Source organism: Anomaloglossus baeobatrachus, chromosome 10, assembly GCF_048569485.1.
Source record: "Anomaloglossus baeobatrachus isolate aAnoBae1 chromosome 10, aAnoBae1.hap1, whole genome shotgun sequence".
Classification (NCBI taxonomy): domain Eukaryota; kingdom Metazoa; phylum Chordata; class Amphibia; order Anura; family Aromobatidae; genus Anomaloglossus; species Anomaloglossus baeobatrachus.
In genome coordinates this window covers 42,230,788-42,302,876 of record NC_134362.1, presented here as the reverse complement: position 1 = coordinate 42,302,876, position 72,089 = coordinate 42,230,788, and the positions used below count along the sequence as shown (strand labels likewise).

The 72,089-nt window shown below is 45.6% G+C and overlaps 1 protein-coding gene across 2 annotated transcripts; it reads right to left on the bottom strand.

Annotated features, from left to right (window-relative positions):
- Positions 1-30,668: 30,668 nt before the first annotated feature.
- Positions 30,669-68,657, bottom strand: LOC142254490 (cathepsin W-like). Of its 2 annotated transcripts, none has more exons than XM_075325566.1 (11): positions 68,096-68,657; positions 63,807-63,861; positions 55,783-55,896; positions 51,946-52,079; positions 50,811-50,904; positions 48,818-48,898; positions 47,221-47,337; positions 44,155-44,219; positions 35,034-35,124; positions 34,189-34,247; positions 30,669-30,959 (listed from the first exon to the last, which is right to left on the bottom strand). In XM_075325566.1, exons 3-11 carry the CDS (start codon positions 55,859-55,861, stop codon positions 30,840-30,842), a joined length of 840 nt encoding a protein of 279 aa, XP_075181681.1. In that variant the 5' UTR covers positions 55,862-55,896; positions 63,807-63,861; positions 68,096-68,657; the 3' UTR covers positions 30,669-30,839. The 2 variants fall into 2 exon arrangements, with proteins under 2 accessions (XP_075181681.1, XP_075181680.1); XM_075325565.1 differs by lacking the exon at positions 68,096-68,657 and adding an exon at positions 63,998-64,078.
- Positions 68,658-72,089: the final 3,432 nt, after the last annotated feature.

Genomic DNA, 72,089 nt, shown 5'->3' with positions numbered 1-72,089 from the left:
AACACACAGGAGTCTCTGGTAAACCAAACGGAGGATGGTCGGTGCCCGCAGCTGGTTGCTTCGGTCCCCAAATGGGTTGATGGTGTCCGTCTCTCCTGCACCTTTTTTGTAGAAGTGGACAGCCGCGCTTCAACGACGGGAGTCCCGCTCCCCGGCGTGTACGTCGGGAGAGCCCATTTGTCCGCAAGCGCTGGCCCGTTGGATCTCTTGGCCCTTGGCGGTGGCCGTTATCCGGAAACGGTGGGCTGTTGCCTTCTTTCGGGACTTTGGGTGGGAAAGGACTTAAAGTCCAGACCTCAATCAGTTAATTAACGGGGTCCGGTAGATTTGGGACCGCATCTCAGGGTCTGAGTACCCCCACTTATGTTCCAGTTTCCAACTGGTTCCCCGGTTCGGTACCGGCGGGCCACTTCCCTGTCCCGGCTACCTAAGGTTCCACCAGGCTGTCTTCCCAGCTCCTGCAGACGGCCACCACCGTCTGCCTCCTGGTCAAAGTGCCCGGGCTCCTACCCAGGACACTGGAGTTAGACAGTAGCAGACATGGGACCAGGTCTGCTCTTGAACTTGACTCCTTCACTTCCCTAACTCAACTCCTTTTCATCATCTAACGTGTTCTTCCTGCCTCTGGGCATGTGAACTCCTCGGAGGGCGTGGCCAACCACCTGCACCGCCCCCCTGGTGTGGACATCAAACCCAAATGGAGGTAACCAGGGTTTAATAGGTTGGCTGCTGTCACCTTATTTGGGGATGGGTCTAGTGCAAGGGTCTAACTGTGACTACCTGGCTAGTCCAGGGTGTCACACTAAGTTAGTTTTCCTTTGCTGTCCACTGACCCACAGCACCTGTGCATTCTACCCACCTGCCTATTTTTGCCATGCTATTTTATGTGCCCAAAGAGCTGACACTTTTTGTGCCACCCTAAAAGTGTCTGGAATACTAAGTCAGTGTTCCTTTGCTGCCAAGCAAGGTACACCACATGTGCATTCTACACTCCTCTCCATTTCTGCTACGCAATTATTAACTGCAGGTAGTCCAGCCAATCTGTGACGAAGGTGCAGGCATGGATATAATGTTACCTTCATTCAATGGTGGTGCTCTCGATGTCTGAGAGAGCTCAACACCAGCAGCTGTTTCCACTTCCAAAACAACTGACGACCTGCCAATCACACTCCCTGCTGCGGGTAAAGGGGTGGAAGGTCAGCGTGAAAAAGCATGTGTGACTGCTGTCCCCACAGTCACAGAGGATGAAGAGCACGCAGATGCACTTGATGGGGCAGACGGTGGTTGCACAGCGCCGCTAGGCAGCATTGTAGCACAGTGAACTTCCAATTGCGACTTATGCTTCATTTAAAGTTGTGTACAGGGTGGGCTCCCCAGTATGCAGCAAAACCATGCAACAGGAAAAGGACTCTAGGCAGTTGGGTTGATAAATGATTGTTTAACTTTCCCAAAACAAACCATAAGAACCATGCATAAAACTGAAAGAATAGAACAATCTATTCACAATTCCAAAAGCCTACACCTCTATGCTGCGACACTCGTAATGGCGATTTATATACACCCTGCTCACCAAATTTGGCCTAACCAAGCGACTATGTAAACAGTTGCCTACTACCTGGTAATCCCTCTGCGTTGCAGGAGTAATTGTGGAGTAATTGTGTGTGTGTGTGTGTGTGTGTGTGTGAACACGACTTACCAGTGGTGCATCACATGAGCTTACAACTTATCTACCTAAACATAGACAAAACCCATTACCCCCCCTGAATACCCTTGTTAGCTGAAGCCTCACAGATAAGGCAGATGATAACAGTGTGAATGCAAACCACACAGCTCAGCAACACAGTCCTGGAAATCTTGTAAAGCAACAGTCAATGCAAACATGTGTGGCTGTCCCTCTATGATTTTAACTGTAAATGACAATTTGACAGTGCAGAGGCAGCAAGTCTTATTGTCTATATAGTCAGCCTAACCAGAACAGATATGTGTTTTGCTAATAAAACAAAGTGTTGCGTGCACACATTACTGTCTGGGCCCAGCCTACTATACCCGGGCACTGTGGTGTCCAGTTGCCATAAATACAGACTTTACGTTCCTCTCATGGTAAACAGTATAGACAGCACCGGAAGAATGTTGGTCTCTGGCACAGGGTGCTGCTCACAGGCGTTAAGGTCCGCCTCACCAAACTCCAACACGACTCCCCTCACAATTTACTGAAGTGTTTCCGCGGTGGCTCCTTGCTGTAACACACACCTTTTAGCTTTTCCTTCTGTTCATAGCATCTCCTCCGCTCTCAAAGTCCACAGCCGAAGACCGTATTGCTATTGCTATAGTGACCAAACAGATGCAAGAAAACAGCAGACCCTTGTGTGTAGTCTGCAACAATGCATGGCAAATAAGCATGTTGCATTGACAGTGGATAAAGCTGATCAATACACCCTCACGCTATCAATTCATATCCATGTGACACTTTATGGACGAAGTACTCAAAGTTGTGAGTTTTTGGCCTCTACTTAGAGATTGTTGACAAATCTTACAGATTACATGACTTGAGTGATCTTTTGCGATGTCAAAAACGTCCCAGGCTAGGCAAGGCTTAGAGCCTATGCGACCTGCAGAGCCACCACGACTTCTGCTGAGAGGCAGAGTTGTGCCTGAGGATTCAGTTGTTGACGTGCTTCCAGTACTTTGTCTCTGTCCAGGAAGACGCAACGTAACCTCGTTGTCAGTAGCATCCTCCTCCACCTCCTCTGCTGACCTCATCGACTGGGTGACTTTGGTTTGATAGTAAGTGGGGTCTCCAACCTCATCATCACCATGTGTGTTTTCACTCCCCTCGTCCTGACTCCTCCGAGCCAACCTCTTCCTGCCCTGACCGAATAGTAAAGTTGTCGTTCCAATCAGGTATCCGAGTCTCATCAGCATGTTCCCCATTGTCTCCACCAGGAGGATTAACAGTTTGGGAATGAGGGTGTATATTATGTTCAGCACCTTCTTCATGAGGTCCTGGATCCGACTCACAAAGCTTCTGGGCATCAGTGCAGATCATTTTTTTGTCTGGACTCACTGCATCTTTGGAGCAGACCTCTGATTCCCAGGCTATAGTGTGACTGAACAGCTCTGCTGACTCAACCATCTCTGTTACCCCATACTCAGCAGGGCTGGTGGAAACTTGAAAGGTGTTAGGAAGCAAGTGCGATTGGGTTGACACCACAGAGGAATGGAGTATTTGGGATATTGAACTTGAGGTGGAGGAGAGGCCACTTTATGGAGCACTTGAGATCCATTGAAGCAGCTGCTGTTTTGGTGGCTCAACTACATTTCGTAGCGATGGTTGTGTCCGTGAAAAAAGGGATCATATCAGATTATCCACAGGAAGAAGTACACCTGTTATTTTGGCTGGTAGTTGGTGTTACGAATCGGTGCCGCAGTAGACGCAAGCAGCCTGCTGCGGTTCCAGTTGCGCGTAGGCGTCAGCTGCCATTTTTGGCTGTGCCTCGGGTCGTCCAGCTAGCTGCTTTCTCCTCCACGTCTAAGTGTGGAGAGGCGGCTAGTGCGCATGCGTATGCCGATTTACCCCAGCCACAGCCCAAGTCCAGTGTTTTGCCTAGTGAGTATGCTCAGCCTGACTGCTATTCCTGAGGCTAAGTCCTCATTTCAGGCTACAGCACATGCTCCCACACTTACTGCGCAAAGCCTCTTTGCACAGGTACTTGGACTCCGCGCCGTGTCTAAGTCCTGTGTTGTGCCTAGAGAGCATGCTGAAGCTGATAGTCTTTTTTCTGAGACTGTTGTTCAGGCTACTGAGCATGCTCAGGCACTTAGTGCATCAGAAGCTAGGTCCGGTAATGAACTCTTTGGCTCTGTCCGTGACGTGGCAGGCCCAGATAGCCCACAGGGCATCAGGTGTCCTGATGATGTGGCCAGGCCACTCTGGACTGGCTTGCAGAGGCCCGCCCCTATGACTTGTCACCTCATTATTGTTCGTCAGACGATGACTGGTGAGGTGTTTGGGTCGTGGCTGCCGTGAGGTCATCATTGAAGTGGCGGTTCTGAATAGGCCGCTGGTTATGCCACTGATGACGTGGCACTCTGTTTTTGGCTCCAGGAGGTGCAGTGTGGTCCACCCTGGGTTGGGGCGGACCCAGGTTATAAAAGGGGCTGGAGACAACAAGGAGGCGCACAGTCTTCTATTATGCTCAGAGCACACCTCCATGTGTTGAACCCATTGCGGCTCTAGGCCAGAGGTAGGCAGGTATAGGGTGTTGGTGCAGGCTGCCACCACACTTGGTAACGCAGAATGGTTAAGACCAGCTCCTGTCCTACCATTCCTGCTAGTGCAGCCCAGTGGCATTAACTGGGCTGCTGCTGCTGCTGCGCCTGCTGTCCACAGGTGTGCCTCCTATGCACATGGACAGTGTACCCAATGGCCCCTGTGTTGTTAACAGGGAGTTCCTGTGCTGGGTATGTGGACCCTCTGACGCTAACAGGGTTCCCAGTCTCCAGATCCGAGTGTCGTCTAACTCGGTTCAGGCTACTATTAGTTTCAGAGCCACCCAGCTCTGTATCCTCCGCCTAACCTTCATGTTGCCAGCATCTCCTTTTCTATCTGGGAGCACGGTGGACCCTGACTGGCGATTGGAATATATACCACTTTATCCTAATCTGCCAGTCCCCCCGTAACAGATGGTGTTTCTTCAGCAGATGTTACTGTTGCTTAACCACTAAACCCACGGACACAAACTTTTTTTTTCTCCTTTCCAACACACCTGTTCCCCTTTCCACCAGCATATGGCCTTTTGCCACTCATTTTGTATATTTACAAATTTGCAACTCTGCAGGGACACCATAGTCAACGCCGTCTCAGCACAGCATCCAGCCCTCGGTCCCTCAGATCTGGACAAGTAACAGACCATTTCCTCCTAGCCATGACAAAGCGTTGAGATTTACTCTGTGCAGCACTGGTGTTTAGTGGAAAAGCTGATCTAAGATTGTGTAACAGCTTCTGCAGATACTCCTGCATACGTGCGTCCCTTTGTATGGCAGGATTTATTTTGCCAAATTTTGTCTTGTACTGGGGATCTAAGAGTGTGGCAACCCACTAGTCAGCATTACTTCGAATTCGGACAATCCGAGGGGCATGTTGTAGGTAGTACTGCAAGAAGGCTCTCATGTGTCTTGCGCATCCATGCGGACCAAGTCCTTGCTGTGTTGGTGGCGGAGAGGTGAGAATCATGCCTCCTTCCTCTGCCCTCTCTCGCAACCTGCTCAGTCTTCCATGCCCATCGCCAGTTCGTCCTCCATTTCTTACTGGCTCCTGCACCTTCCTCAACAGTTAGGCTGATACTATGCGCCCTTGTTAATCCCTCTCGCCCACCGTCCTATGCCTGCCGCCTTGGTGCTGCTGACCGTTTGGACCTTGTGGATCTTGTTATCCGTTCTGCATATGACTCCTCTTGTCCCACCACCTAACTATAAATGCTGTTTACAGTGTGCTCCAGCATGTAGATCACCGTAATTGTCATGCCGATAATGGCAACGTCAGCGCTAAACATCTTCGTTGCCATTTTTAAACTTCGAAGAAAGGTGCATAGGTCCTTGATCTGAGACCACTCCAGCAGCGTGATCTGCCCCACCTCTGGATCTCTTTAGCCCAGGTTATACGTCATAACGTATTGCAGCAGTGCTTGCCTGTGCTGCCTCAGACGCTGCAACATGTGCAGATTCAAATTCCAGCGTGTCGGCACATCGCATTTCAGGCGGTGAACAGCCAGACTGAAAGACTTCTGGAGCGATGCAAGTTGTTGAGCTGCTGGATGTGAACGGTGGAAGTGAGCACATAGCGAGCGTGCACGCTGCAGAAGGCCATGTAGGCCGGGATGGTGGTTTAAAAATTGCTGGACAACCAGGTTCAACACGAGAGCCATACAAGGCACGTGTGTCACATTGCCCTGACAAAGGGCCGCACCCAGGTTTGCATCATTGTCGCACATGGCTGTTAAGTCACCACTGGAGTCCGCTCCATCAACTTGTACTCCAATCGCCAGGTGACACCGTGTTCCTTTCGTAGATAGTGCTGATGATGGGAGAGAAGTCGATGCCAGTGGCGCCGGTGGCTGCAGATTCCGCTCAGTCACTGGGCTGGGTTACCTTGAGATATGCAGAACCACTGGCTGACTGTAGGTGGTGGGTGTCTCACAGCTGAAGTACCATCATTCAGCTACAACCAATGGGAAGACACCACACCCTTTTTTAGGCCCCTCCTGTGTGCTGACCAATGCCAGACATAGTTCTGAACCTCTGGTTCCTGTTCCGCCCAGTTCTGTTTTGTGACTTTGTGTGCTGACTATGGCTTGTTTCCTGACTACGTCTCCTGCCTGCTGTTTATGTACCTCGTTGCCCGATCCGCATTTGACCTCTGCTTGTTTCCTGATTAAGTCCTGGCCATCCCATTCTGTTCATGTTCCTCAATTCATGGTTTGACCCTGCCTGACTACTACTCTCTCGGACTGCAGCCGTCTGAGTGTGTGGCTCCAGGCAGGCGTTACACTGTGCCCTCTGCAGAAGGCCATGTAGGCCGGGATAGTGGTTTAAAAATTGCTGGATAACCAGGTTGAACACGTGAGCCATACAAGGCACGTGTGTCACATTGTCACGGCGAAGGGCCGCACCCAGGTTTGCATCATTGTCGCACCCGGCCTTCTCTGGCTGCTGGTTTAGTGGAGACCACCATTGATGAAACTCGGTTTCACTCTCCAGAGCTTACCGTCCACAACTCCTCAGCGGTGTGACTCACAATTTCCCAGACATTTCAAAGTAAAGAGTCGACCACCTGATGCCGTTGAGCTCTGCTGCCAGCATAGTAAGGAGGTGTGCGGGATTCCTTGTGCACAGTTACAACGCCGGTGGCCTTACAATAGAGGTTTTAACCAGAGGTTGAGGACCTAGACGAGGTTGAGGAGACAGAAGTAGTGGAAGAACTTCTACATACAGAGGAAGGATTGACACACAACTCGTGGGGACGGAAAGACTCGGACAGCAGACACTTCTCCATCTCTCACCATAGTTAGCCAGTGCCCAGCCAGCGACATGTAATACCCCTGTCCATCTTGACTGGGCCAAGTATCTGTGGTGAAATGCACCCTGTCACACACAGTGTTTCTCAAGGAAGCGGTGATGTTGTGTGCGACATGCTGGTGTAGCACGGGCACGCCTTTCTTGGAGAAGGAGTGGCAACTGGGCATCGGCTCTTGGGGCACTGCGATGGGCATAAGGTCTCGAAAATTCTCTTTTTAACCGGGTGGAAAGGCAGCATTTCTGTAGCCAACAGCTTGCAGATGCTGAAAGTCAACCTCTTAGGCATGTCATGCCATTCTAAAATCATGTAAAACACAGCAAGGGGACTCCAACCACAGTCTCCGTCGTTTCCAAAAATTGTGTCACACACACACCACTTGAATGGCACCAATTGTACCCCAGTTGCAATCTTAAAAAGATGCTTTGCATGAAGCACTCTCAAAAATACACCAGCTTTTCGCCTCCCCTGGATGACACGGGTAGAAAAGTCCTCTCCAATCCATGACTTCTTCATCTTGGTTCATTTTTTTTTTTTTTTAAAAAAAGGGGACTCCAACCACAGTCTCCCTCGTTTCCAAAAATTGGGCCATACACACACCACTTGACTGGCATCAGTTGTCCCCCAGTTGCAATCTTAAAAAGATGCTTTGCATGAAGCACTCTCAAAAATACACCAGCCTTTCGCCTCCCCTGGATGACACAGGGGTAGAAAAGTCCTCTGTGATCCATGACTTCTTCATCTTGATGAACGTTAGTCTGTCCACATTGTCACTGGACAGACGCGTGCGCTTATCTGTCAGCACACACCCAGCAGCACTGAAGACATGTTCCGATAGAACGCTGGCTGCGGGGCACGACAAGATCCCCAAGGCGTAAGGGGCGAGATCAGGCAATTGATCCAGATTGGAAGCCCAAAATGAGCAAGGCTCAAGTTGTACAGTAATGGCATCGAAGTTCACTTGCAGATACTCCGATATCTGTGTCTCCTCCTCTTTTTCCTTGTCCAGCTGTTTTGTTTTCGCATGAGTATATCTCCTTGCCACTTTCCCATGTGTTTGTGGTGTGTTGTGAGTTGTTTGCCACCTTTTGGACACCTTTTTGAAGGTGTTTTCTCTGTGTTTTTATGTGTTTGTGTTTGCCTGCCATTGTTTTCAATGGGGTTTGAGAGGTTCGTCGAATGGTTCCTTGAACGTTCGTCGAACGGAGCCTCCGTTCGACGAACCGAAACTAACTCGAGCCTTCAGAGGTTCGATCATCTCTAATGGTAACATGAACAATGTCACTCAAAACTATACCTTGTCCTGCAAAAAAAAATACGACTATATAAATAAAAAAATTATGGCTTTTGGAAGGAGGGGAGGAAAAATGGTAAAGTAAAAAAAATGTAAAGTAGTAGAAGGGGTTAATTAAGAAAAATCAAAGTGGTTTTTCAGAGTGAATAATAAATTCAAGAGAAAGAGGGAGGAGAGTAAATGCCCGATAAGTTTGGAAAGAAGCGTGTTTTTTTTCTGATAAGATATATCACAAAGTTCCTTATATTCGTGATAACTGCTGAATTAGGCTGAAATGATAGTGACGATTTAAAGTATTAAATTGCACCTCAAGCTCACATGGAAGGATTGGTTTACACACTATAACATTGGCTTTCTTATCTCTAATTATTTAATCCAAACAAGAGAGACCCCATATAAAATTGAAAAAACTATTTTCTTTATTGAACAACATATACACACATGACAATAATGAAAAAATGTACGGAGAGCAGCATAAAAATACAAAATACCCAGGCAGATGGTAAAGTTACCTATAGTCTGTTATGAAATATTAAGAATAAACCATGCAATCCATGAGATAAATATTAAGTGTACAACATCAATTTGAAAATAGTGGTTATGCATAAGGTGAAATTTTCTTGATGTTGGTCTCCTGATCAATTAATATCTCTATCTAATATATAAAGCTGTGTGTGTATTTGTGTGTGTGTGTGTTTGTGTGTGTGTGTGTGTGTGTGTGTGTTCGCTAAAGGAATCTGCACCGTTGCATTTACAGTCACAAAATTTTGCACAGACACCCCATGTGACTCAGGGAACGTCATAGACTATGTTTTGACGGAAAAATTTAATCTGCGCTTTACAGTTACTGTAAAACAAAAATGCCTCCATTAAAGTCAATGGAGCTGAGAGCTACAGGTTATTAATAGGAGCTGTGATTGGTTGCTATAGGAACAAAGGACATTCTTAGGATAAGAAACTTATGTGTGAGGTGATATGGTTTCTGTGGAGAGACTCATACAGACAGAGACAGACCGAGAGACAGATAGACATAGGCGCAGACAGACAGGGAAAGAGGCAGACAGGGAAAAAAGACAGAGAAAGACAGACAGGGAAAGACACACAGGGAAAGAAACAGACATAAGCAGACAGGGAAAGAGGCAGACAGGGAAAGAGACAGGCAGAGAAAGACAGAGGCAGACAGGGAAAGAGACAGACAGAAACACAGGGAAAGAGACAATCAGGAAAACAGACAGGAAAAGAGAGACAGGAAAAGAGACAGACAGGGAAAGTACAAGAGACAGACAGGTAGACAGGGAAAGAGACAGAGAAGAACGGACAGAGAGATAGAGAAATAGACAGGGAAAGAGACAGAGAGACAGAGACAGAAATGGATAGAGACAGAGACAGACAAAGAGATACAGAGACAGACAGGGAAAGAGACAGACAGAGAAATACAAAGACACAGGGAAAGAGACAGACAGGGAAAGAGTCATGCAGAGAGGGATAGATAGACAGAGATCTAGAGAGCGAGACAGACAGACAGAGGGAGAGAGAGACTGGGAGAGTGGGAAATAGACAGTTACTAACTCAGGCAATGCCGGGTACTACAGCTAGTAAATATATAAAGACTCTGTATGAAAAAATAGAAATAAGATTAATGCACTAAAGTGCAAGTGCTTATTTTAGGTAACTCAATATGTCTCATATGAAAAGCAAGTCAGGGTTATTTCAACATGGAAATTAATTCAAACCACAAAAGTTAATTCAAACCACATAAATATTATTGTAAAAAATACACTTTCCTTGGTTTAAAAAATTAAATTCACAAAGACTTAATATACCGTTTGCAAACCACATAAATAATATTATAGCAAAATACAGTATACTTTAGTTATTTTCAAAATTCAGTTCACGAAGAACTATCATGCGGTTTGCAAAACACTGTGCTTATATATAGAATTCACTCAGCAATGGCCCCAAAATACAATGCAATAGGAGGAAGTATTACCACAAAACGTATGTAAGGGGGTCCCATGGCAGACAAAGTATGGTAACATGTATTGTTGTGTTTAATTCTTGATTTTCACCCGCTTTCGTACAGCACCACTATGATGGGACACAGGGAACGGAACTTTCCAGTATTTACTTTTTGCCCACACTGCTACTTTAGTGTGATTCCCCAAATCTATTTTATTACATTGTATTTTGAGGCCACTAGAACATAAGGAAGCCGTGTTGGCTGTCCCTAGCCCCCAGGGCCTGTGCACATGCAATGGTTCCCTGGTCATGACTGCAGTATTGTAGAGGCTTCACCTAGTACCTCAATTTACCTCCCCTTCGGGTTCACAACCACCCCATACGTGGATGCCCTTCCACAAACGACAGACAACCATTTTGGATTAATTATGGCCAAATCGGCCTTTATTATAACAAACATACAATAAATCAACATGAAAAGTGAGGAGGTTCTTGGAGCTCCAAAGCCTGGCGGAAGCCATAAATACTTGAAACCATCCAGCATTACCCCCAGCCGCGACCACAAGCTCGGGGGCACCACTATTGCTGGAAAATTACCAACATCACCGACTCCCAGGGACTCCACCCTGAAGAGCCCCCCAATCCGCCAGGCAATAAACCAAGATCTGATCCAAAATGGGAGGTTACATCCACCAGATGTGCCACCCCCCCATCACCATTTATCCACCAGATCCAAAATGGGAGGTTACATCCACCAGATGTACCACCCCCCCAACCACAATTTTTTGCCACCAACTCCAAGAACCCCCGCCTCCTCCACAATGCCGAAATGACCCGTTAAACATGACCTTAAATTTTTTCTATTTTTTTTTTTTATAAAAAACATTATATATACCGTACATAAACACCTATATACAGTCTATATATAAAAAAAACACAAACATACATATATGCATAAACCCACACACCTATATAAATATATATCCCCACATACACAACACACATACAGTACATACATATACTGTATATGTATATATATATATATATATATATATATATATATATATATATATATAAACAAACTATCTTTGTCCACCCCATTCATCAGGGAGGGAGGGCGGGACCTTCAGCAGTGGTGGCTACATGCCGTTTGCAGGCCACCACTTTTACCTCACCCTATATACATTCCTACAAATCTCCTGACCACACCTCCCTAAACTACCTCCCCTTAAAGTATCAAACCCCAGCACAGCCCAGCTTGCTCTACGTTTAACCTCTTGCTTTCCCTCCAAAGCTGAGTCATGGGTCACTCTGCCCATGGCTGTGCTTAGGGCTCCGTTCTTCCTTTAGTCTAGTCAGCGCGTGCACCTTGAAAAGGTGTTCCAAGCCTATAACTGGTAGGAACGAGGAATTTAAGGATCCATTCCCGGTTGGAAGGGACCTGAACAACTCATTAGGTTCCTAGTCTAGTTTTGTCCTGTTTGTCCAGGCTCTTGCTCCTTTGTATCCAGCACCAGTCCTGACTGTAATCAGTTCTGCACCTGTTGAGTTCCTGAACCTGTTCAGCTTGTGTTCCTTTACTTTAAAATGAATACGTTTCTTCATGACATGGAGGACTATGAATTAAACTGGGTCTTCAAATGGCGAGATTCCTTCAATGCCACAAGAATCTATTCCCGATCCTACTGACAGGACAGATTTTCATACAGTTCCGGAATAGACTATTATCCTGGCCCGCGCCACCAAGGTTTTTTTTCAGGACGTCAGCAATAACGTCCTTGTCATCCAAGCGAATTGCAAAGGGTATGGACACTTCAAGCATGGGAATCCATACAAGACTGAAATCACAACCATGACCTAGTATTTAATATTTCTTCTAAAATTCTCTCTCCTGCACAATACAACCTTCTCCAAAAGGGACTTTTCTTCTGCTTTGCTGAGCACTTGGATACTGGCCTCTTGGAGTGGGAGCTAGAATATTTTTACGGTACTATAGGTTTTAAAACATATTGCTCATCTACTGTACAGCAACCTATGGCACCCTCACAACCACAAAATTATTTATCCATTTCCTTTCTGGGTTTCAAACTCAAAAGTGATGATAAACTCCGATGTAATCTACATGGTGTAGAAGCATTTGTCGAATCTGTTACACATGATGTGCATGATTTAGTCAAGTTTTATAGATTGGGTCAGTTTACCCATAAACTAATTCTGACCAATGAAGAATTTTCAGCTTCCCGACACCTCTTTAGTTCTAAAACCAGCTGATAAAGTGAGTGCCATTGTTGTTATGGATAAATCATAGTATGGCTATAAAATTGAATTCCAGGTATCCAATTGCAGTAAACATAGGCTTATTTCTTCCAAACCTATTGTGCCAATTTTTTCTAAAGTTCAGGAAATATTGGAACAACATCTACTACTGGGTACAATAGATAAAATAAAAATGATTTTCTATGTAAAAAAAAATCCCATTACCTCGGTGTTTTACACGTTGCCAAAAATTCCTGGATGCCCAATTTTGCCTTCAACGAACTCTGTCTTCCCTGTTAGCCATTTACCTGGATAACGTTTTGAACCCATTGGTTAAATTGAGTAAATCTTATGTTCATGACTCGAGCCTATTACAGTCATTGACCAACATATCTGAGAGTCTGCTTGATATAAATAGTCTGTATACATTGATCCAAAATAATCAAGGCATTATAACTGTTTACAACTCTTACGACACACCTCCATGCCTTTTCCACTGATTGCCTTCTTATGGAATTACTTTAATTAATATTACACAAAAATTATTTTTTATTTTGGGACAACTATTATTTTCAGATTAAAGGTACTGCGAAGGGGTCCAACATGACACCTCATATGGTAATTCTTTCATGGCCCATTTTGAGGAAGAATATGTTTACTCACATCCACTGTTTACACATGCCACGATGTGGCTACAGTTCATCAATGGCATTTTTTGTAGTTTGAATCCTTTTTTCAATTCAACAGTAATGCAGATCTTGATATTGACTTTACCCTACACCACTATATGTCTGAAATCAGTTTTCTTGACGTTTTGGTTGTAAAATCACCTAATGGCATCCTGTCTATTGACCTTTTTAGGAAACCATAAGACTACAATAGTAGTCTTTGGGAGTAACCATCCAAGGGCAACAGAAACCTCAGTACCTAAATCGAAATTTTGTTGTATTGAACAGATCGTTAGCAATAATTCTCTTAAGGCAATACGCCTATAAGAAATGGTTACTTGCTTTCGAAAGCGTGAATACCCTTCTTCCATCTTACATTTTTCTTTTGAGCCAGTTGATATTCATCAAAAGAATACCCCGGATGGTCAGATTTCTTTTGTCAATACATCTCATCCACTCATGCCTAGAATAGATAACATTCTGTTTAAACATTGGTCTATATTAACACTGTCATACCCAAAAGTTCAAGAATTTAAATCTCCTCATCTATCATGTTACAAGCACTACTTCGCCCCCTCTCTTCCCCTTTTTAAGTATTTTTGGTCGTATGTATAATTTTATACTATGATGCATCTTCTATCTTTTACATATATTTTGAGCTTATATGTTAGATCTTTTGCTTTTTATGCTTCTCTACTTGTTTCTTTTCCTCACTACGTTTCTTCTTCTGTTATATTCTCTCTAGTACCTTTTGTTGTGTTTCTCTTTCTTGTTTTAAGTTTACATTTTTGCTCATTCTACTTCTGGAGTCTCTCATTATCTTTATACATATTCACTGCTTTCACCGCCCACCGGCATGCCTCTCGTCTGAGATTGGTTGCAGTCAGATGTGCCGCCAGCCTGTGTTACAACGTGTCTAACTGCGTGCAATCATAGACCCGTCTGTGGCTCTATCATGGTGTAAAGATAAATAAATAAAGAATTGGAGTAGAGTCCCCCCCAATATTTTGATACCCAGCACAGATAAAGCATACGGCTACAGGCTGCAACCCACAGCCGTGCTCTTACCTTGGCGTGTGTAAAAATAAGAGAGATCGCATGTGGCTTTTTTATTATATAAATAACTCATTTTCCCCCTACACAACCGAGGATGTACACTTCCTAAATCATGAAGGGGTATTCATGGTCGGCTGCTGCGCTGAGCCTGCAGCAATCCTCGAACATGTCGGTTGATTTGTACAGCAGACGTGTGCATAGCGATCCACCCGCCCCTGTTAACCCTTTATATCGCGCTGTCAAAATGTGACAGACCGATTTAAATACCCGGAGCGGGGTAACGTGCACTTACCCCCTGCCATCGGAAGCCCTGTGACGTGATTACGGGGAGCCGATGGTTGCCATAGTAGCACAGGGTCATGTGATGACACTTGTGCTATTATGACTCACTTCCTGCTACAGCCAGCAAAGCGCTGGCTGTTACAAGAGATGAGCATTTCTCCTGTTCTGAGCTGAGCACCTCTGATCAGGAGAAATGAATGAGCAAATCAGATTGCTGATCTTTATAGTACTCCTAAGGGACTAGTAAAATAAAAAATAAAAATTAAAAAAAAAAAAACTAAAGTTCAAATTACCCCCATTCTTCCCATTAAAAATGAAGGGGTTAAAAAAAATAAAAAATATACACACATTTGGAATCGCCGCGTTCAGAAACGTTCGATCTGTCAGAATATAAAATCAACCTGATCGGTAAATAGTGTAGCGGCCAAATAACTCCAAACACCAATTAAGGCTATGTGCGCACGTTGCGTTCTCTGCAGTGCGGAAAAGAACGCACCCTCTGGCAGACTGGACACTGCGTTTATAAAAATTAAATGCATCCACAACGCATGCATTTTGGATGCATTTTGAGAGTGCGTTCCCCCGGCAATTCAGCTCTGCTACATGCCGGCTGACAGACAGAGTCGCGAGATGAGAATGAACTCGGGTGAACTGCACCCGACTTCAATGTCATACCGCAGCTCTGTGTGTGGCGTCCCAATTATCATCTTCACTGCACACATCCTGACATTACTGCCGACATCCCCGCACACATCCCGACATTACTGCCGACATCCCCGCACACATCCCGACATCCCCGCACACATCCCGACATTACCGCCAACATCCCCGCACACATCCCGACATCCCCGCACACTTCCCGACATTACCGCCGACATCCCCGCACACATCCCGACATTACCGCACACATCCCCGCACACATCCCGACATTACCGCACACATCCCCGCACACATCCCGACATTACCGCCGACATCCCCGCACACATCCCGACATTACCGTCGACATCCCTGCACACATCCCGACATTACCGCTGACATCCCCGCACACATCCCGACATTACCGCCGACATCCCCGCACACATCCCGACATTACCGTCGACATCCCTGCACACATCCCGACATCCCCGCACACATCCCGACATTACCGCACACATCCCGACATTACTGCCGACATCCCCGCACACATCCCGACATTACCGCCGACATCCCCACACACATCCCGACATTCCTGCACACATCCCAACATTACCGCCGACATCCCCGCACACATCCTGAAATTACCGCCAACATCCCTGCACACATCCCCGCACACATCCCGACATTACCGCACACATCCCGACATTACCGCACACATCCCCGCACACATCCCGACACTACAGCCCTCACCATCACCACACACACACCGGCATCACCTCAGTGACATCCCCGCTGACAGCGCGATTCACTTCAGTTGCTGCGTGGAGCTCCCAGGAGTGGCGGTGTTCTACGGCCGCTCCTGTCAGCTTCATGTAGCTGAGCTGGATGCGTTGCGGGAGCTCTGGATTACGCCGGACCTGGAGGGATATTTGGAATTTTAATAAAGTGGTGAAAGAGGGTGGTGTTTTTTGTCTTTTATTCCAAATAAAGGATTTTTTCGGGTGTATGTGTTTATTTACTTTCACTTACAGGTTAATTATGGAAGGTATCTCGGAGAGACGCCTGTCATGATTAACCTAGGACTTAGTGGCAACTATGGGCTGCTGCCATTAACCCCTTATTACCCAGATTGCCACCGCACCAGGGCAATTCGGGATGAGCCGGGTAAAGTCCCGGGACTGTTGCATGTAATGGATGCGGCAATTCCGGGCGGCTCCTGGCTGATATTGCTAGGCTGGGGGGCTCCCCATAACGTGGCACTCCCCATCCTGAGAATACCAGCCTTCAGCCGTGTGGCTTTATCTTGGCTGGTATCAAAATTGAGGGGGACCGCACGTCGGTTTTTTTTAATTATTTATTTATTTTACTGCACGATATAGACCCGCGCACCTGCGGCTGTGATTGGTTGCAGTGAGACAGTTGTCACTCAGCATTGGGGCGTGTCTGACCGCAACCAATCATAAGCGCCGGTGGGCAGGGAAAACAGGGAATACGAGATTGAATAATGAGCGGCCGGCATTTTCAGAAGAGGAAAAGCCGCCAGAGCAGTGTGAACACCGTGCAGCGCCGCGCCGGTGATCGGGGATCAGTGCGTATGAGAGAGGGGGAGAGACTGACCGACGGACAGAGAGAGGGACAGACAGACAGAGAGAGAGACAGACAGAGCAACCAACTGACAGAGGAAGAGACCGACCGACAGACAGAGGGAGATTCACCGACATCCACAGACATAAATTGACCAACATCACAGAGACTGAAAAGACCTGCGTTTTGCTTGTCAAAAAAGCATGCGGAACGCAACAAAAATGCAGTCCAAGTGCATTTTGGTTGCATTCTGACCCACATCATTGATTTCAATGGGTGGAGAACGCAGCTACAACGCATCCAAAACGCTGCGTTTACAAACGCAGCATGTGTATTGATTTTTCGGCTTTCTCATAGACTTTTCTGGTGAAGCTGAACGCATGCAGTTACGCTGCAGTTCAAAACGCAGCGTTTCCGCGGAAAAAAATTCAACGTGCGCACATAGCCTAAGGGACACTTTTCACACTACGACATGGCAGGTGCGATGTCGGTGGGGTCAATTTGAAAGTGACGCACATCCGGCGTCGCAGGCGATTATCGTAGTGTGTAAAGCCTTTTTGATACGATTAAGGAGCGCAAAATCGTCGTAATCGTATCATTGGTGTAGCGTCGGTCATTTCCATAATTTGGAAATGACCGATGTTACGATGTTGTTCCTTGTTCCAGCGGCAGCACACATCGCTGTGTGTGAAGCCGCAGGAGCGTGGAACATCTCCTACCTGCGTCCTGCGGCTCACGCCAGCTATGCAGAAGGAAGGAGGTGGGCGGGATGTTTACGTCCCACTCATCTCCGCCCCTCCGCTTCTATTGTCCGCATATTTTTCGCTATGATGCCGCACGACCCGCCCCCTTAATAAGGAGGCGGGTCGCTGGCCAGAGCGATGTCGCAAGGCAGGTGAGTGCATGTGAAGCTGGCGTAGCGATAATGTTCGCTACGCCAGCTATCACCATGATATCGCAGCTGTGACGGGGGCGGGGACTATCGCGCTTGGCATCGCAGCATCGGCTTGCGATGTCGTAGTGTGCAAGGTGCCCCTTAGTGCTGATCTTCATTCTTATAGGGTTTAGCAGTTTTTCAAGTGTATTAAAGAGTACATCGGCCTTACACAGATGTCGTGTGCACAAAATCATAGTTTTACATTATCAGTAAGGGGCGCGACCACTTAAAGTGCCTAGGGCAGCACGAAGGCCAAATACAGCCCTGCCTAGGGGCTTACTGAGTTAATTCTAAAAATCCATTTTCTTCCCCGCCTTAGTTAACATCGATTCTGGATTTCCTCCCCTTATTTCTATTTTGGTTTGACACATGGCCCAGCCTTTTAATTACATCCAATTTAGATTGTATTTTACATTGAAATGTCTTGCAATGAGAGTGGGCAAAAGGTTTATATGGCTGCCTGTAGGTAAGTCCTTGTCAAAATTGACAATATATCCAATATGTTCCTTTATACTCGTTCTTAAGTCTTCAGTGATTTTACCCATAAACCTCATCTCCCATAGATGAGCATCTCATGTGTTATTTGTAGCGCCAGCTTCCCTAGTGCCCCCCCTGCTCTACAGCATCCTAGCGCTATGTCCCTGCTCCCTCCTGTTTCCAACATGGCCATCCTCGTGTTGCGTGGTCCTCTGCTTACCAGCATGGCCATCCATGTGTCGCGTGGTCCTGTGCCCTTACGCATGGCCGTCCTCCTGTTGCGTGGTGCCACGTGGCACATGGCCCTCTGCATCCCTCCATTACCATCCAGGTGTTGTGTGGTTCCCGGGGGGCCCATGTGCATGTTCCCTGTCCCTTTAAGAGGAAGCGTTTGTAACTGGGGCAGGGGGCGCCTCAGGGGCTGTAGTCGCGGTCTCCCGCCCAGGGGGCAGCAGTCTGACCTCCGGCCAGACCGTCACTGTTGAAACAGGTGTGTTGCTTGTGGGGCAAAGTGTAGGTGGCAGGGACACTTCCATGTGGGCAATTTGCTTCTCGGTGACACCTTTTTCTCTCGGCTCTTCATCACTCCCAGTAAAGAGCCACAGACTGGCAGTGGATGAATTATGAAACATTTTATTGAACACAACTTCCACTCTTCTTTACACCTTTCAGCATCAAGTCACTTCGGTTTACAGGTTACACTTCTTGCTGACGGTTTCCTCTTTCCCCGGTAACTTTCCCTCGCCTGCAGGGGACATGCGTTAACCCCCTAGTAGCTGCACACTGAACCCGGATTTATTATAGGGCAGATCTAGCACAGACTACCGGCTCCAGATAAGTTCTCACCTCTCCACTTCTTTGCCGGGGAACTACTTCTTTTCCTTTCTACGGGCGTTCCCGTGTACCTCCACTTCTTTGTCTGGGCACTCACTCCGGCTGCCTGCCACGTTTCACTCCCACACTCTGCCCCGTCACCTCAGACTTCTTTCTCCAGTCACATCTGACTGCACAGTGCACACTGCCGTGCATTCAGAGACCTCCCTTCCCCACCTAGGCTGCCCTGCCCCTCCTTCCCTGCCACTGTTACCAGGGGAACCACTGCTCTACACTGGCACCTAGTGGGGAAACCATTTATTAGCTAAAACGACAGGTAACATTTTACCAGTACCATTTGCCACCACACCGTGTGGCGTCTTCAGGGGGGAAAACGTTCCTTCACTACCAGGGGTCCGACTACCCCTTACACATGCAACTTGCTAAGGTGTCCCCAGGTTATCACTGGGAGGCACCAGGTACTTAAGGCTCCCTCCCCTCTAATGCTCTAATGTGAGGAGCCAGAGCAATGCATTATGATTTAGGTCCTAACCTGTGTGTTGGTCCTGCCTGTCTGCTCTGATCTCCCAGTCTCCAGTCCTGCATTCAACCAGTTCTGCTCTGCTGTGTCTGTCCTATCTGTTACCTGGACCTGTCATGTCTGTGCTTCTGTTCCCTGGTTCCAGCCTGTAGTCTGTGCCTGTGCCTGTACCATTGTGTGCATCTGCCTGTATCCTGTAAAATGTGTCCGTACCCGCTTGCACCTGTCGTCCTGTCTGCCTCAGCCACCCCGGCTGCACATGTGTCCGATTTCCTGTGCCTGATGTCCCATGCCTAGTGATCAGTGCCTGATGACCTGGACCCTGATGACCGGAGTTCCACAAGATGTCCTGTTCCGGCTGCACCTGTATCCGATGTCCTGTGCCTGATGTCCCTTGCCTGGTGACCTGATCCTGATGACCCTTTACCAGAAGTTCTGCAGCTGCCTGTATCCGTACTGCTTTTCCATATCCAGACTATGTTTTTATTCTGCCCTGTTTGTCCCACTAGCTCGGTTTGTCCTGCCTGCACCAGATGCCAGTTACCAAGACCCCAACTCCAGTGCAGGAAGAGGAAAATGTATAATTTGGTTTTGAAACATTATCAGTTTTTTAGACACAGTCATTTTAAGGAAGTTTCTAATACGCAAGGCAGAAAAACCACATAATGTAGATTGTGTCAGATAATCTCTGAAAGATAAGAATAGGGAAATTTCATTTTTGCACCTCATGATATGATAAAAACTTTATATTTTCTAATTCGCCATTTTAGTGTTGTTCCTAATTATCCATGCATTGTAAAGCAACGTGCCACAAGTAGTTGCATGCAACTATGAAACTTCTAGTTGACGAGATGACACTAAGGGGCACTTTGCACACTGCGACATCGCAGGTGCGATGTCGGTGGGGTCAAATTGAAAATGACGCACTTCCGGCATCGCATGCGACATCGCAGTGTGTAAAGGCTGGATGATACGATTAACGAGCGCAAAAGCGTCGTAATCGTATCATCGGTGCAGCGTCGGCGTAATCCATGATTACGCTGACGCGACGGTCCGATGTTGTTCCTCGCTCCTGCGGCAGCACACATCGCTGTGTGTGAAGTCGCAGGAGCGAGGAACGTCTCCTACCGGCCTCACTGCGGCTTCCGTAGAATATGCGGAAGGAAGGAGGTGGGCAGGATGTTTACATCCTGCTCATCTCCGCCCCTCCGCTCTGATTGGCCGCCTGCCGTGTGACGTCGCAGTGACGCCGCACGACCCGCCCCCTTAACAAGGAGGCGGGTCGCCGGCCACAGGGACGTCGCACGGCAGGTGAGTGTGTGTGTGAAGCTGGCGTAGCGATAACTTTCGCTACGCCAGCTATCACCACATATCGCTGCTGCGACGGGGGCGGGCACTATCGCACTCGGCATCGCAGCATCGGGCTGCGATGTCGTAGTGTGCAAAGCCCGCCTAAGGGGTACTTTGCATGCTGCGACATCGCTAGCCGATACTAGCGATGCCGAGCGCGATAGTACCCGCCCCCGTCGCACATGCGATTTCTTGTGATAGCTGCCGTAGCGAACATTATCGCTACGGCAGCTTCACACGCACTTACCTTACCTGCGATGTCGCTCTGGCCGGCGACCTGCCTCCTTCCTAAGGGGGCGGGTCGTGCGGTGTCGCAGCAACGTCACACGGCAGGCGGCCAATAGAAGCAGAGGGGCAGAGATGAGCAGGGCGTAAACATCCCGCCCACCTCCTTCCTTCCGCATTGCCGGTGGAGGCAGGTAAGGAGATGTTCCTCGCTCCTGCGGCTTCACACACTGCGATGTGTGCTGGCGTAGGAACGAAGAACAACATCGTATCTCCTATTGGTGCGACATTATGAAAATGTCCGACGCTACACAGATCACCAATTTACGACGCTTTTTCGATGCATTGGTGCATCTAGGCTTTACACGTTGCGACGTCGTTACCGGCGCCGGATGTGCGTCACTTTCGATTTGACCCCGACGATATCACAGTAGCGATGTCGCAACGTGCAAAGTACCCCTTAGAGATGGTGGATTTTGTTTAGTGAGACAGCAGGGTACGGGAGTGGATTTCTTTGGTGGCCCAGGGCTGGTACAGGAGTGGATTTCTTTGGTGGCCCAGGGCTGGTACAGGAGTGGATTTCTTTGTTGGCCAGGGCTGGTACAGGAGTGGATTTCTTTGTTGGCCAGGGATGGTACAGGAGTGGATTTCTTTGGTGGCCCAGGGCTGGTACAGGAGTGGATTTCTTTGGAGGTACAGGGTAGGGTACAGGATGGGATTTCTTTGGTGGCCCAGGGCTGGTACAGGAGTGGATTTCTTTGGTGGCACATGGCAGGGTAGAGGAGAAGATTTCTTTGGTGGAACAGAGGAAGGATAGATGAAAACACAAAAAGGCAAAACAGGGTGAAGTTATTAATCACCTTTGTTAATGTTGACGTGATGTTTTCTAGTACATGTGCAGTGACCCACGGGGGAGGCGTCAGATGTTGCAGAGGGGAGAGCTGGGAGATGTAGTTCCACTGGCAGCAGATAGTACTGTCATGGTAGCTGAAGTGGGTTGCTGAACCCCTAAACTCTTTCCTCGTGTCCACAACCGTTGTCAATAGCAGGAGGTGGCACTTACGGAGATGGTATAGGACCCCCGGGAGCGCTCGTATGGAGGTCCTGTCTGGATGCAGGACTTGAAACGCCGTGATGTTTGTGCAATTACAAGCGGCCAGACATACGGGTGAACTTATAAACATAATGCTTTACTGAAGGGGAAAACAGGGTACAGTCTCTCTCATAAAGGCAAAGTTGCGGCAGTTCACTGTATAGGATACATGTAGTATTTTGCCTATGAAATTAGGTGTCTTCTCCTTATGAAACAAGCAAGATAAAGTCTCTCAGGGCGGCTGGAATACAGTTCTCTTCAGTTTGGGCCTCTTAGGGTGGATTGAGTACAGTTCTCTTCAGTTTGGGCCACTCAGGGCGGCTGGAGTACAGTTCTCTTCAGTTTGGGCCTCTCAGGGCGGCTGGAGTACAGTTCTCTTCAGCTTGGGCCTCTCAGGGTGGATTGAGTACAGTTCTCTTCAGTTTGGGCCTCTCAGGGCGGCTGGAGTACAGTTCTCTTCAGTTTGGGCCTCTCAGGGTGGCTGGAGTACAGTTCTCTTCAGTTTGGGCCTCTCAGGGCGGCTGGAGTACAGTTCTCTTCAGTTTGGGCCTCTCAGGGCGGCTGGAGTACAGTTCTCTTCAGTTTGGGCCTCTCAGGGTGGCTGGAGTACAGTTCTCTTCAGTTTGGGCCTCTCAGGGCGGCTGGAGTACAGTTCTCTTCAATTTGGGCCTCTCAGGGCGGCTGGAGTACAATTCTCTTTAGTTTGGGCCTCTCAGGGTGGCTGGAGTACAATTCTCTTCAGTTTGGGCCTCTCAGGGTGGCTTGAGTACAGTTCTCCTCAGTTTGGGCCTCTCAGGGCGGCTGAAGTACAGTTCTCTTCAGTTTGGGCCTCTCAGGGTGGCTGGAGTACAGTTCTCCTCAGTTTGGGCCTCTCAGGGTGGCTGGAGTACAGTTCTCTTCAGTTTGGGCCTCTCAGGGTGGCTGGAGTACAGTTTTCTTCAGTTTGGGCCTCTCAGGGCAGCTGGAGTACAGTTCTCCTCAGTTTGGGCCTCTCAGGGTGGCTGGAGTACAGTTCTCTTCAGTTTGGGCCTCTCAGGGCGGCTGGAGTACAATTCTCTTTAGTTTGGGCCTCTCAGGGTGGCTGGAGTACAATTCTCTTCAGTTTGGGCCTCTCAGGGTGGCTTGAGTACAGTTCTCCTCAGTTTGGGCCTCTCAGGGCGGCTGAAGTACAGTTCTCTTCAGTTTGGGCCTCTCAGGGTGGCTGGAGTACAGTTCTCTTCAGTTTGGGCCTCTCAGGGCAGCTGGAGTACAGTTCTCCTCAGTTTGGGCCTCTCAGGGCGCCTGGAGTACAGTTCTCTTCAGTTTGGGCCTCTCAGGGCGGCTGGAGTACAGTTCTCCTCAGTTTGGACCTCTCAGGATGGATTGAGTACAGGTCTCCTCAGTTTGGGCCTCTCAGGGCGGCTGGAGTACAGTTCTCTTCAGTTTGGGCCTCTCAGGGCGGCTGGAGTACAGTTCTCTTCAATTTGGGCCTCTCAGGGCGGCTGGAGTACAATTCTCTTTAGTTTGGGCCTCTCAGGGTGGCTGGAGTACAATTCTCTTCAGTTTGGGCCTCTCAGGGTGGCTTGAGTACAGTTCTCCTCAGTTTGGGCCTCTCAGGGCGGCTGAAGTACAGTTCTCTTCAGTTTGGGCCTCTCAGGGTGGCTGGAGTACAGTTCTCCTCAGTTTGGGCCTCTCAGGGCGGCTGGAGTACAGTTCTCTTCAGTTTGGGCCTCTCAGGGTGGCTGGAGTACAGTTCTCTTCAGTTTGGGCCTCTCAGGGCAGCTGGAGTACAGTTCTCCTCAGTTTGGGCCTCTCAGGGCGGCTGGAGTACAGTTCTCTTCAGTTTGGGCCTCTCAGGGCGGCTGGAGTACAATTCTCTTTAGTTTGGGCCTCTCAGGGTGGCTGGAGTACAATTCTCTTCAGTTTGGGCCTCTCAGGGTGGCTTGAGTACAATTCTCTTCAGTTTGGGCCTCTCAGGGTGGCTTGAGTACAGTTCTCCTCAGTTTGGGCCTCTCAGGGCGGCTGAAGTACAGTTTTCTTCAGTTTGGGCCTCTCAGGGTGGCTGGAGTACAGTTCTCCTCAGTTTGGGCCTCTCAGGGTGGCTGGAGTACAGTTCTCTTCAGTTTGGGCCTCTCAGGGTGGCTGGAGTACAGTTCTCTTCAGTTTGGGCCTCTCAGGGCGGCTGGAGTACAGTTCTCTTCAATTTGGGCCTCTCAGGGCGGCTGGAGTACAATTCTCTTTAGTTTGGGCCTCTCAGGGTGGCTGGAGTACAATTCTCTTCAGTTTGGGCCTCTCAGGGCAGCTGGAGTACAGTTCTCCTCAGTTTGGGCCTCTCAGGGCGGCTGGAGTACAGTTCTCCTCAGTTTGGGCCTCTCAGGATGGATTGAGTACAGGTCTCCTCAGTTTGGGCCTCTCAGGGCGGCTGGAGTACAGTTCTCTTCAGTTTGGGCCTCTCAGGGCGGCTGGAGTACAGTTCTCTTCAATTTGGGCCTCTCAGGGCGGCTGGAGTACAATTCTCTTTAGTTTGGGCCTCTCAGGGTGGCTGGAGTACAATTCTCTTCAGTTTGGGCCTCTCAGGGTGGCTTGAGTACAGTTCTCCTCAGTTTGGGCCTCTCAGGGCGGCTGGAGTACAGTTCTCTTTAGTTTGGGCCTCTCAGGGTGGCTGGAGTACAATTCTCTTCAGTTTGGGCCTCTCAGGGTGGCTTGAGTACAGTTCTCCTCAGTTTGGGCCTCTCAGGGCGGCTGAAGTACAGTTCTCTTCAGTTTGGGCCTCTCAGGGTGGCTGGAGTACAGTTCTCCTCAGTTTGGGCCTCTCAGGGCGGCTGGAGTACAGTTCTCCTCAGTTTTGGCCTCTCAGGGCGGCTGGAGTACAGTTCTCTTCAGTTTGGGCCTCTCAGGGTGGCTGGAGTACAGTTCTCTTCAGTTTGGGCCTCTCAGGGCAGCTGGAGTACAGTTCTCCTCAGTTTGGGCCTCTCAGGGCGGCTGGAGTACAGTTCTCTTCAGTTTGGGCCTCTCAGGGCGGCTGGAGTACAATTCTCTTTAGTTTGGGCCTCTCAGGGTGGCTGGAGTACAATTCTCTTCAGTTTGGGCCTCTCAGGGTGGCTTGAGTACAGTTCTCCTCAGTTTGGGCCTCTCAGGGCGGCTGAAGTACAGTTCTCTTCAGTTTGGGCCTCTCAGGGTGGCTGGAGTACAGTTCTCCTCAGTTTGGGCCTCTCAGGGCGGCTGGAGTACAGTTCTCTTCAGTTTGGGCCTCTCAGGGTGGCTGGAGTACAGTTCTCTTCAGTTTGGGCCTCTCAGGATGGATTGAGTACAGGTCTCCTCAGTTTGGGCCTCTCAGGGCGGCTGGAGTACAGTTCTCTTCAGTTTGGGCCTCTCAGAGTGGCTGGAGTACAGTTCTCTTCAGTTTGGGCCTCTCAGGGCAGCTGGAGTACAGGTCTCTTCAGTTTGGGCCTCTCAGGGCGGCTGGAGTACAGTTCTCCTCAGTTTGGGCCTCTCAGGGTGGATTGAGTACAGGTCTCCTCAGTTTGGGCCTCTCAGGGCGGCTGGAGTACAGGTCTCCTCAGTGTGGGCCTCTCAGGGCGGCTGGAGTACAGTTCTCTTCAGTTTAGGCCTCTCAGGGCGGCTGGGATACAGTTCTCCTCAGTTTGGGCCTCTCAGGGTGGATTGAGTACAGGTCTCCTCAGTTTGGGCCTCTCAGGGTGGATTGAGTACAGTTCTCTTCAGTTTGGGCCTCTCAGGGTGGATTGAATACAGGTCTCCTCAGTTTGGGCCTCTCAGGGTGGATTGAGTACAGTTCTCTTCAGTTTGGGCCTCTCAGGGTGGCTTGAGTACAGTTCTCCTCACTTACTGATGGAGGTAATTTTCTGCCCAGCCCAGGTAATGCTTTGCTGATGGAGGGACCTTCATTGGTCGGCTCCCCGTGGCCACACACTAGTGATATGGAGCGACTCGCGGTTTTGGCGCTACCGTTCCCTATTGCAGGGGGTAGAGCAGACAGAATTTGTGGCATAGAAGTCACGTTACACTGATTCTGGCTGGAAGTGCATAAGAAACCAGTATGGAGGAGAGCTCATGTTTAGCCTTATATCTCCCGGCTGTATGAAGCTTCACTCCTTTGTGGAGGTGATTATATGAAGAAAAAGATGTCCCCTCAGCATGGACTGTGATAGAGATTCTGGGAGCTTCTTCCCTCTCTCCTGACTAGACCTGTTTTATCCAGATTACTGGACGTGTCAGCTCTGAGGTGGAGACTCCTCCTAGCTGTTTCCATGGCAGCTTGTTGTGAGGAGAATGAACATCTAACTTTCATACGCATACATCGACCAGTAGATTATTATTATTATTATTATTTATTATTATAGCGCCATTTATTCCATGGCGCTTTACAAGTGAAAGAGGGTATACATACAACAATCATTAACAGTACAAGTCAGACTGGTATAGGAGGAGAGAGGACCCTGCCCGCGAGGGCTCACAGTCTACAGGGAATGGGTGATGTACAATAGGTGAGGACAGAGCTGGTTGCGCAGTGGTGTACTGGACTGAGGGCTATTGTAGGTTGTAGGCTTGTTGGAAGAGGTGGGTCTTGAGGTTCCTAGATGGCAGATGGCTTGCTAGATGGCAGCAAAGTACATTTAACAATCCCCAGAGTATGCACAGCATAACCCAATGCATTACATACTGCCTGACTCAGTGCACAAAGTAATTCTGGCACACTGAAACAGATATACTACCACGCGACAATTGTATATCTCAGCAGTAGTGGAACGGGTAATGAGATACCACACATAGAAGTGTGAGGAACATACCGCAGTATATTGCTCCAGTGGTGGTCTTCTTGTGTGACAACAGTGGGACTTAAAAAGACTCTCTCAACACAAAATAACTTCTAACCAAGTACAGGTGCATCATGGCGGAGCTAGTCCTTTAACTGCACCTTCCCACCTGCATATTTTCCATCTATCTCTGCTCTTCTTTGCTCTGTGAAGCCAGTGCTCTCAATGAAAGAAGAGCGGAGGGGTGGAGTTGAGGGAAAACAAGCAGTTGGGATGGTGCAGTTAAATGTTTGGCCCCGCCATGATGCACCAAGCGCCTGTACTTGGTTTGTACAGTCTTTCTGTGCTCACAGTCTATTTAGAAGCTTTTTCCATTTTCATATAGACAAAAAAACGATGACACGTACATAGATATATACAGTACATACAGGCATACACATACTTGAAGACATAATGTATTCACAAAAACACATAAATATATACATATTTATATATTATATACATATAAACAGATAAATATATATACACTGTCATACACACTGACATACAGTGCTAGCAGTGATGTGGCCGGGACAGCACACAAACAAAATTTAAAGTGTAGTGCCGGCCCGGCCTCGTCACTGCTAGCAGACATAATCACACAGTTCACTTTGTGTGGCGATGTTTGCAAAAGTGACTGCCGTCACACAGCGTGCTGATAGAACAGGTGCCCCTGTACAACTTCTGGGTGTTTGCCTAGGGGCATTTGCCCTTCTTCCCTTGCCCCCGTATGATTCCTGGGCAACATCATGCCTCCATCATGCTTCACTGGTGGCATCACCAAGCTCCCAAAATGATTCATGCTAGGAATCACCGACCATCCAGCATGCTTCACTATAGTCATCATATGAGCCTCCACCATGATTCCCTGTAGACATCACCAGCCACTGCCAGCACCATGGTATTTTAACTTGTGTTTCTACTTTTTCCTAATTGAATTGTTAGTCTATGTACATAAATATTCATTGTATGCTAAGATCATTATCCTATAATTAAGGGTACTTCTTTGCGCCAGGAATGCGTCAGGGTTACTATGACTTTTAACTTATGTAGAAATAAAGAATACATTTTTTTAACATATTTTTGGATGTACTGATCCTCTTTTTCCTGTATTCCAGTCCACCTGTTGGACTTTTCCATTACAGCACTCCATGGATGCATGGTGACCCATATTGTTGGGCATGTTCAGCTTTCCTCTGTCTCCTGTTTTGAGCCACTGCCATGCTTCACTGTAGGAAGGGTGTCCAATGTCTGCTTTATTCTGCCTCCTCCAGATACCACTGATCCATAGACCAAAAAAGTACCAGTTTTGTTTAATTGCTCCACACAACAACAGAATCATAAAACATCTTTGGCATATTGGTTCCAACTTTTTTTGTGTTTTTTTTTGTCAATACATAATAACACTGATACTTTGGGTTCTCCTCTTTCTGGTTGGATGTTAATCTAGTTCTTCTCATTCATTGGTGACAATTAGGGCCAGTTTTGGACAAAGTGTGGACAGAAATGCTAGCATATTTCACCATCACACTTATGATGGTGCAGTATGATACTTGATCGAGCATTGGTGTGCTTGAGACACTCTGTACTCGATCAAGCATCGCAGGTACTCGAGCGCCATGCTCAAGTCCCCACCCAGCATATGTTGCGGCTTTCAGACAGCCAATCAACATGCAGGGATTTCCTGACATACATGGTAATGGCGTAGCCATGTCCTCCTAGTGGGGACAGGGAAGTCTTGCCCGTTGTGAGTCTGACACATAATGCTGACTTTATGTCCCACTGCCTTACCCGTGACTCTAACATTATAAACATTTTGGCCAACACTAATTACTAGTTGTTCACTCTTTTTGATCCATGTTATAAGTAAAACTTTCCATATCTCTTTCCTGTGGTGAAGAGGGCTAGTAAAATGTTGCAATACCAGAAGGCCTTAGTCAAACAATTAGTACAAAAATTTCCATCTGACAATGCTGGCGGCAGTGGTCATGACTCATAGTTCCTTTGGCAACCAAGCAGAAGAGATGAGGGAGACATACACCAGGTCCAACAGAGGTAGGGGAACACTATCAAGGGTCTGGGACAATTTTTTTTAGACCCTCCCAGCACCCAGGCCCTTATGCATGGGGTAGTCTAACAAAGAGGGAAACGTTTGAAGATGGTGAAGGAATACAGAGACAACCATACCAGCATTCTCCGTGATTCCTCTTTGACATATAACTATTGGGTATCCAAGCTGGACACGTGGCATGAACTGTCTCTTGAAGGTGCTGGCCTGCCCTGCCGCTAGCATTTTGTCAGATCAGGTAATTAATGCTGTCGGGGGCATAATAACTAATAGGTGCATTTGCCTGTCAACTGAAAATGCTGACAGGCTGACTCTTATCAAAATGAACAAGGCCTGGATTGGCCCAGACTTCTGAACCTTACTGGATGACAGCATCTGAACTGATAGCCAATTGAAATGTTCTTTTTTTTCTGATGTATTCCCATGCACCCCATCCCAACCAAAACGGGATATACGGTTAATGCTTTCTTCTTTTTCTTGTCGTACTCCACCCCATCAACAGGGTCAACTATCTCACTTGGGGTCATGCTACAACAGCAATTCCAGATTTGGTTTACCTCTATGGAATAAAAATATATTGACTACGATGGGAAAATAATTTGGGAATGCTCTGACATATGCAATGAGAGGGAGAACGAAGTGAACAATGAGGGGGTGGAGGAAGTGAACAACGAAGGAGAGGAGGAAGTGAACAATGGGGGGGAAGAAAGAAGTGAACAATGAGGGAAAAAAGGAAGTAGTGGTAGAACGAAGTGAACAATGCGAGGGAGGAGGAAGTAAGCAATGAGGGAGAGGGGGAAGTAAACAATGCGTGGGAGGAGGAAGTGAACAATGAGTGGGAGGAGGAAGTGAACAATGAGGAGGAGGAGGAATGAGAGGGAAAAGGAAGTGAACAATGAGGGGAAAAAGGAAGTGAACAATGAGGGGAAAAAGGAAGTGAACAATGAGGGGGAAAAGGAAGTGAACAATGAGGGGGGAAAGGAAGTAAACAATGAGGGAGAGGAGAAAGTGAACAATGAGGGGGAGCAAAAGGTGAACAATGAGGGGGAGAAGACAGTGAACAATGAGGAGTGGAGGAAGTGAACAATGAGAAGGTGCAGAAAGTGAACAATGAGGTGAAGATGGAAGTGAACAATAAAGGGGAGGAGGAAGTGAACAATGAGGGGTGAAGGTGGTGAACAATGAGGGGGAGGAGGAAGTGAACAAGGAGGGGGATGAGGAAGAAAAGTGAGGGGGAGGAGGAAGTGAATAATGAGGAGGAGGAGGAGGAAGTGAACAATGAGGGGGAGGAGGAAATGAACAATGTATCACTTATTACGGAAGGCACAATCAAGTGTTTTGTTGTCTCTAGTTTTATAGGTGAAGTGTTACATTTCATTGTAATACCGTCCAAAGTGATAATGACATGAAGAATTTACCTGTTGTAAGAGCTCAGTGCAAGGATTTTTTTGTAATATCTTTTTTTATTGAGATAAACCTTAAGAATATAAAGAAATACACCAACAAAAAAGTGTTTTTAAAAATGTTTAACATGAACTGGTAAAGCATGAAGCATTACATCCCAGACCAATTTTTTTTGCAAAAACATATCTATTGCGTGCATAAACAATATAAGCAAAGCATAAAACAACACATAAAAAGAAGTATCTAAACTTCTAAAAACAACTTTGGTCATTTATTGAGGAGTATTTATCATTTGTAGATATCTAGGTATAGGCACAAGTTAAGGTAGAGCTCATATGGTTCCCTCAGGGAGACAAGGTGTTGTTTTTGTCTTTCGAAAATTCACTATAGCAGCGAGTGGATATTTTGTGACACCACAGATGTTTTTTCCTTGAAAAATTCTAAAGTAGCCCTAAAAAAAAGAGAGAGGAGATAAATGAGTTAGTTTAAGGGTTTTAGAAAGACTTGTTTATGGTCTGCAAGGGGTTAGCCCAAACTACAACTTGATGGGATAAGTCAGCAGCTCAGTTCGAGTGAATTTACCTCTGCATTACCAGGTACAGTATAGTCGCTACCAAAAGTATTGAGCTGATGGTCAGGGGTGCAGGGAGTCAGACCCCAAATGATCTGGTACTGATGACCTTCTTTAAGGATGAATTACTAATAATTTAGACCCAGATAGCCCCTTTAATCATAATTAATTGTTGAGTCGGCTAAATTTATTCAAGTAGAATTGAGTTCTACAAAAGTCTGTATTCACCAGATTTGTTTTTTATAACTGTCCACAAATTCAGTAAAATGGGAGCTCTACCGTAAAGATCCATAAAAAGATTACATTAAAAAATAACTCATTGCTCAACGTTTTGGCCACCTCTCCTCCATATGGTCCTCTGCCCCTCTTCTTACCGCCCCCTTGCGCTGAAATGGTGGGAACATTCCTGCTAGACTGGAACTTTTGAATGCAACTAGGCCCAGGAAGCCACTAGGCCTTTCCAGGCCTAGTCACGGACAGAAATGTTGGCCTAGAGTGTGCTCCATAAGAGTAAACATAAGTATGCGCGTTCTAGGCTGGGACTTTGGCCATGACTAGGCCCAGGACCTCATTGTGTATTCCTGAGCCTAGTCACGGATGGAAATCTCAGCCCAGAGTGTGTGTCATAAGTAAAAACCTAAGTATGCACATTCTAGGCTGGGACCTCTGGCCACTACAAGGCCCAGGACATCGCTGCACCTTCCTGGGCCTAGTGGAGGATGGAAATATTGGCCTAGAATGTGTGTCAGAGGAATAAACTCAATTATGTGCATTCTATGCTGGGACTTCTGAACATGACAAGGCCCAGAACATCACTGGGCATTCTTGGGCCTAGTCACAGACAGAAATCTCAGCCTAGAGTGTGTGTCATAAGTATAAACCTAAGTATACACATTCTAGGCTGGGACCTCTGGCCACTACAAGGCCCAGGACATCACTGTGCCTTCCTGGGCCTAGTGGAGGACGGAAATATTGGCCTAGAATGTGTGTCAGAGGAATAAACCTAAGTATGCGCATTCTATGCTGGGAATTCAGAACATGACAAGGCCCAGAACATCACTGGGCATTCTTTGGCTTAGTCGCAGACAGAAATCTAAGCCTAGTGGGTGTGTCATAAGAATAAAGCTAAGTATGCGCCTTCTAGGCTGGAACTTCTGACCACGACTAGGCCCTTGACGTTTCTGTGCATGCACAATATAAGTTCACGATGATGACATGCGCCACAACCTAATGATGTGACTTGGCCAGGAACATCTCTGCTCATGCATAGGTCCCAGCCGGAAGTCCCAGCCTAACATGAAGATGTTCAGGATTTCAGCACACAGCAGAGGTAAGAAGAGGCGCCGAGGACCGTACGGGGGACAGTGCATATCAGTCATGAGTGGTGAGGTGAGTATTGGATGCACTTTTTTCTATATTTTATATATATATGATACCGTGGAGTCTCTCCAGACCCCAGAGCATAATAAGGGACAGTCACTTTGTGTAGAAAAAATCTGCTGCAGATCAAATTTGTAAATAAAAATCTGACAAATTTGAATCTTGTCAGATCCGCTCATTTCTGCAATGGTAAAAATACAATATATTAAGTGGAAAGTCGTAAATGCTTATATACCCACACATCTAGAGTGCTGTAAAAAACTGTAGAATACTATTGGGCTGTTCAAGCAGCCTTTTTTGTGGCTTTTTTTTTAAGAAAAAATAACCCCACTGTACACAGATGTTGGCTGTGAGTCAATAAAAAAGCTATGAAATGCATTATATCAGATTTTTTTAGTGCATTTTGTTTACTTCTTGTTTTTTTTTTATGCTTTACTTCATAGGATTCTCAGTAGAAAAAAAATGGATGGAAAAACACCGCAAAATTTTTCAAAGCCTTTATATGAACACTGGAAAAAAAGAAAATTTGTCAAACACATACAAAAAATGAAATATCATACAGTAGGTCTGTATGAAGTCTGATTCATAGAAGATTTGGAATTTATTTATTTTTTCATTATCGAAAAATCACTGATAAAAAACAGACATTGATGAAACTCAGAACGTTTTTTTGTGAACCAGTAAAGTCATGGACGTCAGATTCATACCTAATTGTTACAACTCTTAACATTTCAAGGAATTGTAGTTTTGAAATTTCTTTGGAGCCAACCGTTGGAAATACCCTGGTCCCCCAAAAATCAGACTTACCCCGAAAATAAGCCCTAATAGGATTTTGGGGGCTATTCTGAGCATGCTTAAAATATAAGACCTACTCCTAAAGTAAGCCCTAGTTTTGGTGGCATAAGGAAGTGTCCAAGCAGCTAAAAAAGTTAAAGAATACCGCAGGACTTTTCATCAAAGAAAGCAGACACCCCAAAAAGAAAGCAGACACCACCAACAGAAAGCAGACCTCCCCCCAAAAAAATAAATTACACTCAGTAAACCCCAAACAATTACAGTTGGCAAGTGCCGATAGTGGATGGGCTCTCATACAGAGATCTATGTCGCTGTCAGGTTCCTCACCGTTCCAGCTACATTGCTCTGCAGTTCTCACAAGCAAATTGGGTACCAGTGTCACTCCACGCGAGTGACACCAGGGAGAGCCATCTACTGAAGAACGCAGTGGGACCTGACAGCGACGCAGATTTCTTTGTGAGAGCCCATTTACTTGCCAACTCTAATTGTTTGGGGTCTGGTAAGTGCGATTCTTTTAGGGGGTGTCTGCTTTCTTTTGAGGGTAAAACTTAGCAATACATAGGGAATAATAAATTTTAACCAGGTAATTTAAACCTTTGTAAATATAGTGTGTGCCCACTACTATAGGACTGGTTTTGCACCATGAGAATAGCAGATCAGATACGTAAATGTGCATCTGAGCCAGTAATAGGAGTAACACAAAATGTTGATGTTCCAGAATGTGATGACTTGATTATATTTTAATAAATGTTGATTTATTTAATTTTTGTGTTCAAGAATAAATGTTGATTGTTGTTGATGGGTAAATATAAGACATCCCCTGAAAATAAGCCCTAGCGTATCCTCTTTTTGGGGAAACACACTACTGATCTATTTATTAAAATGGTAATGATAAAAAAAAAATAAAAAAAATAAAGAATTATCATCAACATACTTTTTCTCCCCATTCCGTGCCATAACTGTTTTTCACAATCCAATAAGGTATTTTTCCGTCTAGATAAAATATTTGGTAAGGATCAATAAATTAGACATAATCATCATCATCATCGTCATCATCATCATCAAATGTTCCAATTAGAAGAGGATGAAGGAAAAACAACTGTTGGTGCCAGAACAAGAAAAGGCAAATACAAGAAGAAATACACACCCCCAGTGAAAGCTGTCTGATAACACCCACTTCGACTTAAAAGAAAGTTAACTCATTGGTTGCCGAATACTTTGATTGTTAAAATCTCCGCAATAGAGAGGTGGAGAGATCAACATGAAAAATTTGATGAAGGGTGTGATCACTACATAAAATAAAAAAAAATTAAAAAAAAAAAGACAAAATCATAGGGATCTCTGTCTTTATGTTCTTGTTTTGTACCAACGTAAACTATATATAAGAATCCTGGTCTTTATTGAGAGAGGTGGACTACAACTAGGTTTAGATCAAGTCAACCCCATAGGTTTGAACTTTTATATATGTGGTGATACCAAATATGTTATTTTTAGCGTTCAGATTTTTGTTATTTTCACAATGAGAAAAGAAGGGTTACAATTTGATTGCTTGGGGTGTTTTTTTTTAAATTTCTTACAAATAAATTTGCAACGCTAGATTCGTTCCTGCAGCATAGACACATCATCACCATTGACGCTAGGTCGGAATCAAATGTCACATGTAGAAAACAGGAGCATTCTGATAAAGAGCAGATGAATGCTGTAATAATGTATTCGGTGGTTAGATGTAATTTTCAATAAAAAGTGATCATTCCAAAAGTAGAAAGATAATTTTCTTACCTCGAACATACCCTACTATCAAAACCACATGGTTCACAAGATCAGGATCGCATGACTTATGGATATTATGTATAATTCCCTTATTGTAATGCTACGGACAGAACAAAAACCGCTTCATTATTTACTGTACATTATAAATAAATATATATGTACATTATTTATATGTATGAGGTTAGACTCTTGGCCAAAAGTGTTGGCACCCTTTAAATAATTCCAGAAAATTAAGTATTGTTCCCAGAAAAATAATGTAATTACACGTGTTTTATTAGACACATGTTTATTTCCATTGTGTGTATTGGAACAACATAAAAAAGACAGAGAAAAAAAATGCAAATTGGACATAATTTCACACAAAACCCTCAAAATTGACCAGATAAAATTGGTAGCAGCTTTCCACAATTGTCAGTAAACAAGTTTGTTTCAAGCCTGTAGCTTTCATTCAAACTCACCTGTGGCAATTAACAGATGTGGGCAATATGAAAATCACACCTGAAACCAGGTAAAAAAGGGGAGAAGTTGACTCACTCTTTGCGTTGTGTGTCTAGGTGTGCCACACTAAGCATGGAGAACAGAAAGAGGAGAAAAGAACTGACTTGAGAACCAAAATTGTTGAATAAGAACACTTATCTGAAGGCTACAAGTCCATCTCCAGAGATCTTGAGGTTCCTTTGTCCATGGTGCACAACATTGGCAAGACATTTACAACTAATGGCACTGTAGCAAATCTCCTTGGATGTGGACGTCAGAGAAAAATTGATGAAAGATTACAATGCTGGATAGTTCACATGATGGATAAGTCAACCCAATCAAGTTCCAAAGAAATTCAAGCTGTCCTGCAGGCTCAGGGGGCATCAGTGTTAGCGCAAACTATCAGTCCACATTTTAATGAAATGGAGGAGACCCAGGAAGACTCTCACTGCTGACACAGAGACATAAATAAGCTAGACTGCAGTTTACAAAAATGTATGTGAGTAAGCAAAATCCTTCTGGAACAGCGTCTTGTGGATAGATAAGACCAAGATAGAGCTTTTTGGTAAAGAACATAATTCTGTTTACCGAAAACAGAATGAGGCCTTCAAAGAAAAGAGTACAGTACCTACAGTCACGTATGGTGGAGGACAGAGGTGTTTTTTGGTTGTTTTTGCTATTTCTTGCACTGGGTGCCATGATTGTGTGCAAAACATCATGAAATCTGGGGGGCGTGTCCTGGCTATGAAGGAGTGAGGACGTGACTTGTCTTAGCTCCTGCCACTGGACTTTATAACTGATGATCCACGCAACTGAGGACTCTGCAACACAGGCTATGCAGCGGAGGAGACGAGGGAGATCCCAGGGGTGCAGCAGCAGAGCTTCACGATCGGAGGAGAGAGGGATCAAACACTTTTTATCCGGGCCGGGGCAGAGAGAAGCTTCACAGGTGACACCCAAGATGGCTGCTAAGGCTACACACGAGGTGAGCTCAGCGTGCAGCAGTGAGATGGCAGCTATGGAGATGCAGGGAAAGGCTCAGCAGCTGACGCGACTGAGAGGAGAGACCACCCGGAGTGAAGCCCTGAACAGTAGCCCTGAAGCCTGGAGGCCTCTGGAGGGGGGAGTAACGTCCTCTCCTAAAACACAGATGCAGGAGTGTGAGGAATTTCAGGAGGGGGGACACTGCACTGCAAATGAGTTACAGGTCCCTGACAGAAATGAGACCGTACCCAGGGAGAAGCACAACATAAATCTAAAGTTACCAGATGCAGACAAGCATGCAGGGTCAGGGCCAGCCATAACAAAAACACAAGAGTCAGGAGTTCTGCAGAGCTTAATGAGATCCGGGCACGTTTCTCAGCTATACCCACCAGGGAAGAGATGGAGACATATATAACCAGGCTGGAGCAGGCGTACCACACAGAGCTGTCAGCCCTGAAGGGGGAGGTGGAGAGAGTGGACACCCAGAGTCAAGTGCAGGCAGCTAAAATTCAGAATATGGAGGACACTTCACAGGCCCACGGGGCACTATTAGAACAACACTCCCGCCAAATACAATACGTGGTTGAAGCAATAGATGATGCTGAAAATAGGGGCCGAAGAAACAATCTCAGAGTGCGGGGCCTGCCTGAGTCTGTCGAGTCCAAGGACTTACATGGTACCCTTCAAGTGATCTTCAATAATATTCTGGGTGAACCATCGAGCCAACCCCTGGAATTGGATAGAGCGCATAGAGCGTTGGGCCCCAAACCAGCCCAGAACGACCGACCTCTGGATGTGATCTGTAGGGTCCACCGCTATGTTATTAAGGAGGCCATTCTGTTTAAGCTCCGCAGTGGAGTATCACCATTGTATGAGGGGAGCCAAATCCAGATTCTACAAGATCTATCCCGTTTTACCCTACAAAGGAGAAGAGCTCTTAAACCTCTGCTGGACATTCTCCGCTCGTACGAGTTTCCTTACAGCTGGGGGTTCCCCTTCCGCCTACAGGTTCGGCACGCTGGACGAATGCATGTTCTTCGGTCTCCGGCGTATTTACCCTCATTCACCGCGGCCTTGGACATTCCATTAGTGCCTATAGAGGACTGGCCGGACTTTCCAATGGGGGGGGAGTCACCGTCCCAGCCGGTGATCGGATGCGTGGCTCTCGTAGAGAAAGAGGAGGGAGGCCGGTCTGATGTATAAGAGTATGGTGGATTAAATTGTTCTAGTATGTTTTTGGTTATAGGATCATAGTACGATGGAGTCTATCCCCTGGTCCTGATGGGAATTTCGCGTTGTGGAGTTATTGTATCGCCCTGGACAGGGAGGTGGGGGGTTCCCTCCTTCCATCCTGGGTGTAATGGGGTGGCGCCCCTCAACATTATAAGGTACAATACCCTCTCAAAGCCCCTTCTCCCTTCTTTATACAGAGCTTTAGTTGCAAATCAAAATATATATAGTTAAAAGTTGTTTTTTAGTCCAGGGCAGGGGGCTCCTTTGTGGAAAGTTCCCTCCCTGATTGGGATAACACGCCACAGGGTAGTGGCGTAGGATTAACATCCCTGGTATATAGAGATTCTTATTTTTCTGCATTTACCTCTAGTTTATTTGACCAAGTATAAGGGTCACGTTACGACCCTACAGGCAAGAGGTGCTTTGTCCTTTTTGCCTACGGTACTCTCTCTTTGTTTGTAGTTTCCTTCATATGCTTAATTCTTCTACCCCCCCCCTTTTTTTTTTTTTCTCTTTTTCTCTCTCCCTCCTCTAGCCTTTTCTATTCTCTTCACCCACACCTCTCTTCCCATCCCCATCCTCTGACCCTATTTCCCGGTTCCTCACCGTTCCTCCTCAGAATGACGCAGATTGCCTTTGGCTCATTGAATGTGAGGGGCCTCAATGTCCCGCAAAAACAGTCTCAGGTATTCTTTGACATGCATAAGAAACGAGTCCATATATTATTGATTCAGGAAACCCATTTCAACACTGGTCACCTCCCTAACTTTAAAGACAGATATTACACCAAATGGGTCCATAGCACCAACCCAGAGTCAAAATCAAAAGGGGTGTCTATAGGCATCCATAAAGCCCTGGTACACACGGCTCTAGACACGAGAGTGGACACTGAGGGTAGATTCATTTTTTTGAAACAATGTTAATTCATCTATCTTTACCATTGTCAATTGGTATTTACCAAACAGAGATCCGGTGACGTCCTGCTCCTCTCTCCTGTCATCATTGGATGAATTCGCAGAAGGGACCGTGATCGTGGGTGGCGATTTAAACTTCACTTTGGACCCTAAGGTAGATACAACTTCGGGACACAATTTTCTCTCTCTCAGAAAGCTAACAAAAGTTAAACGCTCAATACAAGAGCTTCGATTGGTAGATATGTGGAGAACGTTACACCCAGTGGAGCGTGACTACACATACTTCTCCCCGGCTCACTCCTCGTACAGCCGCATAGACCTGTTTCTTGTGAGCCAAAAGGCTCTGACCTGGCAGATACAGGCCTCTATAGGCAGTATATCCTGGTCTGACCACGCTCCTATATTCCTGAGCCTTACTATCCCAGATGGGGCAGGAAGGTCGTGGTCTTGGCGGCTGAACGATAGTCTGCTTGGGGATCAGGGGTGCATGAAGGATCTACAGAACACGATTGATGAATTTTTAGAAATACACTCAGAAGACCCCACAGCCCTTCCCGTGCAGTGGGAGGCACTTAAATGTGTGATGAGAGGGGTTTTGATCAAACATGGGGCTAGGCTTAAGAGAGAGAGAGACCAAACCATTTTGTCCCTACTTCAGAATATTTCAGATCTGGAAAGGGCCCATAAGAAGACATTATCACCTTTGACACTGGCGGAGCTAGTCAAAAATAGAGAGGAGCTTAAATCGATTCTCGACCGACAGTATGAGCGACATAGGACTAGAATAAAAAGATTCCTCTATGAGTATGCAGATAAATGTGGTAGACCACTAGCTAGGATTCTACACCCTAGGGGAGACCCCAGCCACATTCCCATGATTAAAGAAGCAGACGGCTCTTCGACTCAGAACCCAACTCTCATTGCGGAACAGTTCCAAAAGTATTATAGAGACCTATATAACATAAAGAGCAAATTTGGAGACATGCCACATGACGCATTAGAAAATAAAATAAACGACAACGTATCCAGAACGGCCCTACCGGTTATACCCAGTGCTCAGGTTGAAAATTTAGAGACGGACTTTACAGAAGCAGAAGTGGCATCCATCATTAAAGAATCTCCCTCAGGCAAAAGTCCGGGTCCAGATGGGTTTACCCCTAAATTTTATAAAATATTCCAAACTCAGCTATCCCCGTTCTTGACTAAAGTATTTAATTCCATCTCAGAAAATTCCCAATGGGTGGCGCAATCTCTCGAAGCCCATATATGTGTTATCCCCAAACCGGGGAAGGATCACATGTTAGTTACAAATTACAGACCCATTTCACTGATCAATCTAGACCTAAAACTTTTTTCCAAAGCCTTAGCCAACAGACTTGCTCCTTCCTTGCCTGGGATAATACACACAGATCAAGTGGGGTTCGTACAAGGTCGGGAGGCACGGGACAACACCAACAAACTGTTCCTCCTGATGGCCCGGTCGAGGGCTTATTCTCTTCCTATGTGTTTACTCTCAGTGGATGCGGAGAAGGCCTTTGACCGGGTCAGTTGGAGTTTCATGATGGCCGCTTTAAAGCAGGTGGGTTTGGGCAAAAAAATTTTAGATAGGATTGCGTCCCTTTATTCGAGACCCTCTGCAAAAGTTAAGACGGATGGGTTTCTGACGTCATCGTTTCAGGTCCACAATGGAACAAGACAGGGATGTCCATTGTCACCTCTGCTCTACGTCATTGTCATGGAGCATCTCGCGGTTGCCATAAGAAATAATGCTAGTATCCATGGGATAGAGGCCGGGGGAGGGAATCGCAAATTAGCTTTATTTGCGGACGACCTTCTCATGTTTATTTCCCAGCCACACATATCCTTCCCGTCTTTGCTCAAAGAGTTCGAGGAGTTTGGTAACTTAAGTAATTTTAAAGTGAACTTCTCTAAATCAGAGGCTATGAATGTGACCCTGTCGGCGGAAGATCTAGCCCGTACAACCCAAAATTTTCCCTTTAAGTGGCAACTGTCAGCTATAAAATATCTGGGGGTAGTTGTTCCTCGGGATCCAACAAAAATTATGCATCATAATTTTATACCCCTGTTAGAGAGGACAATTAGGGATTTAAAGAAGTACGACAAAAAAAGACTATCGTGGTTTGGGCTTATCAACGCTATTAAAATGGATGTTCTTCCTAGGTTTCTTTTCTTGTTCCAAACGGTACCTATTCAGCTGCCGGGGAGTTACTTCTCCAAAATTCGGACGGCTTTGTCAAGGTTCGTTTGGGGGAATCGGAGACCTCGGACAAGCATAAAAACTCTTACCAGACACAAAAATAATGGAGAGGCGGGGCTCCCAAATTTCCAGTTATACTACAGGGCAACTATCCTAACGAGGATAATGGATTGGCACTTCCATAGGAACTCGAAACAATGGGTGGCGATCGAACAGGACGGATTGGGAGTCCCTTTGCACTTCCTCTCATGGATGGGAAAGGAGAGTAGGTCACAGATAGAGAAGGGAATGGAGTTCATTTGGACAGTGATGGGGACGTGGGACGGTGAGGTTAAGAGGGGTTCTCTCTCACAGGGGAGGGGTCCACTTACCCCCCTCTTTGGCAACCAGGAGTTCCCTCCGGGGCTTCATTCCAATAAATTTCTGGGGTATGCTCGGGTGGAGGAAACTCGTTTTTTTCATGTGCTCCAGGGAAATACCCTGCCCCCTTATACATCTCTACGGGCCACAGGGCGAGAAGCTTCCTGGATAGAATATATGCAGCTGAAATCGTTTCTATCCAACCAGGACAGGGAGAGGAATTTGAGGACCCCCCCTACTTCATTTGAGAAATTGTTCTTGCAGGGTTCGTCACCCGGGCATGTCATCTCTCTTATTTATAAAATGCTGAACCAGAGAGACATGTCGGACAAACCCAAATTTGTCTATAGATGGAGAGAGGAACTGGGAGAGGACATTTCGGAAGACGGATGGAGCAGGGTGTTTCTGTGGACCCACAAACTTTCTCTGGCTTGTGCCGCCCAAGAGAAAAACTATAAAATTCTCACAAGGTGGTACCAATACCCGACCAAATTGCACGCTATCTTTCCCTCAGTGTCCGACATGTGCTGGAGGTGTGGTACAGAAAAAGGGTCTATGTTACATATATGGTGGAGCTGTACTAAATTGCAACCATTCTGGGACTCAGTGTTTTCTCTGTATAAAAAGATGAGTGGGGGTGAGGTGGAGAGATCTCCCCAGGTGGCCCTCCTCTCTATCCTCCCAGGTTCATTCAAGTCACAAAAGAGGGACCTGCTGCGATTTTGTTTAGCAGCAGCCCGTATAATTATTCCCAGATACTGGAAACAGACTAGATGCCCCACGTTAGCTGACTGGGTAGAGGAGATGGCAAACCTCCAGGGAATGGAGGAACTCACAGCTGAACTAAAGGTCCAGTCACACTAAGCAACTTACCAGCGATCCCAACAACGATAGGGATCGCTGGTAAGTTGCTAGGAGGTTGCTGGTGAGATGTCACACTGCGACGCTCCAGCGATCTCACCAGCAACCTGACCTGGCAGGGATCGCTGGAGCGTCGCTACACAAGTTGCTGGTGAGCTCACCAGCAACCAGTGACAAGCCCCCAGCGCCGCGTGGAAGATGCTGCGCTTGGTAACTAAGTTAAATATCGGGTAACCAACCCGATATTTACCTTGGTTACCACCGCACGCAGCTACACGTGCAGAGAGCAGGGAGCAGCGCACACTGAGCGCTGGCTCCCTGCTCTCCTAGTTACAGCACACATCGGGTTAATTACCCGATGTGTACTGCAGCTAAATGTGCACAGAGCAGGGAGCAGCGCACAATGCTTAGCGCTGGCTCCTTGCTCTCCTAGTTACAGCACACATCGGGTTAATTAACCCGATGTGTGCTGCAGCTAAATGTGCACAGAGCAGGGAGCAGCGCACAATGCTTAGCGCTGGCTCCTTGCTCTCCTAGTTACAGCACACATCGGGTTAATTAACCCGATGTGTGCTGCAGCTAAATGTGCACAGAGCAGGGAGCAGCGCACAATGCTTAGCGCTGGCTCCTTGCTCTCCTAGTTACAGCACACATCGGGTTAATTACCCGATGTGTACTGCAGCTAAATGTGCACAGAGCAGGGAGCAGCGCACAATGCTTAGCGCTGGCTCCCTGCTCTCCTAGTTACAGCACACATCGGGTTAATTACCCGATGTGTGCTGCAGCTACATGTGCACAGAGCAGGAGCCGGCACTGACAGTGAGAGCGGCGGAGGCTGGTAACAAAGGTAAATATCGGGTAACCAAGGACAGGGCTTCTTGGTTACCCGATGTTTACATTGGTTACCAGCCTCCGCAGAAGCCGGCTCCTGCTGCCTGCACATTTAGTTGTTGCTGTCTCGCTGTCACACACAGCGATCTGTGCTTCACAGAGGGACAGCAACAACTAAAAAATGGCCCAGGACATTCAGCAACAACCAACGACCTCACAGCAGGGGCCAGGTTGTTGCTGGATGTCACACACAGCAACATCGCTAGCAACGTCACAAAAGTTGTTCGTTAGCAGCGATGTTGCTAGCGATGTTGCTTAGTGTGACGGGGCCTTAAATGGGCTCACGGAAAAATTTATCACAGTGTGGGGACCGTGGATTACGTTCATGGAGTCTCCTGAGTTCACGGTGAGTCTGGCAGGTTATTTGGGATGAGAAATGGTGACAAACTTTTTTTTTCCCCACCCCCTCTTTACCCTACTTTCTTCACTCTGATTCTTTCTTTTCTAAGCTTATATCTGTTCTTTTTTTTTTTTTTCCTCTAGTTTTCTACTTTTTCTTAAATGTTTATTCAATAACTTAAAAGGGGATTGTTTTATGCTGAGAGTGGTCTTGTCAATTATCAGGAAGACATGTTTAGCTGGAACTCTAATTTCTAGTGTATGGTTTGTCATGGAGTGTTAGCATAAGGATAGCTTATAGAGTTCCAATGAAATATACAATGTGATGTTATTTTTGTCATTCTGAAACTGAGAGATCACTGTTTATGTTTTATAATCTTTATAAATGTTCAAGATGTATGCTTGATTTATAAACTTAAAAATAATAATAAAACAGATTTGAAACAAAACATCATGAAATCTGAAAGTAACCAAAGTATTTTGGGGGCAAGGTAGTGCCCATTGTCAGAAAGCTGGGTTTGATTCATAAGTCATAGTTCTTGTGACACCTGTGGAGAGATTTTAAAATTGCTGTTGAGAGAAGAGAAGATGTCTTCATATATGAGAGACCTGGAGCAGTTTATAAAGAAGACTCCAAAATTCCGGGTGAGAGGAGTAAGAAACTTGTGGATGATTATTATTATTATGGTTATTATGATTATTACTGTGATTGCAGTAATTTATTCCAAAGGTCAGAGGGTGTGCAGCCAAATAATAAGTTGATTTAATAAGTTGAATTTTGCCCACTTTTGGGGGTTAGAGTGAAAATATGTCCAATATAATATATTTATTTTGCATGTAAATATACACTTACCTGTAGTATAGCATTGTTTATTATAACTGTCAATGTGCCATTGTTACCAACATAAGAAGTCATCGCTGCAAAATAAAGACATAATTTATATATATAAACATATATATATATCTAGCATATAAAGCTGAGTGTATGTATGTGTGTATGGCCGCTAAAGGAATCCGCACCGTCGCATTTCAAATCACGAAATTTTGCACAGACACCTCATTTGACTTAGGGAACGTCATACACTATATTTTGAGGGAAAATTTTAACCCCACGCTTTACAGTTATTCGCCAAAAAACTTGCTTACATGAAAGTAAATGGAGCCTGGAACTACAGGTCATTAATAGGAGCTGTAATTGGTTACTATAGGAACAAAGGACATTCTTGGTATAAGAAGCTTATCTGTGAGGGGATATTATTTCTGTGGAGAGAAGGACTGAGAGAGAGAGATCAATATAGGCACAGACAGAGAAAGAGGCAGACAGGGAAGGAGACAGACAAAAGCAAACAGGGAAAGAGACAGAGATAGAGACAGACAGGGAAAGAGACAGACACAGACAGAGAGACAGACAGGGAAAGAGACAGACAAATAGAGACAGACAGACAAAGACAGAGGCAGACAGGGAAAGAGACATAGAGAGTGACAGACAAGAGACAGACACCGATAGAGATAGACAGACACACAGAGACAGAGAAATAATAAAGAAACTGTGGAAAAAAGAAGCGCAATAGGGTCTTATCCGAGTAATATGTGGGGTGAAATAATGAATATTACTCACCCAGAGAGTTGTGAGAGTCACAACTACTATGCAGGCAACAAATAACGGCCAAAGGCAGCAGCACCCAAATTGGCTGATAACAGAGAATGGTGAAGTAGGGCTTGCACGGCCGCGCCAGTGACCACTCTGAACATAGAGAGTTAATGTTCCTTTATTTCATCTTTAGGTCGACGCGTTTCTGGAGTCTCTGCTCCCTTCCTCAGGACAAACAGGAAAAAAGTACATCAAATCTGCTAGACCATGAGGACTGCAGGATCTATATACATTCAGTCATGATGACGTCAGAACCCAACCTTTTTCAAAAAAATCGGCGGGAAAGACACATAAAAAAAAAACACAAAAACACACATAACAATAAAAATGACATGATACAAGAAAATGAGCAAGAAAAACAATTACATATGATAATATCACCATATTATTTCATGACATGACATAAAATAAAGGTTTGGAATAAAAAGATAAGATGATAAATAAATGTGTGGATTATTGTGTATTAGATAAAATCCGGGAATAAAAACCCTGCAACTTCAGTGCCGCTCTAAAGCGGTCTCGAACCCCTGGGAATATTTCCTCCTTTCTCAAAGAGGTGGCACATCAAAGGGAGAAAACCATGTCTCCACCCTAGGAGTCCTGAAAACACCCTTTGAAACCAAGTGTAGAAAGAAACACCTATAAATGTGTAGCTGTGTGGGAAGATACGTACAATTACTAGTGTTAACGTGACAATCCTGCGTAAGCATCTACGTGAAATCCCTAAGAAGGGGTGAAGAAAGTTCAGAGCGTGGGAAAAAAGAGAGTGCGCATGTCAGAAAAAGGTCCGGAGCTTGTTGAGACGAGGAGAAGAAAGTTCAAAGCGTGGGAAAAAAGGAGAGTGCGCATGTCAGAAACAAGGGGGTTCGGAGCAAGACTTGCTCCGAACCCCCTTGTTTCTGACATGCGCACTCTCCTTTTTTCCCACGCTTTGAACTTTCTTCACCTCGTCTCAACAAGCTCCGGACCTTTTTCTGACATGCGCACTCTCTTTTTTCCCACGCTCTGAACTTTCTTCACCCCTTCTTAGGGATTTCACGTAGATGCTTACGCAGGATTGTCACGTTAACACTAGTAATTGTACGTATCTTCCCACACAGCTACACATTTATAGGTGTTTCTTTCTACACTTGGTTTCAAAGGGTGTTTTCAGGACTCCTAGGGTGGAGACATGGTTTTCTCCCTTTGATGTGCCACCTCTTTGAGAAAGGAGGAAATATTCCCAGGGGTTCGAGACCGCTTTAGAGCGGCACTGAAGTTGCAGGGTTTTTATTCCCGGATTTTATCTAATACACAATAATCCACACATTTATTTATCATCTTATCTTTTTATTCCAAACCTTTATTTTATGTCATGTCATGAAATAATATGGTGATATTATCATATGTAATTGTTTTTCTTGCTCATTTTCTTGTATCATGTCATTTTTATTGTTATGTGTTTTTGTGTTTTTTTTTGATGTGTCTTTCCCGCCGATTTTTTTGAAAAAGGTTGGGTTCTGACGTCATCATGACTGAATGTATATAGATCCTGCAGTCCTCATGGTCTAGCAGATTTGATGTACTTTTTTCCTGTTTGTCCTGAGGAAGGGAGCAGAGACTCCAGAAACGCGTCGACCTAAAGATGAAATAAAGGAACATTAACTCTCTATGTTCAGAGTGGTCACTGGCGCGGCCGTGCAAGCCCTACTTCACCATTCTCTGTTACACAGAGACAGAGAGACAGAGACAGACACACAGACAGAGAGAGACAGGGAAAGAGGCAGGCAGAGAGAGACAGACAGGTAAAGAGACAGAGAGAGACAGACAGAGAGAGACAGACAGACTGAAAGATAGAGAGATAGAGAGGGAGAGAGACTGGGAGATAGGGAGAGCAGGAGAGAGACAATTACTATCCTGGGCAGCACCAGGTACTACAGCTAGTATATATATATATATATATATATATATATATATATATATATATATATTTTTTATTTTTTTCTAGTAGAAAACAAGAAATTGACCAGTAAGTAATCTTGCCACCTTTATGGAGGCTCTGATAACTTTTTAAATATTGGGTGTAGTCTTGATGGTTTCCCCCAAGTATCAAATGCCCTTTATTATCTATATTCTCAGACTTAATAATAATCAATCCTACAACATTGTGCTTGTCTGTCATATTATGATTCCCAGTGGTTCGCAATGGACCCAGTTGGTTTATAAAAAAAAATTGTGACTTTGTTTTTTGATGATGGACTCATGGTGTGAGCATTGTTCTATTCTTACCTATCTCATTTCTTGGAAGCATCTGAAAGTCATGAATCCACGCGGCAGGTTTCAGGCCTTTCCTGCAGTCCTTCCGCACGCCTTCATATTTATATTTATCTTCAGAGGCCAAACCGCCTTAAAAAATATCAAATATACAGGAGTGTGCAAAAGTTTTAAGTGTGGAAAAAAATGTGTAAAGAAAGATTGCTTTAAAATATAAATCTTAATAGATTATTTTTAGCAATTAAAATGAAAAGTGAATTAACAAATCAATATTTGATGACCACTCTTTGTCTCCATCAGTTCCATATACACAATACACTAGGTGCACACAAATTTTGAAGGACCTTAGCAGTGAAGTTGTTCCAAACATCTTGGAGAACTAACTTGTCACGGCCGTCTCTCTGCATTTTGAGACTAGTGATCAGGACTAGACTCTCTCTTTGTCATATGAGACTCTACATATTATAGATGTTTTCTTTCTTTGGGTGTGGCAAGGGTTAATGTCAGTTTGCTTCTGACTCTTGGTCAGGTGTTTCCAGTTTGGGAGCACTCCCAGTCCATTTGTATACCTTCTGCCTCCAGCAGAGGGTGCTGGTTATTCTTTTTGCCATTTGGATTCTGGCCCTGGAGGTGGAAGGAGCTGCTGGAATCCTTAATGTTGGTGGAGGTGTAGGGTGCTGTACTGGTACCTCATGCATATTGATTGCTGGAGTTACTCTGTTGTTGTTTCCCCCCTGTCAGTCTCACCTTCCTTTGGTGTGTTAATTTTTAGTGCAGCAGTGGGACTATTGATCCTTACCTTCCCACTCACTAGCCAGGGCTATCTTCAGGGTCCCTTAGGGCTTTAGGTTCCTGCTCGGCATCAGGTGAGGAACCTGTATGGGGACTGGCAAGGAGTGCAGGGTAGAACAGCAGATAAGTAGAGGAGGTGTCCATCTTCCCTCTCACTAGCATCAGAGCCCACCATCGATATTGTGTCCCCTGAGTACCCGTTGTTTGTTTTGGTAAAACCACTGTTGTGTGTTTTACCTCACATCCGACCTTCCCTAAGTCCATGTCGTGACATAACCACAGATCTTCTGTGTATGAGGCTTGTGCAAATCCTTCTGTCTCTTCACGTAATCCCAGACAGACTGGATGATATGAGATCAGGGCTCTATGGGAGCTGGATCATCACCTCCAGGACTCCTTGTTCCTCTTTCCTCTCCATCCCACCCTTGGTACTGCCAGATATTAAAACAATCATTTGCCAGCAATATCTATTCCCCAAAAAATTAGAGCTTACAATTTTTTCCGCCCTAGGCACCTGCCTAAGGAGTCCTATTTTAAATATGACCCTGGAATTATTCCCCGCCTTCCCAGCCCGTTTCTGCAGTGATTGAGAGACTACTATGTATATATGCATCCACATCAGCCTGGCAAAGAGAGGCTAAAACAGTTTTCTCTTCATGAATACAGCAAACTACCAATTTGGCTAATAGGGGTTTAGCCTTGTATCTGTAATACGCTGCCCCTACAAGGGGCAAGATATTAAGCTGACAAATCTGCTTTGGAGAGTCTGAATGCTTAGATGGCAATTATTGTTAATAAGAGGGTGTTCTTTTCACCGTACCTTGCATTTGAACAGCTATATATGCATCCCATGTGAATCCTCCTCTACAACCAGCATCACAAGGACCACAGTCTATAACCTCTGAAATAAAAGAGAAATTAACACAATAGCTCCAAGTGATAAAATCACATATCATTTTAATTGCACATACAGTACATCACAAAAGTAAGTACACCCCCACATTTTTGGAAATATTTTATTATATCTTTTCTTAGGACAACACTGAAGATCTGACCCTGTGATACAATGTACAGTGTCAGTGTGCAGCTTGTATAAAAGGGTAAATTTGGTGCCCTCCAAATAACTCAACACACAGCCATTAATGTCTAAACCACAAAACAAAAGTGAGTACACCCCTAAGAGAAAATGGACATATTGTGCCCAATTAGCCATTTCCCTTCCTGGAGTCATGTGACGCATTAGTGTTACAAGGTCTCAGGTGTGAATTGGGGCAGGTGTGTTACATTTGGTGTTATCTCTCACACACTCTCTCATAGTGGTCACTGGAAGTTCAGCATGGCTCCTCATAGCCAAGAATTCTCTGAGGATCTGAAAAAAAAATTGTTCCTCTACATAAAGACAGCCAAGACTATACATGTATAGCCAACACTCTGACAATGAGCTGCAGCACGGTGACCAAGACCATATAGCGGTATGAAAAGACAGGTTCCACTCAGAACAGGTCTCACCATGGTCGACCAAAAAAGATGACTGCATGTGTTCAGCGTCATATCCAGAGGTCACCTTTTTAGAATAAATGTATGAGTGCTGCCAGCATTGCTGCAGAGTTTACAGTTGTGGGGGTCCACCTGTCAGTGCTCAGATCATACGCCGCACACTGCATCAAATTGGTCTGCACGGCTGTCATCCCAGAAGGAAGCCTCTTCTAAAGATCATACACAAGGATGCCTTCAAATAGTTTGCTAAAGACAAGCAGAATAAGGACATGGATTACTGGAACCATGCCCTGTGGTCAGATAAGACCAAGATAAACGTATTTGGTTCAGTTGATGTCATGTGTGCAGTGGCAAGCAGGTATGAAGGACAAAGACAAGTATGTCCTCCCTACAGTTATTCATGGTGGTGGAGTGTCATGGTTTGGGGCTGCATGAGTGCTGTCAGCTGTGGGGAGCTACAGTTCATTGATGGAACCATGAATGCCAACAGGTACTCTGACATCCTGAAGCAGAACATGATCGCCGCCCTTCAGAAACTGGGCAGAATTCCAACATGACAACGACCCCAAACACAGCTACAAGACGAACGCTACTTTGTTAAAAACCACTGAGGGCAAAGGTGCTGGAATGGCCAAGCGTCTCCAGACCTAAACCCTATTGAACATCTGTAGGGTTTCCTCATACAGAAGGTGGAGGAGCGCAAGGTCTCTAACACCCACCAGCTCCATGATGTCATCATGGAGGATGGAAGAGGATCCAGCAGCTCCTGTGAAGCTCTAGTGACCTTCATGCCCAAGAGAGTTAAGGCCGTGCTTGAAAATAATGGTGGCCACACAAAATATTCACACTTTGGACACAATTTGGCTGTTTTCACTTAGGAGTGTACTCACTTTTGTTGCCAGCTGTTTAGACATTAATAGCTGTGTTTTGTGTTATTTAGAGGGCACCAAATTTACACTGTTGTACAAGCTGCACACTGACACTGTACATTGTATCACAGGGTCAGATCTTCAGTGTTGTCCCATGAAAAGATAAAAGTTACAAAAATGTGAGGGGTGTACTCACTTTTATGATATACTGTAGATAAGATAACTTAACAATAGCACCATCTTGGCTCACAGAACATGGAAGCTTTTTATATCTGATTTTATCAGGATAAAAATGTACAAAGCATCACAGTACTTTTCAGGCACAAAATTATAGAAAAATGAGACTAAGTACAAAGTAATCTCAACCTACCCTAAACATAAGAAGAAACTTAGCTTTACAGTAATTAAGTATTCTGTATCTTGTTAACGCATTTCAGAGCCACTTACGTTGGACTGATAAGTTCTTAGGACATCCTTGAATCCCCCATTGTGCTTCAATGTTGCCAACTGCAGCAAAAGCCCAGCATGAATTACAGTTTCCCTAGAAAGCATAAAGGGGAGATGTACGCCAAGAAAGTTACAGTTTTGAGAATAAGGGCCCTTTCACATTGCGTTTTGACCTCCATTCAGTGGTCCTGTCGGGGCTTCCATCCAAACCCCCCGCAAAACGAGTTTTGGACGCATGCGCCAACGGGACCTTTGACTATAATGGTGCAGACGGCGTCACTCTGTGGTCTTTCGTGCACCATTTTTGGGCATATACGCTTTCTGGAAGCGGACACCCAGACGCAGTCTACTACATCTGAGTGTCTGCCTCCAGAAAACGTATTTGCCCGAAAATTGTGCATGAAAGACCACAGAGTGACTCCGTCTGCACCATTATAGTCAATGGCCCCGTCGGCGCATGTGTTTGAAACCCGTTTTACAGGGGAGTTTGGACGGAAGCCCTGACGGGACAACTAAACGGCGATCACAACGCAGTGTGAAAGCGGCCTAAGAGTATTTTTTTTTTAAGTACGGTTGGTGCTTAAGACTAGTTAGAACAAAGCAAGATAGAACCTGGCACAGAGGGTCCAAACCTCCCTAACTTATGCCCTTGTGATCCTGGCAGTGGACCTTTCGAATTATGATTGGTCCAAAGATCTAAAGGGGTGGAAAGCTCATTTCTTTCCCAAGCCAACCAAGAACAATGTGGAATCCTACATAAGTCACCTTGAGATAGCAAATAAACCGGAGTGGGGAGATGTAAATTGGGAACTAAAATCTTGGTTTCCAACTTTGAAAGTCAAAAAACGAGACCCTACAATTTTTTTTACGCTAAGCTACACCACTAATCTTGGTCCATTTTTTTTTTTTTTCTTAAGACCCGGTTTTTTCTCAAGACCCCCTCTAATGCCGACCCTTCTTCTGACATCGAAAGTATCATGTAAATGTTACATGCGTTACGCTGGAATTCACCAGATCATGAAAGTCCGGAGGAGGAACTATCACCTTTTCTTGAGGTCCTATGCTTTGTATGTTATAGACATACTCCTATCACAGAGTATATAACACTTCTACTATACAAGTTGTGAATTCTTACCTGATTTTTCACTTCAGAAATGACACCATATTTTCTCCAGTCTTTATCTGATGGAATTGCAGTTACTGTTGACTTTTGCTTGATGTCGGGTAATTTCATGGTAAAATTCAAGCTCTTGCTCCTGAATTCTTCAGCTATTAGAATAGAATTCACAGAGTATTTTATTATAAAACAGTAATAGAAATTATAAAAAATATCCTATGGTAGGAGTGAAAATGACAAAAAAGGGGATACTTTAGTGCTTATTATCGGGGTTGTTTACAATTAGAAAGGAGGTCCGAGAATCCTGTGGATCGGTTTTCTCCGGACAAATGCTATACATACTAATTATGGTGTTACCTGTGAAACAGTATTACTATATTTTCTAGCACCATCTGCTGCTCGTCAGACACCACCATCTGCTGCTCATTCATATCACTACCCCCACTGAGAAAGTCTAACACAAGATGAAACGTGCGTCGGGCTGAGGGTAGGTGAGCTCCACAGACTCTATCCCCAGGTCTTCTATATCCTTCTTTTCTGTGTCATTCCTTTTATTTCCACTGCAGTATTCTCATTTGAGCACTATGCACTTTACATTGATATCTGCCATTGGAAGCTCCACATGGAAATGCACTGCACTTACCTTTTAGGAATAACCCTGTCTTTGTAAGGACTTTTTGTTCTCATTATTTATTTTAATAAATATTTCAATATTCATATTTTTAAATTATTTTTCTAATAAAATATATATTTTTTAACATTTCATCAAACAGTGTTTTGACTCTTGTGGGCAAATTTATACCTACTATCTGTTCATATGAGCCTTTTTTGAGATTAACTTGTTTTTATCATTGCTTTGAGATTTCTGTCGATAAAGGGGTTTTTTGTTTGTTTTTTAGATACTTTTTTTTTAATTTTTGTGAATTTTCCTTTTTTTTTGCACCAGGTTTCCTTAAGTGGGCTTTACACGCTATGATATATCTAATGAGATATTGGTGGGGTCACGTAAGTGATGCACATCCGGCATCGTTAGTCATATAGTAGCGTGTGACAGCTATGAACGAGTAGAAATACTCACCTTCTCGTTCATCGCTGACACGTCGCTCATTTTTTAAAAATTGAACGTCCTGTTGTTCATCGTTCCCGTGGCAGCAAACGTAGCTCCGTGTGACACCCCGGGAACGATGAACACAACTTACCTGCGTCCCGCCGGCAATGCGGAAGGAAGAAGGTGGGCGGGATGTTTACGTCCCGCTCATCTCCGCCCCTCCGCTTCTATTGGCCGGCCGCTGTGTGACGTCGCAGTGATGCCGAACGTCCCTCCCCCTTCAGGAAGTGGATGTTCGCCCCCCACAGCGAAGTCGTTTGGAAGGTAAGTACGTGTGAAGGGGGGTTACAGGATTGTGTGACATGGGCAACAATTGCACAAACGATGGGGGCGGGTGCGATCGCAAATGAGATCGCACAACGAATTGAAGCGTGTAAAGCAGGCTTTAGTTCTTTGTTTTTAAAAAATGAATATGGGATTTCCCCTAAGACCATAGACACAAACCTTGAGGCTTTATATTTTTTATCGATCAGGTTGGGAGAGTTTGCCGGCGAAACCACATTGAGACGGTAATAGGCCAATTCATTTGAGTTATGTTGAGTTAACTCTTCATAAAGTCATAGCACAATCAGGATGTATTGCACTGTCACAAGTATATGGCGCACAATATATCTCAAAAGTGAGTACACCCTCGCATTTTTTGTAAATATTTAATATCTTTTCATGGCAGGACACTGAAGATCTGACCCTGTGATACAATGTACAGTGTTACTGCAGCTTGTATAACAGTTTAAATTTGGTGTCTTCTAAATAACTCAACACACAGCCATTAATGTCTACACCGTGGGCAACAGTTATGTGTACACCACTAAGTCAAAATGGCCACATTGCGCCGAAAGTGTCAATATTTTGTGTGTACCAACACTGCTTTAACTCTCTTGGGCATCAAAAACACTAGAGCTTCACAGGAGCCACTGGATCCTTCTCCATCCTCCATGATGACATCACGGAGATGATGGATGTTAGAGACCTTGCGCTACTCCACCTTCTCTTTGAGAAGGCCCCACAGATTCTCCATAGAGTTTAGGGCTGGAGACAGTGGCCAGTCCAGCACCTTTACTCTCAATTTCTTTAGCGAGGCAGTGGTCGTCTTGGATGTGTTTGAGGTCATTATCATGTTGGAATATGAAGGGAGAGGATCATGCTCTGCTTCAAGATGTCACCAGACATGTAGACATTCATGGTTCCCTATATAAACTGTAGCTCCCCACAGCCGGCAGCACTCATGCAGCCCCAAACCATGACACTCCCTCCACCATGCCTGATTTTAGGTAGGACACACTTGTCTTTGTACTCCTCACCTGGTTGCCACCACACACACTTAACAACATCTGAACCAAATATGTTTATCTTGGACATGGTTCCAGTAATCCACATCCTTAGTCTGCTTGTCTTCAGCAAACTGTTTGCAGCTTTCTTGTGCATTATCTTTAGAAGAGGCTTCCTTCTTGGACAACACCCAGGCAGACCAATTTAAGAAAGTGTGCAGCATATGGTCTGAGCACTAACAGGCGGACTCCCCCATCCTGTCTTGTTAAACTGCTGTATGGTCTTGTCCACTGTGCTGCAGGTGAGGTTCAGGGTGGTAACAATCGTCTTATAGCCTCGGCCATCTTTATATAGAGAAACAATTATTTTTTTCAGATCGTCAAAGAATTCTTTGTCATGGGGAGCCATGTTAAATTTCCAGTGACCAGTTTTAGAGAGTGTATGAGAGATAACACCAAATATAACACATCTGCTCACCTGAGACCTTGTTGTAATGCTAATGAGTCATATAACACTGGGGAGGGAAAATGGCTAATTGGTTACAATTTGGCCATTTTTACATAGGGGTGCACGCACTGTACCATCTATAAAACCATTGTCTTTCTATTTTCTTACATGGCAGAGAGTTATCAGAGTCTTCGCACTGCACCCCCTTTAGCGATCACCCTAAGGGGTACTTTGCACGTTGCGATATCGCACCTGCGATATCGTCGGGGTCAAATCGAAAGTGACGCACATCCGGTGTCGATAACGATGTCGCAACATGTAAAGCCTAGGAGAGAAGATGAACGAGCGTCAAACAGTCAAAAATCGGTGATTTCTGTCACGTCGTTCATTTTCATAATATCGGTGCGTCCGCAGGTACGATGTTGTTCCTCGTTCCTGCGGCAGCACACATCGCTGTGTATGAAGCCGCAGGAGCGACAAACATCTCCTTACCTGCCTCCACCGGCTATGCGGAAGGAAGGAGGTGGGCGGGATGTTTACATCCCGCTTATCTTCGCCCCTCCGCTTCTATTGGCCGCCTGCCGTGTGACGTCGCTGTGACGTCGCACGACCCGCCCCCTTAGGAAGGAGGCGGGTCGCTGGCCAGAGCGATGTCGCAGGGCAGGTGAGTGCATGTGAAGCTGCCACAGCGATACTGTTCGCTACGGCAGCTATCACAAGATATCGCATGTGCGACGGGGCGGGGACTATCGCGCTCGGCATCGCTAGCATCGGCTAGCGATGTTGCAGCATGCAAAGTACCCCTAAGTGTAAGCTTTATATTTTCTCCTAGTCCCACTAATGTCCTGGTTCATTTCCCTTTAGTAGGGTAGACAAGGAAACTAAACCAATATGTAATATGAAACTGAGTGTACATAGTGAGAATAAAAGGGAAAATATGAGAATAGAAAGGTCTACAGCGAGCAACACAATGCAAACACTAACAAAAATAATAAATGATGCATTAACACGGAGCAATGCTGATCGCATACCTGTAAGGTCACTAAACTGTGTCACGCCATACTGCGCCGTTCCCAGTTCTTCTCTTTGTAAACGCTCTGCTTCCTTCATGTTATTGGAAAATACGGACAGTCTGTACTCATACTCTGCGAAAGGACATACAATGAGAGATTTGCATGAGCGTCATTGAGGAAGTGTGGGAGTAAGAAGCGCCAAATTCACTAAGAGATGTGCGCTTCTTCATCAAATTGGCGCATCTTAAAACTACCGTGCACCCCTGTCAGATGCATTACCCCATCTTGGGGATGGCAGAGGTTCTTGGCATCATTTATGCAATGGTTATGATACCTATTATGAAGGATTTGTCAGGGAGACCTTGCCACATCCCGTTCTGCGTGAACGTTGCTCACTGTGGCAGCGCTGCCTGTTACAAGTGTTAAAAAGCCAAAGGTAGCACCATTTTTAGGCAAATATTTTGTGACCTTTTTAAGAGCTTTTTGTCAATGTGACTGCAGGATAGCAAGGGACAGGGAGATCCTATACTGTCCCTCACACTAGAGAACTCTAGGCTATCCCTTCCTCCCTGACCTCCAGATTACCCCTAAATGTGGAGATGATGGAGTTCCGTACCTTATTATCCCTTCTTCCCTGACCTCAAGATTATCCCTGAAGGTGGAGATGGCGGAGTCCCATACTTTAGTATCCCTTCCTCCCTGACCTACAGATTACCCCTAAAGATGGAGATGCCGGAGTTCCGTACCTTATTGTCCTTTGTTCCCTGACCTCCAGATTATCTCTGAAGGTGGAGATACTGGAGTCCCGTACCTTAGTATCCCTTCCTCCCTGACCTACAGATTACACCTGAAGGAGGAGATGCCGGAGTTTCATACCTAATTATCACTTCCTCCCTGACCTCCAGATTACCCCTGAAGGTGGAGATGCCAGAGTCCCATACCTTAGTATCCCTTCCTGCCTGACCTACAGATTAACCCTGAAGGTGGAGATGCCGGAGTTCCATACCTAATTATCCCTTCCACTATGACCTCCAGATTAGCCCTGAAGATTGAGATGCCGGAGTCCCGTACCTTAATATCCCCTCTTCCCTGACCTCCAGATTATCCCTGAAGGTAGAGATGCCGGAGTTCCGTACTTTATTATCCCCTCTTCCCTGACCTCCAGATTATTTCTGAAGGTGGAGATGCCGGAGTCCTGTACCTTAGTATCGCTTCCTCCCTGACCTACAGATTACCCCTAAAGGTGGAGATGCCGGAGTTCCATACCTAATTATACCTTCCTCCCCGACCTCGAGATTATTCCTGAAGGTGGAGATGCCGGAGTTCCATACCTAATTATCCCTTCCTCCCTGACCTCCAGATTACCCCAGAAGGTGGAGATGCCGGAGTTCCATACCTAATTATTCCTTCCTCCCTGACCTCCAGAATACCCCTGAAGGTGGAGATGCTGGAGTCCCATACCTTATTATCGCTTTCTCCCTGACCTCCAGATTACCCCTGAAGATGGAGATTCCCTTACCTTACTATTGTCATGAGCAGATCTAATCTGTCACCTCCCCCTTCCCTGGTAAGGAAACAACAGGAGTGTGATGGAAACACAGATTAAGACAGACAGGTGAAAACTAAATCTCATGCACACTGCAAACTCACAGGAATAAACAGTAAGAAACTAAGGAGAAAAGCAAGAGCAGGAAGATAACAAAAGAAAACAAGGGTTAACACCACAACCATTCACAGCAATAATGAAAAACAACCACCAGTAAGTCTGGATCACAACACCTCACCAGACCAGTATAGAGAAGCTATAGTTGGCATTAATGGAATTGTCCAGCCAGCATATACAGGAGGGGAGCGAATGTGAGTGGCTCCCCCACAGCATGCGAGCAAAGAGACTTCAAGCAGCCCAGCAGAGATTAACTCTTGCTAGCCTGCCTAAGTCTGTGGGTTGATGGCAGCATCTCCTTGTCACAGACATCAGAAAAGTTAGCAGGCAAAGTGCCAGAATCTGTAGTTTACACAGATCCTGACGCTGCCATGATGGTTGGCTATGCCTGAAAAAATCGCCTTGTGACAGTTTTACACCAGAATTATGGCAAAAGCTTCTTGATTAATTGGGACCATGAGCTTTATGGAATTCCTTGGAAATCAGCTATGATGATCTATTTAAGATGATTATAGGCACTGATTATTTATTTTACTCACGTATATAGCGCTATTAATTTCGCAGCGCTTTACAGACATGATCATCACTCTCCCCATTGCTCATGATCTAAATTCCCTACCTGTATGTCTATGCGGTGTGGGAGGAAACCGGAGAACCCGAAGAACCCCACACAAACATGGGGAGAACATACAAACTCCTTGCATCAAGCCCATGGAGCCACTGTGAAGACATACCGAGTCCATACAGCTACTTTTTGGAAGCAGCTTTTTGCTGCCAAGAGATAGGTTTTGGCTACAGCAAAGATGCAACATGTGAACATAGCCTAACCCTACAGCCCCATTTTTGGCATATTTCTTAGCAACTTTTTACTTTCTGGTTTTTTTTTAGTAACTTGACTATTATTATGTGATTACCTTGCATTATTAAAAAAAAAAGAACAATAATGCTTTGTATATATTTTTTTTAGAGCTTTTTTGTGCCAAATAAAAAGCCAGAAATCACTGGACGTCAATAAGAAAAGTATAATACAAAGGTCACTGCATTTTTTTTAAGGTTTCTTTTTGTTGACATATATTTTCAATGCTGTTTTTAAAAATAGAGAATGACCTAGGCATGGCATTTTTTTTACCCCGGTAGACCTCTATTGTTATTTTCTTAATTTGGTGAGAAATACATGAGTTAAAGTGAGAGAGAATACAAGCCATTTTGTATTCTATAGAAACCATCTGGTCTTATAACTGAATGATGTCATAGGGTTCAGCTAACAGAGATGGCGGGAAGTTTCACATTTCTACACACACCTACAGCTCTTATTGGTGCATGGTAATTTCTTTGTTTGAGGTACTATATAAGCTGGTCACATGATGTAATAAAGCAGAAATTTTCAGCACACCATAGATGGTGTTTGCTGTATGATTTCTCCAGGTGCTTGTAAAACAAATTTATTAATTTGTAGTTCCAAGGGCATAGACGGAGTGAATTTCGCTTACAAAAGTATCTGTGGTTGTGTGAGGGGTTTTTTGTTGCATTTTTTCCATTTAAAATTCATGGGAGTTTTCAATTTACCTGATCAATAAGTGATGTGACATGTAGTTAAAAGAAAAAGCAACAAACAAATTGCATGAAAAATAGTTTTGAAAAATAGCAGGCTTGGGTTTTTTTTTTGGTTAAATGCAGGCTTGGTTTTTTTTTTGGGGGGGGGTTTACATGTGGCTATTTTTTTCTTTTTCAACAAATCAATAGACAAAAAGTGTGAAAGTACCCTTCAAGAAGAGAATTTCACTTCTATCATTTTCCACCCAAAATGTAACACGTTTGTTGGTGTGTATGAGTTGTTAGAGCTGTGGTTTCACTATGAATCAGTTGTAATAAGCTTAAAACTAGCTACATTTTCGAGTATAATTTGTAAGAGTCCATCTCACCGCATCACCACACTACATTACCATACCTCCCAACCGTCCCGGATACAGCGGGACAGTCCCTCTTCTGAGCCTTTGATCCCGGGTCCCGCCCGTGAGGCTGTTTGTCCCGGCTCCACCCACCCACTGTAGCCCCGCCTCGCTGTTTCTCCCTTCTACTATTCATTACAGAGCCGAGCGCGCACCTACTCCTGTGACTGCTGCTGAGGTATGAATCACCCCCTGCAGCAGAGCGACCCCCCCCTGCAGCACAGCGACCCCCCCCTGCAGCAGAGCACCCCCCCCCCCTGCACCAGAGCCGACCCCCCCCAGTCCCGGAGCCTGCGTTTCCCTGCAGCTGTTCTGACTCCCCGTGTGCGGCTTCTCACTGCTGCAGACACAGGGGAGTCAGGAAGCTGAGGAGACCGTGCAATCAGCACTTATCTCCTGCAGATAGCAGTGACAATAACCTATGCAGAGTGGCATCTGCAGGCTTCTATTACCGATCAGTGGTCTCCTGCCTGTGGAGCAGAGCTGCTGGGTCCTAGCTTCCCAACAGCTTCAGCTCTGCTTTATCCTGGCTCCCCTACCAGTTAAAGGGAACATGTCAGCAGAAATTTCACAATAAAAATAAAAGATTCCCCTCTGCAGCTCCTGGGCTGCTTCTAGAAAGGTTCCTGTTGCTATTGTGCCCCCTTTGAGACCTACAAAAATACTTTATGAAGTCTTACCTTTTTGTATGCAAATGTGTTTTTATGGTCACGGGGGCGGGCTGTCTGGCGTCCATTATTCCCCCTCCTGCCACTTTACGCAGTCCCCCATTGCTCATTTACATACACAAGGACGCCTTCCTCATGTAACTGTCCTCCCAAAGTTTTGCGCATGTGAACGCTTTTTCAGGTGATTGCGCAGGCACGAGATTATGGGCGGCGCTGTGATTGTCATCAGCAGCGTTAACCAAGTACCCGCCCATAATCTCGTGCCCGCACTTTTCCCTCTGACTCCACCGTTATGCGCAAGTGCTGGCCATATGAACCATGTTACCTATTACTGCTTGCACGAGATTATGGGCGGGTACTTGGATGACTTTGCTGATGACAATCACAGCGCCGCCCATAATCTCGCGCCCATGGTAATAGGTAACGTGGTTCATATGGCCAGTGCTTGCGCATAACGGTGGAGGCAGAGTGAGAAGCGCGGGCACGAGATTATGGGCGGGTACTTGGATGACGCTGCTGATGACAATCACAGCGCCGCCCATAATCTCGCGCCTGCGCAATCACCTCAAAAGCGTTCACACTTTGCACAGTGCTTACTCCCGCGAGAGTGGCACTGGGCATGCACAAAACTTCAGGAGGACAGTTACATGAGGAAGGCGTCCTCATGTATGGAAATGAGCAATGGGGGACGGCGTACAACGGCAGGAGGGGGAATAACGGACGCCAGGCAGCCCGCCCCCGTGACCATAAAAACAGATTTGCATACAAAAAGGTAAGACTTCATAAAGTATTATTTTAGGTCTCAAAGGGGGCACAATAGCAACAGGAACCTTTCCAGAATGCAGCCCAGGAGCTGCAGAGGGGAATCTTTTATTTTTTTTGCTAAATTTCTGGTGACAGTTTCCCTTTAAAGGGAACCTGTCAGGTGCAATCTGCACTCAGAGCCAGGAGCAGTTCTGGGTGTATATTGCTAATCCCTCCCTAACTGTCCCTGTATACACTAGCATAGATAAAGGCATCTATAGAAAAAGTATTTTTAAAGAGCTTATATCTTATGCTAATTAGCGCGGGGACTAGTCCCAAGGGCGTTACTTCACTTGGCTAGTCGGCTCATATAGCGTGTTAGTACTCACACAGGGGCGTAATAACATGCTAACATGCTATGCGAGCCGACTAGCCAAGTGAAGTAACGCCCTTGTGACTAGTCCCCGCGCTCATTAGCATAAGATATAAGATCTTTAAAAATATTTGTTCTTGATCTCTTTATCTATGCTAGTGTATACAGGGACGGTTAGGCAGGGATTAGCAATATGTGCCCAGAACTGCTCCTGGCTCTGAGTGCATATTGCACCTGACAGGTTCACTTTAAAGGGAACCTGTCACCAGATTTGGGGCCTATAAGCTGCGGCCACCACCAGCGGGATCTTATGTACACATTCTAACATGCTGCATACCTCCCAACCGTCCCGGATACAGCGGGACTTTCACGCTTTACGTTGTTTGTCCCGTTGCCACGGGCGGGACGGCCGGCTCCCGGGCTCCGCCCACCCACTCTCTCTCCGCCTCCCTTCTTTTCCCTCCTACCATCCTAGTAGACGTGGCATAGAGAGGAGCGCTGCCTGTGCTGCTGCTGGTACAGTAAACTAATCTCCCCAGCGCTGATTTCCCTCCCTCCCCCCTCACCCCCGGCCGGAGCCTGTCTGTGCGGGCGCCCCCCTGCCGCCTGTCTGTGCGGGCGCCCCCCTGCCGCCTGTCTGTGCGGGCGCCCCCCTGCCGCCTGTCTGTGCGGGCGCCCCCCTGCCGCCTGTCTGTGCGGGCGCCCCCCGCCGCCTGTCTGTGCGGGCGGCCAGCCGCCTCATTGTGCGGGCGGCCGGCCGCCTCTCTCTGCGGGCGGCTGGCCGCCTCTCTGTGCGGGCGGCCCGCCGCCTGTCTGTGAAGGCGGCCGGCCGCCTGTCTGTGAAGGCGACTGGCCGCCTCACTGTGGCTGCCTGCGTGTCCGTGCTGGAGGCCCGCCGGCTGCCTGCGTGTCCGTGCTGGAGGCCCGCCGGCTGCCTGCGTGTCCGTGCTGGAGGCCCGCCGGCTGCCTGCGTGTCCGTGCTGGAGGCCCGCCGGCTGCCTGCGTGTCCGTGCTGGAGGCCCGCCGGCTGCCTGCGTGTCCGTGCTGGAGGCCCGCCGGCTGCCTGCGTGTCCGTGCTGAATGGGTGTGGATGGGGAGTGGATATGGGCGTGACTGTGAAATGGGTGTGGTTAGGGGGCGTGGCCTAAAAAATTGACGCGGCGCGCTACGCGCGCCGCAAACTTTGTCCCTCTTTTCCTTCTTTAAAAGTTGGGAGGTATGCATTACCAATTTCAACCAAAATGAACAGTGTTTTGCTCTAGTTTTCATTATACAAATGAATCTCAGAAGTCTTAAAAGTCAACTACTTTGTGTAATAGAAAATGCCTTACTAAATATGTTACAAAAGCAAAGCATCTGGAATTATTACTTTTATAATACTTACCTAACGGTGGCGCGCTTGGACTTATGGGCGTCTCCGTTGTCCGGTGTCGGCGCCTCCTCTTTCGGCCATCTTCGTCCTCTTTCTGAAGCCTGGGTGCATGACGCGGCTAAGCCATACACACTCGCCAGTCCTGCGCAGGCGCACTACAATACTTTGATCTGCCCTGCTCAGGACCTGAATGCCGGCGAGTGTGGACAGCGTTGGACATGTCATGCACCGCGGCTAGAGAAGAAGGAGCACAAAGATGGCCAAAAGAGGCGGCGCTGGCACCGGACAACGGAAACGCCCATAAGGCCCACCGCACGACCGTTAGGTCAGTATTATAAAGTGTTTTTTATGTTATACCCGCGGCCTGGGCTCTTATATACAGGATGTTAGAATGCTGTATATAAGAGCCCGGTGGTGGTGGCCGCAGCTTATAGCCAAAAAATGTGGTGACAGGTTCCCTTAAAAAACAAACAAACTAGCGCTCACAAAGCTCAATAGATGAGAAAAGAAAAAAAGTTACTGGTCTCAGAAAATGGAAACATAAACTTTTGACAAAAGTTTAAATGTTTTAAAACCAATAAAATAAAAATTTGACTTAACACTGATATAATAAACAGCACAAAAACTATACAAAAATAAACAAAAAACAACGGCAAAACAGAGTTCTTTTAACTGTTTCACCCTCTTTAAAAAGTGAAAACTTTCTTGTAAAACTCCTCCCACATAAAATAAAAACGCCACATAAAATGTTGGCCCAAAAAAAGAAAAGTTACGGCTCTTGGAAGAAGAGGAGGTAAAAAACACAAACATAATAAAAAACACACACATAATAAAAAAATAAAAAAATAAAAACAACTTAACAATAATAATAATAATAATAAATAATTTGATTCGAAGCATTAGTAGCCATATAAAAGTCACTCATAATAATTCAGCCATTAGGATTTACAGAAAAAAAATTCTAATTTCACAGATGTGACTACTAAGCTATAACTAGAAAAATAGAATTATATAAACTTGCCATTGAGTTTGCAGTATATATACAACGATTGATAAAAAATAATTAAATGATGAACCAAAAAAGACGTAACATAAATCTGAGCTTCAATGCAAAACCCATAACGGGTTTTCTAAACCACCACAAATCAGTTAAAATTCGGCTTTTCTCACATGGGGGAGACCCTAAAAGGGCGCCACCTTACACTTTATAGCCTCTATACCCATTAATATTATTGTATGCTTTTGTTAAAGCCGACTCTACCGTCCATCTTACCGTGAACACTTGTGTAAATCTTCTTAAATTTCTGTACAAATTTTGCAAATTGCACCTGAAATATAATGGCAGCACAAGTCAATAGATGTATAGGTAGAATTCGTAACGTACTAAGGAATTATCGTCTATATGTAAAGTAATGATATAACAGTTGACGCTATGCCAAAAGTAAGGGTGGAGTCGGTAATCACCATTTCAACATTTGCAACGGCCAAATCTGCAAAAATAACGGCTAGAGCGCAGAGTCCAAGAAGGAGATTCATCATGAGATGTCTGATGTACAATCTGGTGGAGAATCAAAGTGATAACGGCTTTATATCACTTAGTGAATGTGAAAGTGACACCCTATATCTAAAAGAAACCACATCTAATGGAAAGAACAAGAACCCAACACAGGAAAGAAAGTTTATTTTTCAATAATAAGATATGCGATTGTCTAGATCTGTAATACTAATAATACCATATAGCCATAAGTGGAGATTAGTGAAATAATTCACTATGACTATGTTTCTTAAAGCTCACTGAGTCCAACAGTAGGTTCAATGAGTGAAATATGTATTGAACAAGTTACCAATTTTCTAAGTATATATAATTCTTAAGATGCTATTGACATAAATTTTGTACCAGATGTCGGTAACAACCCATCCAATCCACACAGGCAAAGAATTGAAAACATAGATGTCCATAACTTAAGTTATGTGCAAGAATGATAAAGGACACAGGAAGAAAGTATTGAACACGCTTACTAAAATGTATTTAATACTTTGTATGAAAGCCTTTATCAGTGATGAAGTTTCCAGATGCCTCTTGTATGGAGATGCTAGTCACTGCATTGTTCAGGTGGGATTTTGGCCCATTCTTCCACACAAACACTGTTCAGATCCTGAAGCTCCTTCTATGATGAAGCTTTAAGACGCCTCCTGTATGGAGAAACTAGTCATACTTATTGCTCAGGTGTGGTTTTGGCCCATTCTTCCACACAAACACTCTTCAAATCCTGAAAGTCTATGGGCTTCTTCTATGAACTCTGAGCTTTAGTTCCTTCCATAAATTTTCTATTGGATTCAGGTCAGGCGATCGGCTCGGCCATTCTAGCAGCTTTATTTTCTTTCTCTGAAACCAATAGAGAGTTGTCTTGACCATATGTTTGGGATCATTGTCTTGTTGAAATGTCCACCCTTGTTACATCTTCATCATCCTGGTAGATGGCAGCAGATTTTTAGCAAGAGTGTCTTGGTAGATTTGTCCATTCATACTTCCTTCAATCATATAAAGTTTGCCACTGATGTATACTGAAAAAACAACCCCACACCATGATGTTTACACCTCCACACTTCACTGCTGGTATGGTATTTTGGAGTTAATATGCCTATTGGCCTCCAAGCATTGTGTGTATTCTGGAATCCAAAGAGTTCAATTTTGATCTCATTTGACCGGACAATATTCTCCCAGTATTTCACAGGCTTGTCCAAATGTTGTTGAGCAAACTTGAACCTGCTTTTTGTTCAGCAATGGAGTCTTGCTTGGTGAGCATGCATACAGGTCAAGGAGGGTCAGTGCATTACTTATTGTTTTCTTTTAAACAATTTCACCTGCTGTTTCCAGATCTTTCTGTAGGTCTTCACAAGGCGGTCTTTGGCTCTTGAACAACTCTTCTGATAATGTTTCCACTTCTCTGTCTGAAATCTTGTGGAGAGCACCTGGTCGTGGCCCATTTATGTTCTTTCCACTTCAGCATTATGGCCTCAACAGTGGCCACTGAAACCTTCAGTAGTTTAGAAGTTATTCTGTATCCAATGCCATCAGTATGTTTTACAACAATAAAGCTGCAAATGTCTTGCAATAGCTCACTGATTTTACCCATCATGAGATGTTTCTTGTGTGGCACCTTGGTAATGAGACACATTTTTATAGGGCATCAGTTGAACCAGCCGATATTATTTTTCACTAAGTGGCAGGATTGCTTTCTGATTACTGATAGATTTCAGCTGGTGTCATGACTTTCCAAGGATTTTTGCACCATTCTTTTCTCATATCTTCAGTACTTTTTCCTATGTGCTCAATACTTTTTACCTGTGTCATTTCTCATTATTACACATCACTAAATTTATGGACATCTATGGCTTAATTTCTTTACCTTTGTCAATAGGTTAGGTCGTTACCACCATCTGGTGAAAAATTCATACTGTCACGCCCCCCGGTGTCCCGGCGCCGTTCCGCGCCCACTGATCCGGTCCCGGTGTCTCAGCGTCGCTCCGTACCCACTGATCTGGTCCCGGTGTCCCAGCGCCGCTCCGTACCCACTGATCCGGTCCCCGTGTTCACCGATTGTGGCCGCGGCTCCCGCTCCTGCTACCCTGCGCCCCCATGCTTCCTGCTCGGCGGTCCCCCCGGCTTGTTGCGACTCAGGACTCTGCCTCCGGCTCCTCTGCGTACTGCCCCCGGCCTCCTGTGCTTGCCTCTGGCTCTCGGGCTTCGCGCATGTGCATTAGGGCACAGGCACGCTCATTCACCTTTTCTTAAAGGGCCAGCATCCCTGGAACAGGAGATGGCTGATTGCAGGTGCAGGGTATAAAAGACTTCCTGTTACATACGGGCGGTGCTTGTTCAACAAGTTCTCACAGCTTAGTATCTTGTGATACTGTTCAAGCCCTCTGTGTTCTGTTCCCGGATTAATCCTGTCTCTGTCCTCAGAACCGGTGTGTGCCACAGCTGGTCCGGCTCCCTGGAGATTCCCGGTGTCCGTTTGAAGTGGACCTCTCCATCGTCCCTCTGCTTCACTCCACCACCGGCTCCGGATTACATCTGAAGTCTCCAGCATGCACTCATCACTGGTTCCGGACTCCGCCTGCTGTCTTCACCCATCTCCGGTCATCCGTTCAGATTCCCTCCGGTCCGAACTCATCACGGTACTGGCTTCAGTATCCCCTCCGGACTTTCCATGGACGATCCCGGTATCCTGCCTTTGTTCCGGCTACTGTACATCTAGGCCCTCTGGGGTGGTCGCCAGACAGTCCCTGTATAGGGGTTCGCTCCTGGTGGCCTCCCTGGGGGAGTCCGGTGCATGGTCCAATGGGTTCACTCCTGGACTGACTGTAACACATACCAATAGTACCTTTAGAAATATGTTTACTTAGAAATTGGTGGTATGTTCAATACTTATTTGACCCGCTATGTGTGCCATATCCACAAAGTTGCAATCCGACATTGTGAAAAAAGTGAAAACTCATTGTTACTAAATAACTATCTCAAAACAAAACATTTCATAAAAAACGGAAAGTGAATAACCCCCCCCCCCCCCACACAGATTTGTAATATTACGTGTTTTCTGACTTCTAAGATTCTATTATGTGATACATATACAGAGGAACCTTGGTTTACGAGAACAATCCCTTCTGGGCATGTGCTTGTAAATCAAGTTACTCGTCTAGCAAGGGAAAATGTCCCATAGGAAATAATGGAAGCTCAGACAATTCGTTCCACATCTTGTTCAATGTCCCATCCTGGTCCCCTATTGTGCCATTCCACACACATACAAACACACACAGACACACACACATCACCTTACCCTCTGTTCCCTCGACGACCTCCTGGTTCTTGTAGTCCGCAGGTATGTGTATCCGGTAACCATCGCAATTGATGCAGGAGTTTCTGCTGTCAGTGCTTCAGCAGCAGATGTGATACGCAGGGGCCGCTTGCCTCTGATTCGCCAGCGTGCTGACGTCAAATGCATGAGCCGCTTGCCTCTGATTGGTCAGCGCGCTGCCTTTGAGAAGCGCTGACAGCGGAAGCTCCTGCATTTTCGCGATGGTTACACACAAACACAGCTGTATATATTAGATGACATCATGTGTCACATTTAATACCAATAGTAATATAAAACAGAGGTTTTGTGGCTTGTCCTAAAGATATTTCAAATAAATGGTAAGTAAAAATGCATAAAAATGCGAAACATCTGTGTAAATTACTAAATCTATATCTTGTTCAGTAATTTTTATGGACTGAAGATGGCGCCAGAGAACAAAATAACGAGAGGCTTTAAAGAATCTTTAAAAAAAAAAAAATTAGGAAAAATTCCCTAAAAAAAAAAAAGTTAAGGGAAAGTAAGTGTATTTGGTTGACAAGGTACTCAAGTTATTTACAGTAGTTTAAAGCTATTTATCTAAAAATAGCTGAAAATGGGAAATATGGCAAGCTTGGAGCTTCCAGTAATTTTTATCAAATAAGCTCCTATGATATTGAAATGTAGCACCTAGGGGGCAGGGGGTAGTCAGGCAAGGGTCTCGTACCTGTTTTACTCGTCACCGGGCCAGTGTGATGGTCTGGGATGTCCGGTGGCCTGCCCAGATTCGTGCCCCGAGGTGTACACCAATAAGGAGAGAGTAGTGGTTGTAGTAGGATGATTGTTGTGACGCCACCTGTGGTACGCGGCCAGAGATTAGCCACCGCTGCTGTCGCTGTCCTCCGGGGCGGATGGTAATAGCAGCCGAAGATGGTATCACTCCCCACAGGTGGAGCGGGCCCCAGGAAAGATGATGAGGGGAGTAGTGATGGCGAAGGCCTTTGGCGACGAGGCGCGAGGTGGCAGTGCCGGTAATAAAAGTCTGACTCAGATGCTGTAGTTCCAGGTGTCTTTACTCACTTTGTGCCGCTCGCCCGGGTAGTACCGGTCACCCGCTGTGATGTGCCCCGTCGACCTCGGATAAGTTAGAAGCAGTCACTGGTGTTTGAAAGAAGAAGAAAGTCCTTTTTCAGAGTTGTCCTTCCAACTGTGAAGAACCTGGGCTGAGCGCTCCACTCCAAGCCGCAGGCCCCATGAAGAGAAGAAAGTAATGATGGTGTCGTGTCCCAGAACTGGTGTCCCGAGTCAACTCACTGAAGATTGTGTGAGTTTGCTCCTACTTCTACCCCAAGTGGAACCCGCCCCCCAGGTGGCTGGTTTCAGTAACCGGGGAAGTCCCATGCATCGTGATGGCCACCCCCCTATCTATCCTGAGCCATCCCCCCGTGAGAAGGCTCCTAAGCTGTATGTAAAGTGTGAATGTGGAACACCGGTGATTACCTGAGGCAAATATCGCACCTTAACACTAGAAGTCCCAGAGAGGGGTCATTTCACATTTCTACATTTGGAACCCAGAGAGGGGTCGAATGACCTGAAGGATTTTAACTAACATCCTATAATCACCGTCTTTTGTTCTGTAATTAAGGCCATTACTGTCGCACCACAGGAGGTTGCTGTTTTCCATTGAGTTTAGCCATTTAGTTTCTAGTTAGTTCTATTCAGTTTATTGTATGTCATTTGACCCTCTTTCGGGACTTCAGGGGGGAGCTCAAAATTTCTGGGACTTCTAGTGTTAAAAAGGTGCAGTACTCTGTGGTGACTGGAGCCTCAGGGGCGCCACAGTAACACAGAGGCCAAGAATGCAACATGCAGAAAGGACGACTCAGTGGTGACTTCAACTTGTTTTTAATAGGCAAAAACAGCAGGAGGAAATGAAGGGTAACAAAGCAAACGAAATTCAATAACAGTTTTCTGTGCTTGGTCTTTAGGATTGCCTGCACTTTTGGTACTGCCTAAAGCTGCTTTCACACATCCGGTTTTTGCAGTGCGGCTCAATCCGGCTCAAAAACCTATGCAACGGATGCGGCGAAAAAAACGGATCCGTTGCATAAGTTTTTCCATGCGGCCCGTCCGTTTTTTGACGGATGCGGCTTGATACTGAGCATGCGCAGTTCAAAAAACCTCATCCGGCCACTGGATGAGGTTTTTGCCGCAGGACGCCGCATCCGGCGTCCATAGACTTGCATTGTAAATCGCGCCGTATCCGTCGCGATGTGTTTTTTTCGCTGCACAAAAAACCATGCCAGGCAACGTTCCATCCGGCCGCCGCATGGGCTAAATATGCCGCATCCGGCAAAAAACGGACGCAACGCAAGGCCATGCTGCACAATACGGCGCTAATGCAAGTCTATGCGAAAAAAAAACGCAACTAGCAGCAAAAATAAACTGGTTGCGTTTTTTCTTCAAAGCGCCGTATTTTGCCGCTCAGCAAAAACCGGATGTGTGAAAGCAGCCTAACTCATAAATCAGGATAAAATCCATACTATAGAAGAAAACAAAATGTTACAGGGCAGCTGATTGTGAAGAGTTGAGGATGGCCCTGCAGTGACCTGCACAGTGGGGCTTCACGTGGTTTACAGCAACTAATTGGTTGTTTGGTTTCTCTAATTTGTTCTACTTTTTTTTTCGAATTTTGCAGAATCTCGTAAACATCCTTAGTGCCAAGAATCGGAATTAGCCCAAGTTTTGCTTTCAGATTCATACTAAAAAGTTCCATACATTCCAAGTCTTTCCAGACAACCAGCTCAGAAGTTCAGCTTAGCTTCAGAAATCATGTCGGGGCCTCATTCAATGACCCAAGGGCTTCTAATTCCCACAACGCCGGTCTGTTTACTTCACATTCCATCGGCAGAGTTCAGCAATTCTGTTCCCTTTTTTTCCTCTGAGAAAACCATAACCGTTGAAAATATGTTCCAAGCACTTTCACAGCAGATATTTACATTGCACCGACACGTGTTTCACAAAAAAAAAGCACGTGTCAATTTGTTATTTGCATTCAATGCACGTGTTTTATTCCTGACGGCTTCTGCACGCTGAACGCCATGGGCCAGATTCATTATTTGTGATTTATTGATGTCACTTTTTCATTTTATCTCCTGTTGTATTTGCAAAGGTTTTTGTGCCAAATGATTTAAATAGGACCAGGAGGTTCATGAATTTGGTGCAAAATTAAAAACGTTCTTGATTTTTGTTTTTCCTAGGTTTTTTTAGCATCGAAAGTAACAAACCCGTTAAAAAGTTGCACGTTTTTCTGCTTAGAACCTTAGAACCCTAGAATAAAAAAAGTTACACTTCATGAATGTATCTAAAACATCTGAATAAGCAAAGCTGTAAAGTAGAAATAAAGCAAAGAAAAACAACTTAAAAAGAAGCACAAAACATAGTGAGAATAAGGCGCAAAGACTAAAACCTCTAATAAGGAGTCCGTTACTAGGAATGGGCAAATGTACTCGAGTAGCGCTAATGCAAAGGTCATAATCTAGTGTTTGGGCTACAGTAGGGGCCATTTTACAATGTGGGGGCTACTGTGGGGACTATTAAAAATTTTGGCAGCCACTGAGGTGGCTATTATACAGTGGGTGGACCATTGTTTTGGGAGAGCTGTGTGCTCATCATCCTGTGTATAGGGGAGGTATAGGGGAATCATACTGTGGATAGGGGAGCTGTGAGTCGATCATTCTGTGTATAAGGGAGCTGTAAGGGCATGATATGGTGTATAGGGGAGCTATGGGAACATCATACTGTGTATAGGGGAGGTGTAGGGGTATCATACTGTGTATAGGGGAGCTATGGGAACATCGTACTGTGTATAGGGGAGGTGTAGGGGTATCATACTGTGTATAGGGGAGCTATGGGAACATCATACTTTGTATAGGGGAGATGTAGGGGTATCATACTGTGTATAGGGGAGTTATGAAAACATCATCCTGTGTATAGGGGAGCTTTAGGGGCATCATACTGTGTATAGGGGAGGTGTAGGGGTATCATACTGTGTATAGGGGAGCTATGGGAACATCATACTTTGTATAGGGGAGGTGTAGGGGTATCATACTGTGTATAGGGGAGTTATGAAAACATCATCCTGTGTATAGGGGAGCTTTAGGGGCATCATACTGTGTATAGGGGAGGTGTAGGGGTATCATACTGTGTATAGGGGAGCTATGGGAACATCATACTTTTTGTAGGGGAGGTGTAGGGGTATCATACTGTGTATAATAGGGGAGCTATGGGAACATCATAATTTGTATGTGAGGTGTAGGGTTATCATACTGTGTATAGGGGAGCTATGGGAACATCATACATTCTATAGGGAAGGTGTAGGGGTATCCTTCTGTGTATAGGGGAGCTATGGGAACATCATACTTTTTGTAGGGGAGGTGTAGGGTTATCATACTGTGTATAGGGGAGCTATGGGAACATCATACATTCTATAGGGAAGGTGTAGGGGTGTCATTCTGTGTATAGGGGAGCTATGGGAACATCGTACTTTGTATAGGGGAGGTGTAGGGGTATCATACTGTGTATAGGGGAGCTATGGGAACATCATACTTTGTATAGGGGAGGTGTAGGGTATCATACTGTGTATAGGGGAGCTATGAAAACATCATCCTGTGTATAGGGGAGCTTTAGGGGCATCATACTGTGTATAGGGGAGCTATGGG

Coding starts and splice junctions, on each gene's coding strand:
- LOC142254490 (XM_075325565.1), bottom strand. CDS start 64,072: ATGATGAATCTCCTTCTTGGACTCTGCGCTCTAGCCGTTATTTTTGCA. Junction 52,080..55,782: donor ACAGTTTAGTGACCTTACAG/GTATGCGATCAG, acceptor CTATTCTAATAG/CTGAAGAATTCAGGAGCAAG. Junction 44,220..47,220: donor GCTTCCAAGAAATGAGATAG/GTAAGAATAGAA, acceptor TTTATTTTGCAG/CGATGACTTCTTATGTTGGT.